Here is a 72,089-nt window from a genome sequence, read left to right on the forward strand (position 1 = left end):
ATGTCATGTGCGACTGTGCTCTGAAACATATGATCTCTTTGCATTGGAGTTCAGGCTGTGCTGGAGATCAGCAGTGATTGAGAGCTGCTCGAGGTCCTTCCACCTCTGACTCATGATAGTGCCATCCCTCGGCTGCCCGGGTTTCACAGAAATGCGTGAACCTACTTCCCTTTTGTCTCAACACTTAATCAATAGAAAGCAGTAGCCACTACACTCTAATCGGAGACATGCATGTCTACAATGAGGCGTAAATCTCCACTTTAAAATGTGAATACCAAAAATCTGGACAATTACACCTAGGCATAAGAGTAAATATACACATGTGTATTGTACACGTATATTTGCTAACATCCACTCATGACAACATAGCCCTCAAAGTCACTATTAGAAATGGGGTGTTTGGTTGACAGTCAGGTTACCCCCTGTTCAAGCAAGGACCCTCACTCTAGTCAGGGTAAAAGAGAATCACCCTCAGCTAACCCCTGCTTACCCCTTTTGTTAGCTTAGCATAGCAGTAGGCTTAACTTCAGAGTGTTAGGTGTAAAGTATTTGTACCAAGACACACAGGGGGTCCTCCGCCGTCCGCCAAGGTACCGCCGACAAATGACCGCACCGCGGTCAAAAGACCGCGGCAGCCATTCAAACATTTCCGCTGGGCCGGCGGGCGCTCTCCAAAAGAGCGCCCGCCGGCCCAGCGGAAATGCCCCTGCAACGAGGACGCCGGCTCAGAATTGAGCCGGCGTAGTTGCAGGGGTGCGACGGGTGTAGTTGCACCCGTCGCGTATTTCAGTGTCTGCAAAGCAGACACTGAAATACTTTGTGGGGCCCTCTTACGGGGGCCCCTGCAGTGCCCATGCCGTTGGCATGGGCACTGCAGGGGCCCCTAGGGGCCCCGCGGCACCCCCTACCGCCATCCTGTTCATGGCGGGTTTCCCGCCATGAACAGGATGGCGGTAGGGGGTGTCTGAATCCCCATGGCGGCGGAGCGCGCTCCGCCGCCATGGAGGATTCAATGGGGCAGCGGTAAACCGGCGGGAGACCGCCGGTTTACCCTTTCTGACCGCGGCTGAAGCGCCGCGGTCAGAATGCCCTTGGGAGCACCGCCAGCCTGTTGGCGGTGCTCCCGTGGTCGGTGACCCTGGCGGTCACCGGCCGCCAGGGTCAGAATGACCCCCACAGTAACTTAATGAAACCACTACAAAATGACACAACACCAGTTTAGAAGAATAGGAAATATTTATCTAAACAAAACAAGGCCAAAACGACAAAAATCCAACATACACAAGTCAAGTTATGAATTTTTAAAGATTAAACAAAAAAATAGCGCTTAGAAACACAAAATGCTTCGATGAGGTGTTAACACAGCGTCGTGATGGAGTCGTTCCCAATAATCCAACACCAGCGGCGCCGGACATGGAGTTGCGTAGACCCCCAAGTACAGTAACTTTAGTGAAGAGTGAAAACAAGCCGATGCGTGAAGTCGGGAATCGTGGCATCTGTGCGAAAAGTTGAATCCATGCATTTCGAGCGGCGTCGGTCACGATGTGGTGCGGCGACTTCCACGGAGCCGCAGACTTCGGCGGGGCTGCAGTGAAGTCAGGCCTGCGAAGGTCGTCACGTTCCAGGAAAGATCACAGAGTCGGTTGCAGGCGGCGTCACCGGATTCAGCAGCGGCGGTGGTCCGAAGTCGTCCGGAGTCAATTTCCTTGAATTTCCACCAGCTTCCCTTTCAAGAGCTCAGGGACTGGATAGGGCACCAATTGTCAGAGCAGGAGTCTCTCCAGAGACTCCAAGGGCCGTATTTATACTCCGTTTGCGCCGAATTTGCGTCGTTTTTTTCGACGCAAATTCGACGCTAAACTAACGCCAACTAACGCCATATTTATACTATGGCGTTAGAGGCGAATAGCGCCAAAGTTCCCGGAATGTGCGTCATTTTTTAGCGTGAACCCCTTCCTTGCGTTAATGATATGCAAGGGAGGCGTTCCCGTCTAAAAAATGACTCCCAGGCCTTTACGTGGTATTTATACTCCCGGGCAAAAGAGACGCCCGGGAGTGGGCGTGGCTAAAAACGGCGCATTTGCGCCGCTTTTTAACGCCTGGGTCAGGCATGGCGTTAAGGGACAAGTGGGCTCAAAATGAGCCCAGAGTGCCCTCCCCTGCCCCCAGGGACCCCCCCTGCCACCCTTGCCCACCCCAGGAGGACACCCAAGGCTGGAGGGACCCACCCCAGGGACATTCAGGTAAGTATTTTTTTATTTTTTTTTAATTATTTTTTTTGGCATAGGGGGGCCTGATTTGTGCCCCCCTACATGCCACTATGCCCAATGACCATGCCCAGGGGACAGAAGTCCCCTGGGCATGGCCATTGGGCAAGGGGGCATGACTCCTATCTTTACAATGATAGGAGTCATGTTGATGGGGGATGGGCGTCGAAAATAAATTTCGCAAGTCGGGTTACGACGATTTTTTCGACGTAACCTGACTTGCCCCATTTTAAGACGCCCATGCGCCATTTTCCCCCTACGCCGGCGCTGCCTGGTGTACGTGGTTTTTCTCGCGCACACCAGGCAGCGCCGGTCTGCTTGCGCCGGCTAACGCCATTCAATAAATACGGCGCCCGCATGGCGCTTCAGAATGGCGTTAGCCGGCGCAAATCTTTTTGACGCTAAACTGCGTTAGCGCAGTTTAGCGTCAAAAAGTATAAATATGGGCCCAAGTGCTGGCAGAGAGAAGTCTTTGCTGTCCCTGAGACTTCAAACAACAGGGGGCAAGCTCTAAATCAAGCCCTTGGAGATTTCTTCACAAGATGGAAGGCACTCAAAGTCCAGTCTTTGCCCTCTTACTCTGGCAGAAGCAACAACTGCAGGATAGTTCCACAAAGCACAGTCACAGGCAGGGCAGCTCTTCTTCCTCATCTCTTCAGCTTTTCTCCAGGCAGAGATTCCTCTTGTTTCCAGAAGTGTTCTAAAGTCTGTGGTTTTGGGTGACCTTCTTATACCCAATTTCTCCTTTGAAGTAGGCCTACTTCAAAGTAAAGTCTCTTTTGAATGTGAAATCCTGCCTTTCCCATGCCAGGCCCCAGACACTCACCAGGGGGTCGGAGACAGCATTGTGTGAGGTCAGGAACAGCCCTTTCAGGTGTAAGTGACCACTCCTCCCCTCCCTCCTAGCACAGATGGCTCATCAGGATATGCAGACTACACCCCAGCTCCCTTTGTGTCACTGTCTAGTGTTAGGTGCAACCAGCCCAACTGTCAAACTGACCCAGACAGGGAATCCACAAACAGGCAGAGTCACAGAAATGGTATAAGCAAGAAAATGCTCACTTTCTAAAAGTAGCATTTTCAAACACACAATCTTAAAATCAACTTTACTAAAAGATGTATTTTTAAATTGTGAGCTCAGAGACCCCAAACTCCACATGTCCATCCTCTCCCAAAGGGAATCTACACTTTAATCAGATTTAAAGGTAGCCCCCATGTTAACATATGAGAGGGACAGGCCTTGCAACAGTGAAAAACAAATTTAGAAATATTTCACTGTCAGGACATATAAAACACATTACCATGGCCCTCATTATGACCCTGGCAGTCGGTGGAGAAGTGGGGGTATTACCGCCAACAGGCTGGCAAAATAAAAATGAAATTATGACCATGGCGGTTACCGCCATGGTCATCTGCCACTTCTCCATTCCGACCGCTGGGCTGGAGACTTGGGTCTCCAGCCCGGCGGGCGTCACAAGACCGCCGGCGGTATCACAACCCTGCTGACCGCCATAGATTTCTGGTGGTTTGGAACCGCCATGAAATCCAATATCGGTATGCACTATCTGTGCAAGGGAATCCCTTCCCTGGCACTGATAGGGGTCTCCCCCACCACCACCACCGAGTCCTCCCCCACCCCCAACCCCTGCCACCCCCCACAGGTGGCAGGACCCCCTCCTCACCCCTATCCCGAACATTGCAACACATCCCCACCCTACACGCACACAGACACCACCAATACACATACCCGCATGCATACCAACATACATACCAACATACACACACACAGTCATACACGCACTCATACAAACAGACATGCACGCACACATACTGACAGACATACAAACAGACAGACAGGCGCACATTTTCAACCACACATCACCCCCCCATGCATACACACACTCACATGCCCCCTCTACATACTCACACACACACACCCATGCACGCACACAACACACAACAACCCCCACCCCCTCCCCTAACGGACGATCAAATTACATTGTCCGTTGATCTTCTGGGAGGGGACAGGATCCATGGGGGCTGCTCCACTGCCAGCACCGTGTCACTAGAACATCGGTGGGCGGTGTTCTGATGACGGAGTGGTCGAGGTGGAGCAACCTCTACTTCCCCACCGACCACCAGTATGGCTGCTGGCGGCTCTCCGTCTGAAAAAGGAGGGAGGGCTGCCAAAAGTCATAATACGCCGAGCGGAAAACTGCCTGCACTGGTGTTCTTCAGCACGGCGGTTCCTCGGCGGTCTGTCAAAAAGACCATAGAGGTTGTAATGACCACCTATATGTCCCACCTTAACCATACACTGCACCCTGCCCTTGGGGCTACCTAGGGCCTACCTTAGGGGTGTCTTACATGTAGGAAAAGGGAAGGTTTAGACCTGCCAAGTGGGTACACTTGCCAAGTCGAATTTGCAGTTAAAAGTGTACACACAGACACTGCAAGGTCTGAGACATGATTACAGAGCTACTTATGTGGGTGCCACAACCAGTGCTGCAGGCCCACTAGTAGCATTTGATTTACAGGCCCTGGCACCTCTAGTGCACTTTACTAGGGACTTACTAGTAAATCAAATATGCCAATCATGGATAAACCAATTACATACAATTTTACATACAGAGCATATACACTTTAGCACTGGTTAGCAGTTGTAAAGTGCTCAGAGTTCAAAAGCCAACAGCAACAGGTCAGAAAACATAGGAGGCAGAAGGCAAAAAGATTGGGGATGACCCTGCATAAGAAAAAAAGTCCAACAGTCACGTATCCTAGAAAGTCCTTGTGAGAGCTTGATGGACAAAACTCTCTAATATACTTTTCTGTCAGGGCCTTGTACTGTGTAAATGTCACTGGGAAATATCACTGCACATTGACGTTTGTGAAGACGGACGCTTTTGCCACGTAGTAAGCCTGAAGATTGGTTAGTTGCTACACTGCCTGCAATTCCCTCTGATTGTACATTGCTTCGAAGACCTAGGACAATTTAACAAACAACATCCAAAGCCTAAAGTACTCATACCCTACAATCATCTTTGATATCAAAACCTATGTTTAATCTTCTTAATCATCTCTGTTTTTTTCCAAGTGGCCTTTCACCCCAAATCACTTGACTAAGAAAATCATTACACTGTTTGCCTTGAGACTGTTATAATTATAAATGACTTGAATGTGACCTCCAACTGAGTGAACGTTGTAGGCAGGCCAAAGATACATGCACATTAGTCCCTAAAACAGGAGAACCCTATTTTGATGTAATGGTAATATTTGTAAGATTTACAATCAACTGAAAACGGTGCAAATGGAACAAATAGACAATGTAAAATTCAAAATGTGTGACTGCAGAAACCAGATCCTTCAAAGGATGGGCAGTGAAACAACCATGTTGTCCTCCAGTCTGAGTTTGGATTTTTTAACTAAACTTTGAACCAATTTTTGCAGTATAACTTCAGAATTTAACACTGTAAGTCAGCAACAGTAGTAGAGCTGAAAAGTGCTCGATTTTACAATGAAAGCTGTGCACAAACTGGCATTCAAAAAGTGTAACTTTCCATTAAAGAGTATTGTGAGAGAACAGGACTGATTGTAGAGGCCCCCTAACTTTTTGCCCCCATTTTCCACCTTTTGCTGGTGTTTTCCTGACTCTGATTGTGCCCTGGGTACTGCTAACCAGTCCCAGGGCCTGTGCTCTGTGTAAAAACAGTATGCAAATTAGGCTAATTATAATTGGCTAAGTCAACCTACCTATAATTCCCTAGTATATGGTGGGGCATGTAGGTTTAGGGACCCCAGCATAGGTAGTGCACCCATAGGTACACTGCTGAGGTGCCCAGTGTCATTTTAAAGGCAGGCCTGCCTTGCTGGCTGCTTTTAAACTAACGTTACATGCAAATTCGACTTTGGAATTAAAAGTAGTTCCAAAGTCTTAAACTACCTTATTTTTACATACAAGTCACCCCCAAGGTGTTCCCTATGTGCCCCTGGGGCTGGGTGCCATGTAACTATAAGCAGGGACCTTATAAAAATAGTTTTATAAGCCCTGGTGAGATAAAACAGCCTAATGTGTTTTCCCTCATTGTAGTGAATGGCCTCCATAGGCTAGAATGAGGAAACTTTATTTTAATTTTAAAAGTCCCCTTAAGTAACAGATACCAGAAGTTTTGTATCAAATTAATTGTTATAATAAATCCCACAACTTCCAGTTGTGGGATTTAATATAACTTGTTCAGGTAAAGAGTTTTAAACTTTACCTGAAAAGTTGCCAATTTCAGCCCTGCAGTGTTTTTGCTGCTGTGCTCTGATTGGCCAGCCTCTGGCAGCCTGGCCAGGCTGCCTTGATGAGGTGTGAAGTGGCCTGGCTCCACATAAAGAGATGTACCTGTGAGAGGAGATCTCCCCTCAGCAAATGGTGAAGCAGGAAGGGGGAGGGCTGCCAAACTGGTCTTCAAAGGCAGAGAAGGACATTTGGAGCAACCCAGCAACACCCTCACATCCTGCAAACCCAGACAATTAGGTGCCCTCTTGATTAGATTAGGAGAGGGTAGGAGAGGGGTGTGTTTAGGGTTTTTAGCCACACCAGTGGGTGGGCTCAGCCAGATGTAACCACCAAAAATCACTTTCAGCCATGATGGAGTTTTGAGGAATGTTGCTCCCTGGGGTTGATTTTTTCCACACTTCCCAGGAAGTGGTCATCACAGGGAGAAGGACCCTGCCCCTGATTGGAGAACCAGGACCCCCCTGTTTTTCACCTAGGAGCAAGGATAAAACTGGCAGACCTGCACCCACATCTCAGTTCCCTACCAGATCCCTACCGGGAAGAACTACAGAAGAAGAAGGACTGCCCTGCTGGACCCCTGGCCTGCACCTGGACCCTGCACTCTGAAGGACTGCACCAGTTGCACACTTGGGCTTCACCACAAGAAGGACTTTGCCTGGCTTCAACTGGTTCAAGGAGGGACTCCCTGTTTTCTACAGGTGAAAAATTGCTAACAAGAGTCCCCTGCACCAACTCCTGAAGAAACCAACCAGCTGACCACTGCCCAGTGGCCAAGAAGGAGTTTGCGCCAGGTACATTCTGGGAGTTGTAGTCCACACACCCAAGGAGCATCTCAGAGCTCCTGGAACCTTGGGGTGAGCTGTGGACCCCAAAAGAACCTTAAAAGAACATCTGGAAGAAGATCCAGAAGTTCGGAGAACTTTGGAGAACTTTTGAAAAAAAGCTCCATGGAGGGACCGACCCGCAGCGGCAACTCTAGCCGGCTTGCCGCAACCGTGACCCGGCCTGACTTGCAGGTTTGTCTCGGTGAAGAAAATCTCCAAAAAAGAGACTTAGGGGGTAATTCCGGGAACCGCCAGATGACCGTACAGCGGTCAAAAGACCGCGGCGGTCATTATGACTTTCCCGCTGGGCGGGCGACTGCCAAAAGGCCGCCCGCCCGCCCAGCGGGAAAGCCACAGCAACGATTAAGCCGGCTCCGAATGGAGCCGGCGGAGTTGCTTTTGTGCGACGGGTGCAGTTGCACCCGTCGCGATTTTCAGTGTCTGCTATGCAGACACTGAAAATCAATGTGGGGCCCTGTTAGGGGGCCCCACGACACCTGTTCCCGCCAGCCTGGTTCTGGCGGTCAAAACCGCCAGAACCAGGCTGGAGGGAAGGGGGTCGGAATCCCCATGGCGGCGCTGCCTGCAGCGCCGCCATGGAGGATTCTTTAGGCCAGGGGAAAACCGGCGGGAAAACGCTGGTTTCCCTTTTCTGACCGCAGCTTTACCGCCGCGGTCAGAATTGGCCTGGATGCACCGCCAGCCTGTTGGCGGTGCATCCTCCGACCCCGGCCCTGGCAGTCCATGACCACCAGGGTCAGAATGAGGCCCTTAGTCTGAACGTAGGAAGTTGGCCAGGACCTCCCAGCCAGCGTATCCGAGCAGGGCTCCAAGGACGTCAGATCAAGATCCAGATTTGCCCCGGTCGAAGGATTTTCACCTCGAAAAAAATGACTAAGTACGAAGGTAAAAATCTCCACCAAGGGCACCCGCAACGCGTATCCGAGGAAGAGTTCCAGGAGGTCGGATAGGACTGGCAGATTCCTCCCGCTGAAGAAAATCTTCAGAAAAACGACTGAGTCCTAAGGTAAACTTTTGACCGAGGCCTCTTGTGGCCTGTAGCCGAGCCGGGCTCCATTGAAGTCAGCCTTAAACTTTGACTTTGACTTTGCCCCGGTCGAGGTGCGACCAGATGACCAGATTGGCGCTAGTTTCTTCTATGCGCTAGAAATCATTAATTCTTTTAAAATTCATATCTCTGTTTCCCCTTATCCGATTTTATTCATTTTGGTGTCATTTTGAAGATAAAAATATGATCTAGTTTTATAAATTGATTTTGGATTTTTAAACTGTTTCCTGTGTTTTATTTAATTAATATTTTGTGATATTTGAATGCTTTACGCTTTGTCTCCTTAGTTAAGCCTTGTCGCTCATTGCCAAGCTACCAAGGGTTGAGCTGGGTTTAATTTACTGAGACCTGACTGGACCTAAGTGGAGGTTAGTGGCCTGTTGCTAAGTGTAGGTAATTACCTGCCCTTACCAATAACTCATTTTCCAACAACCATGCTATAACTTAGTCTGTAGCCAGTTTATACACTAATAAAACTTCACTATTGGTAAAACCTATTTCTCTCTAATTCTCTCAGATCCAGAATATAATTAATTAATTCCTAATAGTTTCCTTGGATTCATACTACAGAAATGCTTAGCTCAGTCCTGGTAGTGTGGCGAAGAGCAGTCAGGCTTTACTAGAGGAACATGTGTTTAGAATTTCAGAGCACCAACATGGAGGATAAGTGATTGGCACGATTTGAAATAAAACACACGGCAATTTATAAAAATAGAGCTCATTTTTATCTTAATTTAGACACCAAAATGAAGAGAATTGCATCAATACCGCTGAAATTATATATTTTAGAATGTCATTTAAACTTTACGTTGAAGTCAATGGAGAAAAAGCACTTGTGACAAAAGACCACTTAAAGGGCGAGTTAGGTGGAATCCTTGCAAGGTTAAGGTTGTGCCAGTCCTAGGGCCAGTCCACAACAGTTAGTTCAGTTTCACCTGACCCATGGCGTCCGGGTTCAGAGTTGTCCTGGCTGTCCATGGTGCTGAACAGGACTTGCGCTGGTGCTGATTTTACTGCTTACACGACGATGCAGGACACAAAATAGAAAAACTCAGCTAGGTTGACCATTTTGGATGCAGGCTGCACTGTTTGCCCTGTAGTTGCAGCATCAAGTATAGGGGTTAGTTACAGGATTGACAACCAACAAGTCTTGGCAGTGGTGAGTGTGCTGAAAAGCTTTGGGTACTTCTTGGGGTCTGAGGAAGTGATGTAGTGACCTGAAACTTCGGGCAGACAAGACTACAACTCCCAGAAGACCCTGGAACACCTGGATTTGGGCTAAGGATCGATGGCCGGTGAATCTTTGGATCCGGCAAGTGTTTTTATCTGCAGTTTGCAGGGGGCTAGTGCCATTAGCCAAGGAAGACTGAGGGTGATTCTGGAATCCACTGGGGTTGAACTGGATGGGAGTGCCAAGTCTCAGTCAAGAATGAGTGTGTTCACATAGTTCCAAGTCTGTTGCCTCCGAGACAGGGTATCCCTCTTTTGCTTTGTTATAGTGGGCAAATTCTGGTTGTCAGTGACACAGGGCTCCTCTTGATCCTTCTTTGATGTTGGTCAATTAGATCTGAGGTTCTGGTGTCAGGAGTGTCCCTTAAATCCTGGGATTATGGGAGTTAGGGATGTGGAGACTAGTGACCAATGGGCAGCGAGCTCCTACAGCTAATCCACCCCTGAGGTGACCACATCCAGTAGGGTGGGTCACATTTTGCTACCCAGAATGCTCTATTCTGCCTCTCCAAAGATGGCAGAAATCAAAATTTTGTGCACAGAATGGGGAGCTCACTCTAGAGATGGGGTCAGCCTGCTGGGGGTGTGCACTGTCCTGCATATCTAGTTTCACACCTGACCTTGAGCAAATGTGACAGGAGCAGAAGGAGGGTTGTTTCCTCCTCTAGGGGACAGCACAGATGGCTATCAGGGGCAGTGAAGCCTTTGAAGCTTACCGCCCTGATTTGCCTATTCACTAGCCCGGCATGGGATGGGAGGTGTGACCTCCTTCCTGCCTCAACCTTTGTCTCTGACTCCTGGGAGTGCCCACACTACATGGCAGAAGGTCATAGCCCCGTCTTGGCAGCAGCAAGTGTAGGAAAAGCACAGGCTGACAGGCCAGGACACAAAGAAGTTGAAGCAACCAGGTGGGTAACCTCTAAGGTGCCACATGGGTACATACCAGCTGTCCCTCAACACCAGATTCATGTTAGGGAAGAGAAGGAACATTGCTTGACACCAGACTCAACATATCTAGGTGGTACCGTAATGAAGCTAGCAGCTCAGGTCTGTCCATGTGCAAGCCCCATGTTATCCTATGGACCAGCTATTACTTATAGTGTACTTTAATGTTAAAGACGCTATAGAGAAATAAAAGCTCATGCTTACATGCCTCCACCTTAAAAATAATGCATCTTGTCTCCTGAGCTACAGAGGCCTTCTTTAAGGGTGTCAGACATATGTATGTACAGGGAGTGCAGAATTATTAGGCAAGTTGTATTTTTGAGGATTAATTTTATTATTGAACAACAACCATGTTCTCAATGAACCCAAAAAACTCATTAATATCAAAGCTGAATATTTTTGGAAGTAGTTTTTAGTTTGTTTTTAGTTTTAGCTATGTTAGGGGGATATCTGTGTGTGCAGGTGACTATTACTGTGCATAATTATTAGGCAACTTAACAAAAAAAAAATTCAATTATTTATTATTACCAGTGAAACCAATATAACATCTCAACATTCACAAATATACATTTCTGACATTCAAAAACAAAACAAAAACAAATCCGTGACCAATATAGCCACCTTTCTTTGCAAGGACACTCAAAAGCCTGCCATCCATGGATTCTGTCAGTGTTTTGATCTGTTCACCATCAACATTGCGTGCAGCAGCAACCACAGCCTTCCAGACACTGTTCAGAGAGGTGTACTGTTTTCCCTCCTTGTAAATTTCACATTTGATGATGGACCACAGGTTCTCAATGGGGTTCAGATCAGGTGAACAAGGAGGCCATGTCATTAGATTTCCTTCTTTTATACCCTTTCTTGCCAGCCACGCTGTGGAGTACTTGGACGCGTGTGATGGAGCATTGTCCTGCATGAAAATCATGTTTTTCTTGAAGGATGCAGACTTCTTCCTGTACCACTGCTTGAAGAAGGTGTCTTCCAGGAACTGGCAGTAGGACTGGGAGTTGAGCTTGACTCCATCCTCAACCCGAAAAGGCCCCACAAGCTCATCTTTGATGATACCAGCCCAAACCAGTACTCCACCTCCACCTTGCTGGCGTCTGAGTCGGACTGGAGCTCTCTGCCCTTTACCAATCCAGCCACGGGCCCATCCATCTGGCCCATCAAGACTCACTCTCATTTCATCAGTCCATAAAACCTTAGAAAAATCAGTCTTGAGATATTTCTTGGCCCAGTCTTGACGTTTCAGCTTGTGTGTCTTGTTCAGTGGTGGTCGTCTTTCAGCCTTTCAAACCTTGGCCATGTCTCTGAGTATTGCACACCTTGTGCTTTTGGGCACTCCAGTGATGTTGCAGCTCTGAAATATGGCCAAACTGGTGGCAAGTGGCATCGTGGCAGCTGCACGCTTGACTTTTCTCAGTTCATGGGCAGTTATTTTGCGCCTTGGTTTTTCCACACGCTTCTTGCGACCCTGTTGACTATTTTGAATGAAACGCTTGATTGTTCGATGATCACGCTTCAGAAGCTTTGCAATTTTTAGAGTGCTGCATCCCTCTGCAAGATATCTCACTATTTTTGACTTTTCTGAGCCAGTCAAGTCCTTCTTTTGACCCATTTTGCCAAAGGAAAGGAAGTTGCCTACTAATTATGAACTCCTGATTTAGGGTATTGATGTCATTAGACCACACCCCTTCTCATTACAGAGATGCACATCACCTAATATGCTTAATTGGTAGTAGGCTTTCGAGCCTTAACAGCTTGGAGTCAGACAACATGCATAAAGAGGATGATGTGGTCAAAATACTCATTTGCCTAATAATTCTGCACTCCCTGTATGTGCCTTGGACTGTACTACTCTTGGGATGACTGCTCCTGCAGTCTGGATTGGCAGACCTGCTCTCAGTAATTTTCATGGGTCACTCAGGATGGCACAAACTCATGATGCAGCCCTGGGGACCCAGTTACCACCTATGCCCTCTGTACCCTGGGCACCATTTACTATGGACTTCTAAAGAGGTAAAGTCTTTGGCAATCAGAGAATTACCAAATTGACAAACCATTTTAGGGGACAAAAAGTGGGGGTGACCATACACCAAGGGCCACTTTCCTATGTTGTAAATTGACTTTAATAGGTTGTTACAATTTCAATTTTTTAAGTAACCAGCCTGAGTTGGTGGCTTTAATCTCTTTCTTACATTTAAGACCCAGAGGCACACAGGTAACTAGGTTCAATCATACCTTTTCTCTCCCAGGAGAGGTGCCATGAGATGCTGATTTATGCTTCCCACTGAACAAAACGTCTTCCTGCCTTCTGCATCCTTCTGTTTCATAGTTAAATGTCTCTGGTAGCAGTGACAGACACCAGCTTTGAAGAGAAGGGTGGCTCAGACCTGGAGGAGATAGAAATTACACTGGGGTTTAAGAACATGGGCTATTAGTTGAGAGGTGTTGAAGCCTCATTGAATTACTAAACACAATCGTTGTCAGGCTGAACCCAACAAAGATCACTAAAGAAACCTGTGCTTAACAATCTAGTACCTTTGCACAAATCAGGCAGGCCTAACGTAGAAGCAACATGTATAGTATTTCTGGATTACATACAATAATGAAGTGCACACACAACAAAAGAATAATCCAAAACCAATAAAACAAAAAGAGTAAAATTTAGTTTAATGTCCAATCAGTAGAACGAAAGATATGAGTTTCTAAAGTTTTAGGTGAAAATAGCACCAAAATGCACAAAGAGCCATACACGGTTTTCTCATTGCACTGCTCCTGAATTCAGACCAACTGCAATGCAGTGCAGGTTGGATACGGAAACCAGGTTTGTCCTACTGAAGAGTTACTTTCTTAATTCCTCCATGAATAGTGCTGTTAACATTTGGGGGGGCTGCAAGGAGGGGGTTGTCCACATGAGGAGAAGGTCAGGCATCGCATACAGTTGTTGCTGTAGCACGAACAGCCAGCCATCACTGAAGATTTGTGTTGTTGGTAGTCATCCCGAATGGTTGCTGGTGGTGCAAACAGCCAATGCCACTGGAGTTTTCCTTGGCGTGCTTTTCAGGCTGTTGATTATCAGTACGAAGAGATCAGTTTGTGGTTACGAAGAGCCCAAAATGTCTGTATCTTCCCCTATTCTTTGGGGGGAGTACTCACTGATGCCAGCCAAGATCCTGGCAGGCAGGTCCAAGCAGGTTCATTTGGTGCAGACCTCTGGAACCTTGTGGTGACCCTGTAGCTCAAATAGGAGGTCAACCAACTGACCGCTGAAGTTACTTCTAGAGACCCTGGGCTCCAGGCAAGCAGGTAAAATCTTCCGTTCTCAGACTTTTGAGTTTATGTCACTTTTAAGAGACAGGTTACGAAACAATCTCTGCAGCCTGAGATGAGCCCTCTTATTTACCCTGGTGATCACAGGTCTGCTATGTAGCTAACCACCTTTTTAATTGACATCTCACTTCTCTACCAGTTATATTTAATTAAGGGAATAAAATGTGGTCTTAGTTACTTATATAACTGCTGCATACCTCAATTATAACCTATTTATCAGACCTATACACTTTCCATTCAGAGAACTAGCGAATGTACATGGAAGAAAATTGTGGAGCAAATCCTTATTCAAAAGTGGCAATTCAAAGAGCCATTCAAATCCTTCCCCAAAGTAAGTACTTCTATGCCAGAGTTGGTATTGTAAATGAAAAAAAAAACAATTGCAGGAACATTTCTATACCATCCCAATGTAAATAAGAGGTTAACTAATCATGTGTTAATGATGTCAATCTTTCTTTTATGAATATACTTAAATGCTTTAGTTCTAAATATATTCAATAAGTAAACCAGAGCAGGTACATTTGTGGGTGACTTTAAAGCAAGCTTTCAGCAGACAAGAGCAAAAAATCTAGTAAGCACAAATAATTTATTCACTTCTCTCATTTGAGAAAGTGGTTTAATAGATTAGGTGGATTGAGGCCCACCACATGTAATGAAGGCACTATCCTGTTAGGTCCAGTAAAATGTTTCAGTAATGTAAACCTGAGCTCAACCCTTGGGAGCTGTGGCACAGAGCAGAGGCCCAACATGGTGAAAATATGCAAAGCCTTATGCAATAACAAAACAGTGAAAAAGTAAAAAACTGAACACAATAACATTCCCAATTTATAGAAATAGAGAATGTATTTAGCAAAGTTACCCTAAAATGAAAATAATCATCCAATAAGAAGAACTGGAGATAGGATTTATTTTAATTTTAAATTAAATTAGCACAAAAAAAGTGCAAGTGCTAATGGTTGTCAATAGTCATGGTAGATGTTATGTAGGCACAATTTCAGGCCAACTGGGATGGAGCACAAGCTTTCAAAGTTGTTAAGAGACATACAGTTAGACACAGCTAAGGGTTCCAGGACCTCAGGAACAGCTCTAGGGGTACAGACTGACTCTAGTGGAGACCTCCTGCAGGGTCCCGGGCAGGTCCATTTTATGAACGTGAGGTGAGCACTTCAGGAAAAAGGCTTCTTGCAACTTGTTGTGTCAAAATAAGCATGCCGGAGATCAGCCAATTGAGCCTTGGCAACAACTTCCTTTTTTGGGAACAAGTGTGGGGCAAATCCAGCATTTCAGGTCTCAAACTTCAGGTGCTGTCCTTCTGCTGTGCCTCCACAGTTCTAGAGCATAAAGAATATGGGGTGACACATTTATTACTGGGACTAGCTTGTAGTTAGGGTTGACACCTGTGGCTCTAGCTCACTTCCTAACCAATTTGATAAATGTTTATAGATTTAACCCTACCCACTTTTGCAGCAGTTTCTGTGTACCCTACAATCTCACAAGGCCCCTCCTCACTAAATATGTGATGGAAAAACCCTTCTTTTATTGTGAAAAGCATGGGTGCTCACCCAGAGCTGTGGCCAAAGTAATCCCTTGTGGTCACTTCAAACCAGTTCCCGGGTCAACACTTCTTCCGTTGGGATTGGTGCTGGCTGAGTGAAGGAACAAAGAAGAACCCTACCCTGGTGTCATCTAACCTTTTCCTGTGACAGGGTAGACCTCCTTGAAGGTAATGAAGTTCCTAGGCACAGCCAGGGTGAGTGGGACGTGTGCTGGATCACTGAGGGAACAAAGGAGAACCTTACCCACATATCAGCTAACAGTTTCCTGTGACAGGATATACCTTCTTCAAGTTAATTAGGCTCCTATTCACAGCCGGGATGATTATCCTGACAAAGGAACAGAACACCTCACTAGACCCAGGGTTTTTGTCTCAGCTCTGGGAGCAATTTTGTACCTTATTAAAGGGCTATTCAGCTCTTGTTTAACACAGAGAAAAGTTAATTTTCTAAAAGTACCTTTTCTAAAATATGTATTACAAATCCATATTTACCAGTGAATTGGGCTTGTAAAAATATGTTCAAGGAATAACCAGCGATAACATGATTAAATATAATATTTGTATCTCAATTGCTTTCCTATGGAACAGCTAACCCCACTACAGTGACAATTGTTTTTGAGGCCTTGTCATTGTAAGGGCATTTTTATCATTAAACATTTACAGGTCTTACAAATACTTAGTATGCATCCTACCTCTTGGCATTAAGGAGTACTTAGAGATCTCCTTATTATTATTGAATGGGAAGGTTCAGGCTTATTACAAATATTATTCAGACAAGTCAAAATTTCATTTTAAAAACTGCATAGCCAGGCCTTATGTTAAACCTGCAGTCACGTTTGCCTTGTCACTGTAGTGATTAGCACAATGAGTGCTGCAGCCCACTAGTGACATTTAACTCAAGCTCTCTGGAAACACTTGGAACTATATACTAGGGTTTTATATTATAGGTAGTTTAAATATGCCAATTAGGAGCATAGCCATTTCAGCATGTTTTAGGGGTCATGGCACATGCACCAGAACCTAATTAGCAGAGTTTCAATGCACAGAGTTACAAAAACACTCAACATCAATCCAAAAAATTGAGATGATTATGTAAAAAGAGACACGTTTGGAAAAACTGACTATGCAAACCCCAAATACAATGTTTTAGCAATTTCGCATATACCAAACTCTACAACACACATTGAGCCTGACGAAGGTTGGATATGCCTAGATTAATATCTGTAACATGTTTTTAATTGACCTGCAGATATTTGCATGTTACTACTGCAAAGCTTCATATTAAAAACATTTCTTGATCTACAAATATTTGGATATTACTACTGCAAAGCTAAACTTACATTGTAATGTGGGTTAAATATTAAATTGCATCTCCACCTCAATTTGTTAATTATTAGATATAATCAATGTAATACTCTGTGGGGAACGGTGAGATATGGGCTGTGCATACAATGCCATTCCTCTTTCAGTGTCACCACAGGAACAGTGCAACCACCTTCATCCTGCTGGCAAACATTTTAGGTCTGAGTTTAGTATTACAAGAGATACCCCTTCCGTTACAGCCAGGGAACTATAGACTTTAACAGTCAACTATCAATAGGACTAGCTATTACATTGAAGAATATAGTGCTTCAAATAGCCCACTTTGAATCATTAGACCTGCAAACAGAGGGAAATCCCTTTGCTAGTAGCATTTTTTAAGAAGCTGAAAAAAAAACCATGTAAAATCAATGCTCCTGTCCAACAATCGCAATTACACAGACCAAATCTCATCTAATAAACACTAATATCAGTCAATTCAAGCAATCTAGGTAGTCTCTTAAAGACAAGCTGAGAACTCCTGCAATCAGTGGTATATGGTGAAACAGCACAGTCTTTACATAAATATATGCGCTTCTTAGTAGATCTGGTTCACACTCAAGTAAATGTTTTGTTCATATTTTCCTAGATAGGCTAAGCCCATTCCTTAGTATTAAATCACTAGTAAATTAAGATGATAAAGTGAACAAGATGACAAAAACATGATCAGTATCCATTTGTTTCCTGAATAAAAACAGAAACGTATATATTGCTTTGATTTACTGTCATTCTCACAAATAATACAACAACTCAGTGGCTGATTTAGAAAGATATTTCTGTGAATAAGTTTGTTTTATAGTTTGCTTTGATAAGGCTTACACCTGAATTTGATTGAGTACTGGGTATAATAGCTTTATGAATTTGGGCTGAACTGTTCAGAATTAGTACCTTGGATGTCCTTTTAATACTGTCAAAAGTATAGATCTAGCCCAGGATAAATTACTGTTTTTAATTTTTAGAATTGTACTATAGCTTGATACCTCCTAATGGAGTTTCTTACACTGCCATGCCCTAAAGAAAACAGTATTGAACTGTAACCTACTTGTATCTTATATAGAAAATCATGCTTTTTCGCCAGTTTTTCCCCAGCATTAGTAAAACCTAGAGGTCTAGCTTTAACACATGAAACAGCATTTGAGCATGCATGCCAACAGCATTTTTGTGTGCTCATAATTCCATCAATTAGTACATTAAAGCTTAACCTATTGGCTTGCTCTGCAACCTTGTATTGTAGGCCGCTGTACCAAACTATACCGGCCATTAGAGGCCTGCCTCAGCATCAAAGGCTCGAGCCGAAGGCGAGGGTCCTTAGCAAGGGAGCAGGACTCTAATGCCAGTATAGACCAGCTATTGAGGGCTATAAGGCTATTAGAACATTCTGCCACTAGTGGACAGAATGTTTTAATAAATAATGGAAATCCCCTCAGCCTTCGGGAGGCCTTTGATCACCGCAACAGCTGGGAACGAAAAGATTGGAATGTTGGAGCTCCAGGCTTCTACCAGCCATTAGAAGCACTGGCCACTGTTTTCAACGGAGCTCCCAACATTCCAGGTTTCTAATATAGCCTTAGAACCCGCCGTAGCGGGCTCTACCGGCTATTAAAGGCCTGCTCCCGCGTTAAAGGCCTGAGCCGAAGGCGAGGGCCTTTAACAAGGGAGAGGGTCTTTAATAGCTGGTAGAGCCCACTACGGCGGGTTCTAAGGCTATTAGAACATTCTGGCACTCAGGACAGAATGTTCTATTAAATAAAGCAAATTACTCACAAAGCCCGAGGGGAATAAAATTCCCTCGGGCTCCGTGAGGCTTTGTTCACAGTTCTCGCTGTGAACAAAGAGAACATTGGAATGTTGGCGCTGCGGGCTTTTACGAGCCAGTAAAAGCCCGTAGCACTCCATTGTTTTCAATGGAGCTGCCAATGTTCCAATGTTCTAATATCCAATAGCAAAGCGGAGGTGATAAGAGTGAAGTATTTAACAGTAAGCAAGTGCTATGGACCCCAGTAGCAACCAATCACATTCTGAAACACAAGATTCACTATCTAAGTTATAAACATGATTCTGTAAACAATCAAAATTGCTTGAAAAAAGTAAGTTGTTTGAAGCAGACAACATTAACATGCATCCGAAGAAGGCTGAACTAGCCATCCGTTCAATAGTGTGTATGTCATTTGTAATAACACTTAATAATGAAGGTATTGTGTAGCCATTTTAGTTAAAGCTCCATGCACGTTATTTAGTATACTAGGCCTGCTGCTGTGCACTTTAACCTAGTAATATTTTATTCAGCTTTGTTTTATTATTCATACCATAGCCACATTTACGGTCTTGTTTTATTTTCTCTCTAGCTAGCTGTTCCTGCTTAGGCCAGCATTATGTTCTTAAACAAGACATTCTTGTTCACTCTGTGCTTCTTTCATGGCTGCAGTAAGATAGGTTGCCGGTGAACGTAGTACGAGTTTTGTCTCTGATATTCATAGAAAAACACCCATCCTTACGTAGGGAGATTTTCTCAGAACATCAGCTGTTATTATATAAACACTTCCATGTCCCTTACATGTTAGAGGGAGATTCCAGCTAGAGAACCACAACTGTATGCTGATTGCTGAATGTTTCGCTACAGCTGCTTATGCAGACTTCAGGCCTTTGCTTACGTATGGGGAATTATGTCATCCCAGGGGAACCTGAAGGGCAGAATTAGAGCTTAACATGCTGTGCTCTATTATAGCCTAGGTAGGAATTAGTCTATTGACTCCAGTGCCAATATGGTAGCATTATTTCTATGCTTTACTCTCCTTGCCACAATTTTAATCTTGTCATGCTGTATCATCCTGGTTATTGCAGTACATGTTTTGCTATCTAAGATGCAGTAGCTTCATTAAAATCTTACTGAAACATATACTGCCTCTGTTTGTCATTGTGTATGTGAGACTAATGTAACTGAGAGAAAGGAATGAGACCTGAGTGACCATGGTTTCCCTGAGAAATCAATTATGTCATGCGCTCAGCTGCCCATTCATCCCTACCCTTGGGTAGAGATGAGGCTCTGGTAGTTAGCCGGAGGCAAACCCGAATTGGGGCGACAGGTGTCACCTGTAGTGGGTAAGACTCAGTCTCCCACACCGCAGGTGATTCTGCCGCTCAAAAGCCAGTAGTCTCATTAGACTAATGAGAGCCTACGCGACAAAGGTGCTGCAAGATATGTGTCTACGCACAATGATAGCAAGACGTTGGCTACCTTCATAGAAGTCACACCAAGAAAAAAGCCCTGCCTGAGGAGGGACCAATGGTTACTGACTCTAACTCAAAACAAGGAGTGCTTGGAAAGTATCTTTTCTCTTCAGAAGCTGCTTGGTAAGTTCACTGGCAATTGTGTTCTATTTTAGTTAAATAATTGTTTATACCATTACTTTTGCTTTAAATGTTTAGATAAACATGTCGATTTAAAAAAATACATATATATGTATACATTAATAAAAATGAACTATAAACAAGTTCTGAATATAACAGCCAAAATGGCATAGACATGTCCTAGTGATGGGATGGAATAACTAAGGCATAATATATCAATGTGACTGCACAGAGGTTACACAAGCCATGGATCTTGACATAGAGTTAACTAACACAAGCAGAATAGGACAAGATGCAACTCAGGGGCAGATTTACAAGAAACTGGCGCATCAGCACTGATGCACCACTATTTTTCCGTCACCCCTGCCCAAACTAACAACACCATGAGTGTGCCATATTTACAAAACGGCACACCATGTTGGTTGTTAGGACAATAGCATCAACAATTTTTACAATATTGTGTCACTTTGCTGCACTAGCGTCAATGGGTATGTCAATTTAATGTCTGCTTTTAGCAGGCGTTAAAAATGACGGAAATAAAGATTTCACTGTGCCATTTTTTCGGGCCTTCCTTTGCATACATTGTGACTAATACGGCAAAAATGTCTTTCTAACGCCACATTAGCTTACAAAATAATGCCAATGTAGCACAAGGAGGCACTAGGGGCTTGTAACTATGCCCCATATTTTCCCAGGGTTGCAGTTTTAGAAGGAGAAATTGTTGGCATTAGAAAACACATCTGATGACGTAGCCAGCAAGTGAACACATCCTTGCTCAGGGTTAGCCACAGAATTCATCTTAAATTACCACTTGCAGTGCACACTTTGTGTGATATGGTCCTTTGTGCCTTACATTAATTAGCACTCCTTGTGCTCACTTTATGTGATAGGACCCAGGGTAAGCAGTAAACTACCTTAATCAAAAGTAGTATGAAGAGAAGGAGATGTAGTTATCGTTTTAATATGTGAGATGATGCATGATAGAAGCTGATTAACGTACCAATTCATGGCCATTCTATTCAGGCAGAACACTCATTTAAGACACTGGGAAGCACAGTGTACACGTGTGCAAATGGGCACAATTATGTTCCACCCTACAGCTCAGAGCTTGAGGGAGGCATATAGAGTGCCTCAATTGTCATAATGGCTTTGCACTTGGACGATTCCAGAATGGTTGCCACAGTAGGTAAACCATAATTTTGCTGACCTACTCCCAGGACAATGGAGATATTTCTGAATCTCCAAATGACAGTCTAACGTACCCTGTGATTCTTAAACCCCTGAGAGGCTGCCTGCTATTCCTGGAGCGTAAATTCTTGACCCAAACTTAAGTGTTGTAAAAATACTTTTAAGTGAAATTATGACAGTTTAAATGTGTATGCTTTTTCCTTGATGGTTTTGCTTTACAACATCCCTTCAGTTATGCAGGGAAGGAGCGGATCCATCTGCTAAAGACAGGGAAGTAGTTAACTTTTGACAACAGGTCCTTCTTAATTTCTAGAAAGCATGAGAAGTCATCCTTGGCTACATTGTCTGATGGACAATCTGAGTACTACATAAGAAAAAATCCCAGTAAGGACATGCGATGTGCGAAAAGCTTAATTTAACATTTGCAATAAATGGAAGAAATACATTCTTTAATTAGAGACCATTTCGGAAAAAATATTTTATCTCTGGTCACCAGGCTATGTAAGGGTAATACGTACTAATCTACTTTCCAGTCAGTTTTCTCAATGTAATAATCACATCTTAACATTTGGCAAACAATAGCAGGCTACCAATTAGAGGGAGTCGTAATTTGTGATCATCCTCATTAATATTCATGACGTATGTCACATTTTGTACCACTCCAATTACGAACTTTGTGAACAGACCAATTAATGCATAGGCTGATTTTTCAAAGTTTATTGGATTCGCAAGATGTCCGTACCAAATATGCGACTGTTTTTTGCAATTCCAATATCTGTACATCTTGTTCTTAGTCCTTACAGCAACTAAGAAAGGAAAACCTTATCTCTGAACATCAGGAATCTTTTAAATAGCATCCTTCATGTGTAGAGAATGATTACATGCACAGACACCACTCGCATCTATATTGCCACCAATATTCGTTTTAACAGGCTAAATTGATAAAGCCACTCACATGCAGAAAGAGGATATCTCAGTAGCTAATGCTGCCAGCATGACCAACCTTGCAGCAGAGACTGCCAATGAGAAATTAAAAATCCACGGCTGGAAATAAAATAAAAACAATGGATATGATATTTTTGATGGGCCTGCTCACATCTTGAAAAAAATTGTATAGAGCCTTCAAAAATTGGAAACTTAATGCGAGAATAGCTATTGGCTAAATCTCACAAGTAAAACTCTCTCGAAATCTCCTCTTCTCTGCATGTACTCGAAAAAGAAAATGCTTGGGCCAATTGGTCACAGAGCCAGTTCCTCAACAATGCTATGCTGTATCCATTTGAGGTAAATTATACAGTAAAATTAAAAGAAAGGAGGCCCACAACAAAAATATGGTAGCCAGTGAGAGAGGTTAAATTGTATTGATATATCAGTGGCTTAGAAGTTAGTATATGGTGACTAATTATCCAAAATTGTAAAGCCTAACTGAGAAAATAACACAAGTTGTAAAATGTGCACATTTAAATTATGGTGGACCATGTGGCCGCTATTCGAATTAAGCACTACGTTTTCACATGAAATATTTTGCACTCATATTAAATGAAGTGCTAACATGAATTAATGCTGAGTGTTCTTTTTAAGATAAAGATTAAGAATTGAAAGTATTAAGATGAATATTAAATGTACTTATTGTTTAAATTAATTTTATTAATGCAAGTTACATGTGTGCAGAAAAATAAATGCATGTTTTAAATTATTCAAACATGTTATGAATAAGGAATGCAAATAAATAATTTGCTCTGCATATTTGTTTTTGAAATTCTAAGGTGTCGAATAGGTTTGTAAATGTATTAATTGTATTAATGTGTATTAAAGCTTTCATAGCTTGACTAGGCCTGAATGATTCAGTTTGATGCAGTAATGGAAAATCACATGCTTATTCTGTTCCCTCTGACCTCAATTATTTTTCTAGGTTACTGAGGTGATGTTGATGTCCTATTGTATTGAAGGCAAGGAACATGTTTGTCATTAACAATGGTGCATTAGTTGTTCTAGCTGTCGCAAAAGACAGCAAACTTATGATTCTCATAAACATTTATTAGTTCATTTAGTATATCTTGAGAGAAGAACCTGATGTTGCAAAATAATTAGAGAATGCAATATTTTGCCCCAACTGTATGAAATCATTGAATTAGCAACAGTCTTTTGCTGTGAAAATCCTGAATAGTTGCATATTTGATGGTGCTATTGAAAGCCATCGGATGCTGAATCTGACCCCTGAAATGAGCCCATCTGAAGGACCAATGAATGGATTGTGTATAATTCTAATTAGTGAGAAACTTTGCGCCCGTAGTATCAAAGGATTTTGCATTGGCAAATGGTGCTAATCAGTAAATTCCACCGTTTGTGAATGCAAAATTGCCTTTAACGATGTATAAAAGGCAGTACAGTGCAATTGTTATGGAATCACAAGTTTTAGCGATTCCCTAAAATTCTGACTTTGCGATTCCTTAAATAGGAAATCACAAATAGTGAATTCCTATTTGTGATTTCCTATGCACATGTATCATGCATTTCCTAAATGCGAACTGGGCATAGGAAATGCAATTACCACTAATTCAAATTTGGTAGTAATCATGTGCAATTTTAAAAATGCATTGAAAATGCATTTTTAAAAATGGCTTGTAGCGCACACACGCCCCTAGGGCATATGTGCGCTTTACATGTGCACAATTGCTTTGGGAGGGGTACATCAAAGGGGGCTCCAGGACCGCAGCACTCATGGATTGGCATTACCTAATTGTGAATTCCTAACAGGAATTCACATATTGGGAAATGCAAAACCATTCGCAGGTAGGGATGAATGGAATCGCATTCCCTAAGAGCGATTCCCTAACAGCGATTGTGAATTTTAAGAAATCACTATTAGGGATTTCCTATTTTCTTACATCCCATTTTGCATTTCTCAAATAGTGATTTATTAACATTCACTATTTAAGAAATGCAAACCAAGACTTTGATACATCCGGCCCTTTGTAACTTAGAGTTAGCTCTACTTCTGCCTCAAAGCTGTCCGGAACAATGTCAGAGTCCATCTATTTCTGGCTGCTGTCACCCTCTTTTCTTCAAATCCCCAGATGAGTATACTCATCTTAATCTTAATTACCCTATTCATGTATGCTTTCAGTACTAATATGCCAAACTAATTCTGAACTGCTGATTTGTCCTATGTGCAGCCCATGTTCTGCATTGTCCTGATGCTGCTGTCAACTGACCCCGAAAGAAAGTGACCATTCTGCCTGATGAAGTAATACTCTCTACTGTCTCATGAGGAGAGGTATATTAAATGTGGTTTTCTTGTTCCCTTTTCAGTTAGATGATTACACCAGAGTATTTTCATAGTGTGTCACCCTAGTTATATGATTTTTTAAATTATTTTTCTCTTTCTTTTATTTTGCTTTTTCCAGCATGTGATAGCCTTTTCCCACACATACAAGTCTAAATTTGTGTTAGTAATAGGAATGGCCCAGCCCTGAAATCTGAATGTTAAAAGCTGTATTTTGGTGATTCACTGATGTCACCTTCATCTGTTTCGAATTCTAACAATAATGCAGATTGTGTTATTGCTTATCTATATTATTCTTTTGGAGTGTTAAACAGTGTTTATAATCAGTAGGTTAAATCTTTTCAGACGTTTTAGTCAGGCTATGGTTTTCATTTATGTTTATAACTTAGTTTTGTGCACTATGGGGGTTATTCTACCTTTGGAGGAGTGTTAATCCGTCTCAAAAGTGACGGTAAAGTGACGGATATACCACCAGCCGTATTACGAGTTCCATAGGATATAATGGACTCGTAATACGGCTGGTGGTAAATCCATCACTTTTCCGTCACTTTTGGGACGGATTAACACCTCCTCCAAAGTTAGAATAACCCCCTATATATGTGACATTGATTTTAGGATTGTAATCGGGCTTTGAAACTTTATTCAATTTGGAGTTTGACTTAGTGTTGAATTGTTCATGGTGTTTAGAACTGTTAATGGTATAATGTAATTGATTTATGATTGAATAATTCTGACTACTAACAGTGGCGGCTGCAACTCAACGGGGTGGTGGGGCAGGGTGAATCGGGGCTAGGTTGGGGGAGGTTTAGGGGAAAACAGGGTAAGCATTTTTTAAAAAAAAGCTTACATGTGGGGGAGACGCGTTCGTCTCCTCTCCGTCCTCATCCTCTTCCTGTTCTCAGGCTCCCAGCCAATCACGATGCTGCTGTCACCAGCAACAGAAGTGTTTTGATTGATGTGAGTGGCCTGCTTCACTGCTCAGACTAGGAATTGGAGCCTGGACATGTTCTCCACTCAGCTGTGCTATACAGACGGGTAGAGAACATGCAAAGTGCGCATGTCTTTTTGGCCAGCCCAACATGGCCAGCCAAACAGACGTGCACACTTTGTGTGCCTATAGCTCTCCTTGGACCCCCTTCCTCCAGCCCAGCCCAGCCCCTCCACATCCCTTCTACCAGGAAAAATAAAATGATAATAACGTAATGTAATCTTTATTTTATTTTTAATTTCCCCAAAATCCAGTGGGGCAATGCTCCTCTGCCTTAGCGGAGGAGCTGTCCCTGACTACTACACTCTTCACCAAATCTAAATATCCAATCATCCTCAATAGGTGTAAATGGTGATGGTGTCTCACCTGCGCGTGTGTGGTTTCGAAACCCGAAGCATGGAGAAATTCTTCGCAGCACGTCGCGTCACCATCAGAATACTATCTCCTAAAATATCATCAAAACAATTCCTTAGTTTCCATAAAAGCTGTCTCTTTTGTTTTGCTAATAACTTTAGCACAGTTTGACGATTCTTCACAAAACTTTCTAAAAAGGTGGCTTTTTTGACTTAATTTGTGTATGGACAGTTCCAGGATGATCTGTCAATTGGGGACTGAGAAAAAGGACGCTCCAAAATGCAAAATCCCCATACATTTTCCGTAGACTTTTTTGGAAGGTGATATTGCAAATATTGATAAACAGAATTGCACCAAATCTGCAAGGACACTGGATCTTGGTCCAGAAACTGGGCTTTTGTGATTTGGTGTAAATCCGTTGAGTAATTTTAGCATATTAAGGGACAAAAATATGTGTATATCTGGATGGCTAGGTTTGCATGAGTCACTGAAACCCAGTTTTGAAAAAAAAAGAGCCTTCCGATAGGTCCAGGGGCTTTCTATCCTTTGGCCATCTTGCTCCTGTCTGAGCAAGACTCTGATTGGTTGTCTGCAACATGAGAAAAAAAATTTCAGACGGCCATTTGATGACTTGGAGACTTAGGGCCTGATTTTTAGTTTGTCGGACGGGTTACTCCATCATAAACGTGACGGATATCCTGTCTGCCATATTACAAGTGACATAGGATATAATGGATTTGTAATATGTGGACAGGATATCTGTCACATTTGTGGCAGATTAACCCAGCCTGTAAAATTCTAAATAAGGCCCTTAATCCACTGTTCTCAGCTTTAATTAAAAAAATACATATAAGGGGACAGGATATTTTTTGGCCCTGGGGGATGAGGACCCTAGGGCCAATAGTAGTTTGGAGAGAAAGAGGGCACAAGTGCCTCCCTTTTATTAAAGAAGAAGATCCTAGGGAATGGTGTTCCTGGGGATGCTTGAGGCTTGGGGAGGGGGCCTGACCACCCCTTCCCTTAATAAAAAAGCAAAAGACTTTGGGGGATGGGGATCCCGGGGTCAATAGTGGCTTGAGGAGGTGGGTTGTGTGACCCCTTCCCCTGGTGAGGTGTCGTGGCTGAAGGTTGGCTGCCTGCGGGTGATGGGACATAGTTCCTGGCTGCAGGGTTGGCCCTGTGACCAACCGCATTCTGCACATGGCCAAAGGCCGTGCACAGCTGGGGTTTGCTTGAGTAGGAGGAGGTAGCCACAGGCTATGTGTGGCAGAGGTGTAGCTTTATATATGGTAATAAAATATTATGTTACATTAAAAAACTCAAAATTCACTGAAACAAACAAAGGTTAAAGTGACATTATATTAAGTTGAAAATGTCAGTGCCAAGTAACATTTTAAACTAAAAAAAAACAACTGAAATTCACCAGTTATAGTTAACTCTAGTAACTATAACTTATGCCCTAAGGCAGGCCTGCATGGACATTGGCAGCAAGCTGACCACAGGGTGCAGGAGGAAGGCATAAGGGGCACACAGTCAGAGATCAGATTGCAAGCCAGAATGAGAATAGAGCAGCGAGCTGACCACAGAGAATAGGCTATTGTTGGTTGGTCACATGCAGGCAATGGGCCTGGGAGAACCACTACCTGCGCATGGCTGAAATGTGGCTAAATATGTTAAAGCAATCCCCAGAATTTCCCTGAAAAAACAAGGTCAAGAGATGTTATTGTCAGGAAGGGTAATATGATCTTCCCTGTCATAAAAAAACTGAAATTGACTGAAAAAAGGTTAAAATGAAGAGACAGTTAGGTGTTGAAATGGGATAGAAACTATTGTTCGTAATTGGAAAAAAGACAGGAATTTTCCATTAACATTTCAGTGAACTAACTGCAACATGTGCTTTGCCATTCACTGCCTATGACCTCACATATTACATTACTCATATCATGTTAACAAACTTGATGACATTAAAAATTACATCTTCCAATAAATGTGACAGGTTGCTATGCACGTTTCATACAGGAGGGTATTCAGTGAGGTACATTGCCTGGATACCCCCCACGGTTACATGTCACTCTTTGCAAGTTGACTGATTGATTAATTGAAATCTATACCCAATTGTCTATAACCACAGTAGTGCTAAAGGGTGTAACCTTTTGAAACATGCAGAACATGAGGCATGTGTGTGAAATTACCCATATTTTGTGGACATGATTCACTTTGTTATAGGTATTCAGGTGTCTAAGAAATGTTATGTCTCAGAATATATTAATGCAATTTATTTAAGAGTAGATGTACGCATTTAAATTACTCATAATCGTAAGTTACTTTTTTGAACGGTCCTGGTAATGTCTATAGAGACATGAATGCACCCAGCAATTCATTAAACCTTGAATACTGTTCAGAAGAATGTTTGATGTTTATTTACCTAACTAAGAAGTACCTATGAAATATCGTCTCTGACATAGAATTTTAAGTGAACTGCTTCACACCTATGCTTTAACTACTGATAAGCCATTCACAACCAGGTCCTGTGCACAACACTCTGTAGTTTGTAAAAACAGCTTACACCTACTCTTGAAAGAACCATAATGACATACACAATAGGACAATGCTTACAGTCATACTGTGACTTAGGGCCCAATTACAAGTGTGGAAACCTCGAGCTGCGGTGGCTGTCTGACCACCACATTATGAAGTTGGCAGACAGCCTCACCAATCTACCGCAGTCTGACGGCAGGGCAGGTTGGAATCAGCCAGGACAGCGCTGAAGTCAGCGCCGCCCTGCTGATTAAAACCTGGTTCTCCACCAGCCATGAAAAGGTTGGCGGAGAACAGATGCATGGGTCCACAGAAGGGCCCCTGAACTGCCCAAGCCAGTGTCATGGTCATTGCAGGGGTCCCCCCTGCCCAGCACCCTCGTAATGCGCACGGTTTGCTGTGCAGACAGGGCGTATTATGAGGGTGCTGGTGCCCCCGATGGGCGGTAGTATTACTACCGGGTCAGTTACGAGTCGGTGACAATGTTGCTGCCACTTTCTCACTGGGCTGACCAGCGAAAACCTTGGTTTCTGCCGCTCAGCCTAGTGGGAAAGTCTTAATGAGGCAGGTGGGGAGGTTGCCAGCATGGTGGCAATCACCCCGTCAGGAGTTTGGCGGATGGGTGTTCCCATCCGTCAAACTCATAATCGGGCCATTAATCATCTTGTAATTCAGTGACTGATACATTATACATTCTTCAACAATGTATAATGTCTCAGAATTTTCACAAAAACTTCTAGAAATTAATATCTGCTCATTGGGTCCTGTTGGAGAGGAAGAGGGAGATCCGCCTTAGGGCAGGCCCTTAGATTTCTGATTCCTGAACTCTGGTGAAGAGGGTGCTGTGGGAGATGGTGTAGCACTCTGTCAAGAGGTCAAGCAAGGTAAGTTCAGCTGTTTCTCCTCTGTCGATGATTGAACGAATGTTGTCTCTTGATGCCAGGAGGACAGATTCCCTGCTGTGGTTCGGGCAGAACCCTGATTGGGTGGAGCTAGTGCTGTTCCAAATGAGAGGAGTGCTGCTTGTTTGTCTCTTTCTTGAGGACTTTGGTTGTGAGGTGTAGGTCCGAGATCGGCCTGTAGTTGGTGCGATCTTTCTGAATTGTTGAGGTTTTCTCTTCAGTAGAGCAGTGACCTCCACATGTTTCCAGCTGTCAGCGAATTTTCTGTAAAGGATGGAGGAGCTATAGACAGTGGTGAGGTTGGTGCTGATCAGTGTGCTTCCCAGTTAGTACATGTGGCGAGGGCAGGGGTCTGAGGGAGACCCTGACTGAATGGTCTCCATGATTCTGGTGGTGTCATATGTGGTGAGGGGGCTCAGGGCCAGATGTGTCGAACATTTTTGTGATCACAAATGGCCCAATGGGCTGTTTACGATCACAAAAATGCATTTTGTTATGTATCAAGTCCAATTTGCAATTCTGTAACTTGTTACCGAATCGCAAATTGGATTTGTGACTACATACCGATTCGGTATTAGGAAGTGGTGTGTCAAGGGTGTCCCTTCATAATACCGAATTGCAGAGGTATGTATGATTGTTTTGTGACTGTGAATGCGGTCGCAAAACAATCGCAGTTAGCACCAATTTCTAATTGGTGCTAACCTATTCGCAAAGGGGAAGGAGTCCCTAAGCGACCCCTTCCCCTTTGTCAATGCTTGCAAAAACATTTTTTAAGTGCAGGCAGTGGTCCACTCTTAAAAAATTAAAAGGAACTTTTTTAAAAAAAGATAGCTTTATTTAAAAGCAATCACAGACATGGTGGTTTGCTGAGCCCAGCACGCCACTATCCCTGTGATTGTAGCCATTCGCATTGGGTCGCAAATTGCACCTACCTCATGAATATTAATGAGGTAAGTCCATTTGAGAGCCCATGCGAATCACTATATGAAACTCCTGGAGTTTCATACATTCCAATAGCGATTACTTAATTGTGTTTCACAAAAAATCACAATTTGGTAATCGCTACTGGAAATCATGATACCTCTGGCCCTCAGTTCCTAAGTGTGAGAAATTGGTTTGTTGGTTGACTGGGGTGTGAACAGAAACAATCCCTTGCAGGGCGAACCACAAAATGTCACTAAATTAACCTGTACTTGGGTAGTTAGGCACAAAAAACAGTCAGGCTAAAATGCCTAGCGGCAATGTGTTAAGTATATATGCAGCACACAAACAGCAGCACAGTGAAAACACACCAAAATGAAAAAAACACAACAAAATAAAAATTCCAAACCAATTTAGCAAAATAGAGAACAATTTAATTAATTATTTGACATCAAAACCATGAGAATGAAATTAGTAGAACCAGAATTCCGATATTTTAAAGTTTGAGGTTCAACACAGCAAGTCTTCAGTTTTAGAAAATGGCCTACCTTAGGGGCCACTTGTATGTAATAAAAGGGGAGTTTAAGGCTTGGCAAGGGATTTTAAATTTCATATCAACATAGCAGTGGGACACTGCCTTCAGGCTGCAATGGTAGGCCTGTGACATGTTTTAAGGTGCCACTTAAGTGGGTGGCACAATAAGTACTGTAGGCCCACTGGTGGCATTTAATTTACAGGCCCTGGGTATGTGGAATAGCAATCCTCAATGAACTTACATGTAAATTAAATATGTCATTCAGGTATATGCCAGTCAGACCCTGTTTAGGGTTAGTGAGCACGTGCAGTTTAGCACTGGTTAGCAGTCCTAAGTTCAACAGAGCAAAAACCCAGACAACAAGTAGGAGGAAGGCTAAAAGTTTGGGGTGACCCTGTAGAAAGGGCCATTGCCAATACAAACCCTCTCCTGCCTAAAGCCAGTGTAGACTAATCAATACCTTGATGGTCTTCCTTGTTTGGGGGATAGAACGTGGGCAATGGTCCTTTACTGCAGGGGCACTTGTCAGTTTCACATCTATAAAAATTTATTTGGACCCCTCAGTCTACACTCTCCTAAGCCTCTGAACTGTCCCATGGGGAACCCTTTTCCTCACCTGTGGCCCACGTTCTTGCAGCACCTAACCTTGACTTGCTCGCAAATGCATCCCAGTAGGAAGACAGCACCACCCTGGCCAACAGAGTAATATGACCCATTTCACCCCTTGGATGAGACTTCTGTCCCTAACCACAGTACTCTGTCCATATAAACAACTACCAACATAGACCACTCACAGCTGACAGTGTTAAGAGCCAAGTCAAACCCCCTGTCTATGTCACCCCCTTTCAGAAGTCAAGCATCAGGCCTTTGGATATGCCAACTCTGACCTCTTCAGTAGACACTGCTCATTCACTGCCACCATTTCTGCTGGACTTCTCTGACTGCTGTTTGGCCTTCAGGTCCAGCTTTTTGACTCTGGGCCATTCTCTTCTCCTCCATGGCCAGTCTCTTTTCCTCCAAGGCTCTCGCAGCCTCAGCCTTCTTCCTTTGCCAGGGTTTGTCAGCCTCAGCTCTTCTATCCTCTGCAGCCAGTTGGACCCGCTGCAGCCTCAGGTTCTACTCAGTCTGTCTATCCTTTAACTCCTCAGGAGACAGGGTGTGTGAGGAGACACTGGTTCCTGCAGTGGATCCAGTAAGGAACTCCCTTTTTGTAGGTTCTACTCTCTCCTCTGGAGCTTCTGCCACATCATTTTACTTCTCCTCATCATTCTTCTCAGGGACACTGTCATTTTGGTCCTCTGAATCATCCAGGAGATTCCAGGGCTTTGGGTTTTTTAGAATTCCAAAGGGGTCGTCCTCCTCCTCCCCAGAGTATTTTGGTGCTGCTAGTCAGTGTGCTTCCTCATAACTATACAAAGCTAGCTGATGTTCCTGCTTGGTGGGTCTCTTTTCCACAGCCAGCCCCCTCCCTTTGCGGAAACCCTTCAGCTCCTCCAGATTGTAGGACAGTAGGCAGTGGACATCCATGATCATCCTACAAGGTGTCACTGGTGCAACAACGAGTCCCAAGTTGATGAAACAGGAGTAACATTTAGAAAAATGACAAATTGAGAGAAAAAAGGCAAATTTTAAAATCAATTTTGATGCCATTATTAACCTAGGATTTTTGTATGACACAAATCACTGTATGGCACTGCACAACATAAGTCCTGATCCACACCGCTGAACACCAATGTGAGCTTTGGGTTGTTGGTTGACCGGGATGTGAACCTTGGTCAAACAACAGCCACAATCCCTTGCAGGGTGAACCACAAAAAGTCACTAAATTAACCTGTGCTTGACCCTGGGTAGCTAGGCACAAAAACAGTCAGGCTGAACTTAGAGGCAATATGTTGAGTATGTACGCAGTACTGAACAGCAAAATAGTGAAAACACAACACAATAAAAATCTTAAACCAATTTAGAAAAATAGAGAAAAGCTTAATAAATTATTCAACACCAACACCATGAAAATCCAATTAATAGAACCAGACTTCTGCAATTTAAAATGTTAAGGTTCAAATCAAATTAGCAAGTGCTCACTTTTAGAAAATGGCCACCTGGGCACCTTTAGCACCACAACCAAGGGTCCAGGAGAGTAGGGAGATCTCTTGGGGATGCAAGACTCACTCAGGCTGGGTCCAGGTGTAGATGTAAGATAGTTGGAGCCTGGTATGTCCCTGGTAAGATTTTTGGAGCCTGGTATGTCTCTGTGGCTCAAACAAGGAGACCAGCTGAACTAGCCCTTGGAGTCACTTCTGGAGTCCTGGCTGTAGGTGGTCTCTGAAGGTCTCAAGCAGGTGCCAGGCAGCATAACAGTCTTTCTGGGTACAGCAGCATTCTGGATCGTTTAATTCCTGTGCATGGTATCTTCTGGCTGCGGATCTGTAGGTGTCTTGGAGGTGTTCTTTCTGGTGGTTCTCCATCTTCTCTCTAGCTGTTTGCAATAGCACTTCAAGTCTGTTAGGTCTCCACCTGCCAGCATGCTTGAGCACAGTTTCTTGTGTATCTGGTCTTTTTCATGAGGACCATGTTGTTGGTGCTATATGAGATCGACTTGTTGAAGGTAAAAAGGTGATTTTGTATGTCACTTCCGAGGGTTGGTTGGTTGGATCTGAAGGCATGGCTCCAAACCACTTCTGTTATGCTGTTCCAGTTGCTGTTGAGGTTAATAGTAGGTTTAGATGTATTAAGGTGAGGTGAGCTGAAGTAGCATTGCTCAAGGGAGTGTTCTCTTCATGTAAGCTGAAAGTGATCTTGCTGGATGCGAAGATTGGGTTGAGTGTGTGTCTGGCGATGTGAGGCAGACCTTGTACAAGCTGCGTGAGTCTGATGTTTTGTCTAGGCTTTCTAGGAGGTTGGTGGCATTGCAGTCAATGGGGTCATTGAGATGAATGTTGAAGTATCCGAGTAGGAGTAAGTCATTGGATATGATGGCAACGAAGGTAATGAAGTTGATGAGGAGCTGGCTGAAGGTAGTGTTATGTTCTAGAGATGAGTAAGCAAGTGTATCTGTGATGGTTGTGGCGTGGCTCACCTGCAGTTCGAAGTGCAAGTGTTCTATGAAAGTGGTTGGTTCATCTGAAGGAGTGGGCAGGTTATGGTGTCTCTGTGGATGATAGTACCTCCTCAATCATTTGTGGGTCCTGTTGTGGCAAACGATCTTGTAGAAGGGGTGATGGCAACTGCAATGCAAATGTTGGAAGACAGGCTGAGCCAGGTCTCACTGAGGAAGAGGATGTCTGGGGAGTGAGTGTCAATGAGTTCCCAGACCTCGATGGGGTGCTTACAGAAGGATTTGGTGTTAAGGATTAAGGAGCATGAAGGGGATACAGGGTGAGGTATGTGATGCGAGTGGCGTGGGGTGGTGAGCTGCAAGAGAAGCCGCAGTAAGTGAATGAAAAACATCCTGCCATGTGATGCAGTGCGGCACGGGGCAGCAGTAGGGGTGACATATTTATTCTAAAAGGAGGTTTAGGCCTAGTGAATGGTTTATTTTTCCAAATCGATTTGGCAATTTAAAAATGCCCACAGGCTGCAATGGCAGGCCTGAGACAGGCAGGCCTGAGACATGTTTTAAAGGCTTACTTAAATGGGTGACACAATAAATGTTGTAGGCCCTCTAGTACACAGATCCTAGGTAGAAGTACTACCACTTTGCAGGGGACATGTTAGTAAATTAAATGTGGCAATTGGTTGTAAGACAATTTGACCATGTTTCAAGGAGACACCACAAGTAATTAAACACTGGTTACCAGGGGTAAAGTGCAAAAAGTCCTCAATGCCAACAAAAACAAATTCATAAATTAGGAGGAGAGAAGGCAACCAGTTTGTTGGCGACCCTGCAGAGAGGGGGAAGTCCAATCTGCACACTTTCAAACCTACAAAACCACAGAAATTTACCTGGTATACTTAGAGTTATTTCAAATAGCTATAACTCATGCCCTAAGGTAACTATAACTTGCACTCCTGTCAAGCACAGTTTTGATAGGAATAATTTTCAAGCAAATGTTACAGTGAAATTATCAATGATGTTCTAAAAGATGTCATGAGTGCTGTAATATCTGGGGTAATTAGCAGTGCAAGATGAGGGTGCAAGTTCCCTTAGGGCACAAGATATAGGGGGTGATTCCTACCCTGGCGGTCCGAGACCGCCAGGGTAGGGGATGGAGGAAGCACCGCCAACAGGCTGGCGGTGCTTCTGGGGCAATTCTGACCACGGCGGTAAAGCTGCGGTCAGAAAAGGGAAGCCGGCGGTTTCCCGCCGGTTTCCCGCTGCCCCTGTGAATCCTCCACGGCGGCGCTGCTTGCATGGGGATTCCGACCCCCTTCCCGCCAGCCTGGTTCTGGTGGTTTTCACCGCCAGAACCAGGCTGACGGGAACGAGTGTTGTGGGGCCCCCTAACAGGGCCCCAGCATGATTTTCAGTGTCTGCTTGGCAGACACTGAAAATCCCGACGGGTGCAACTGTACCCGTCGCACACCAGCAACTCCGCCGGCTCCATTCGGAGCCGGCTTCCTCGTTGCTGGTGCTTTCCCACTGGGCGGGCGGGCAGCCTTTTGGCGGTCGCCCGCCAGCCCAGCGGGAAAGTCGGAATGACCGCCGCGGTCTTTTGACCGCGGTACGGTCTTCTGGCGGTTCCCGCTTTGCGGGCGGCAACCGCCGCCCGCCAAAGTAGGAATCAGGCCCATAGTTACTTGAAATACCTCTAACTATAACAGGTGGTTTTCTATGGATTTCTACATTTAATATCCCATTACCTTTTGTGTTTTTATGTGAATTTCTATGGGTTTTCAATTCTATTTCCTAACTAAACCTCCTGTTTTTTAAACATAAAGTAATTGTAATATATACATTAATCCAACCACCACCATGCATGGCCTTTAGTCCTGCACAGCAGGGTTGGCAGACGGCCTGGCCCCCAACATATTTGATGTATTTTTCTGGGGAGGTGGTGGTCCACAGGGTGTTGGGGAGCCACGCTGCCCTATTGCATAACTCACATATTGTATTGCCCCAGGGAGGTGGTGATCATTAGGATGCAGGGGGCTGCAATCCCCCACTGCATACTTCACATATTGTATTGCCTCAGGGAGGTGACAGTCCCCAGGTCATTGGCCACATGACCCCCTGTAAGCATCAGATATTGTATTGCCTGAGGGAGGTGGCAGTCACTGGAGCATGCCCTCCCCATAATTCACATATTCTTTTGCCCCAGGGATAAGTCGCTCCCCTACAAATGCACAGTTTTCTCATCAATAATTTCACTGGAAATGTTACATTGATATTATCAATGATGTCATAGAAGACGTCATGAGTACTGTAATATCTTGGGTAATTAGCAGTGCATGGTGAGGACCTGAGTAAGAGTTACCTAAAGTCATGAGTTACAGTTAGTTGAAATAACTCTAACTATAATTGCTGTAATTATATGGTTTTGTGCATTTAAAATGTGACACAAAAAAATGCTGGATGGAATGCTGAATATTGCCAAATATTCACCCCAGTCATAGATCTGGGTTTAATCCATTGTTATTTTGCTCGCTATGCCACCAGTTTCAAGCTAGCCTGGCTGATGAGAGGTTGAAGTGCCTACAGTCAATCAAATCTCACCATGTGATCTGTGCTTAGGCTCCGTCCAGAGATACAAATTTATTTTTCCTTTAATATCTCAAAAACTACTGAACAGATCTAAACCTGATAACGAAAAGTGTGCTTTCTAGAACAAGAGTTACCTTCCTGCTAAATTTGTTGTAAGTCTGTCCAGCAGTTCGGCTGCAGTTGTGTCTAAAATCTTTATTGGAATTAACATTGTAAACACACTTTTCTTTTACCCCCCTCTTTCTCAGCCACCACTTTACAGATCAACCCGAAACTTTCCATGCAAAACAAGACCCAACAGGACACTTTTTTGGGAAAATTTCCTGAAGATTCACCAAACAGCACCAAAGATATAGCCATGTTAAAAATGCTCTTCCTTTGGAAGCTAGGTCCTAACAACAACTACCTACTACTGCCAGTAGGTAGCAGAGGATGAGAAAAAGGGGGCCCTAAAACACCTTTGTCCCATTCAATTTCCAATAGAGAGTTTAGACACCACTACAGCCCAAATTACTCGACAGAATTACCCAAAATTTGACAGAAAGCTAGCCCTTGTTCCTGAAAGAGCCCTTTGTGTAATTTGATGTAAATCCATTCTCTAATTTAGGAGTTACTAAAACAAAAATACATTTGTACATCTAGGGACGTGGATCCGCTCAAGATCTGGATGGCTGCACGCAACCTAAGACAAAAGTTGCAGCCTCTATTTTGTTCATCGGGACTCAGTTCCCAGCAAGGAAAATAAAATAAAAATATTGATAGACAGGGTCAGTTTAGAGGTAGCCTGACACCATGGGACTGATGGACTGGTCTGTACACTACAACACTTACAAAATGTGTTTTTTGAGTACCTGAGGATCAGTGGATCCACCTGGATCCTTGTAGATCCTCATGGATTCAGCTGGATTAGGGTAGATCCATGGATCCAGACCCTAATTACAAAAAAACATATACACTCACACAACCACTCACGCATACACAAACACCCTCATACACCCAGGTTACAGGCATGTTACAGTTAGGAAATAGAATTAAAATGCCATAGAAATTCACTGAAAAAAACAAAGGTTACAGGGACGTCATAGTTATGAATTAGAAATGTAAAAAACTTAGATATTCATTTTAAAACCCAAAGATTGCAGGAAAGTTTGAGTTAGGTTCAGAATTTATACTCACATAACCATAGAAATTCAGCTGTTATAGCTAGAGTTATTTCAAGTAATTATAACTTGCGCCCTAAGGTAACTATAACTTGCACCCTTGCCATGCACTACTATTTCCAACACATATTACATTACTCATGACATTTATGACATCATTGCTAATATCACTATAACATTTCCAGTGAAATTATTGATGAGAAAACTGTGCATGGTAGGGGTGAGAGTTATAGTTACCTTAGGGCGTAAATTATTGTTACTTGAAATAACTTTAATTATAACGGCTGAACTGATATGGTTTTGTGTGTGTAAATTCTGAACCGAACTATAAGGTTCCTCTAACCTTTGTTTTCTTAGTGAATACATATATATAACATGCTCTGTCTATGGAAAAACAGACCAGCGACTGCCAGTAGGATACATATATCCAACAAATATATATCCTTCTTGCAGCTGTTGGTCTGTTTTTCCATAGACTGAGCACGTTTTTGGTTTGCTAATGACTTTAGCCCTGTTATATGAATCTTCACAAAACATTCTAAAAAATGTTCATCCACCTCAGCTTCGTCCTGGAAAGTTTTGGGGTGATCCATCAAGCAGGACCCATGAAAAAAAGGTGAAATACCCATGCAGTTTCCATAGACTTTCTTAGATGTGGCTACAATAAAAACTACTGAATGAAATTACATCTAATTTGGCCGGAAGCTAGACCTTTGTCTGAAGATTGCGCTTTGTGTTATTTGGTGTTAATCCATCTAGTAGTTTTTGAGTAATTAAGGGTAAAAAATAATTGTATATTTGGGATATTGGACTTGCAAGAGCCTCACAAGACTCCCGCAAGTGCACAAATTTAAAAATGGAAGTCTGTGATTGTTTGAGAGGACAGTTTTTGCCATGAGCTCTTCATGCTCTTGTGGGAGCGAGAGGCTATCTGATTGTCTGGCTGTTGGAATGTTAGAAATGAAATGACGGCCATTAGTGTTTGCTGTGAAAAATTCCCTGAGCTTAGAGAGGAGGTGTCTAAGGGATAACTACTGTGAGAAAAATAAATGTCTTTTGTTTTTAACTAATTTTTACAATCTTGCACGACCTGATATGTTTGAATACCCTCCTTTAGTAGGATTGCATATTGAGTTTATTGTTTTTGGAGGAAATGTGTAAGAGGGAAGTAGTGTGATGAGTAGATGGTTAATTCCTATTTTTAAAGAAAGGTACGATCTTTCAAGACTTTTGTGGGATTGCAAAGATTAGAAAGGAATAGGTGATATTTGATTAGAATGTAGTATGCACACTTGCTACTGTAGGAATGAGTATAACTGGAGATGCAGTGTACTATTTATGCCCGTTGGCTTTGTAGGAGTTGTGAGTAGAGTATAGCCTCTTCTCACACCCTACTACGCATAACCATAATCAGCAAGAGGGGTGTTAGCAGGGAGGACAGAGCATAGAGGATAGAGCATACTATGCACCTCTGTCATCCAAGAGAGACGTCTCAGTGGAGAGGCCAGTCAATCTCCTAACAACCTACTACACACACCTTTCATCTGAGATGGAGTTGTGACAGAAGTGGCCAGCTCATATACGTAGCCTAATATGCACACCTGTCATCTAAGAGCGAGATCTGACAGGGAAAGCTAGTCAATGTACATGCCCTAGTACATACAGTAATCATCTGAGACAGACGTCTGACAGAACAGGACAGTCTATGTACATCTACTACACACACCCATCATCAGAGGTCTTTATGGAGATACCAGTCTCTCTTCACACACCATACAATGCACACCTGCCATCTAAGAGAGAAGGCTGGGAGGAGAGGCTAGTCCATGTACACACCCTACTATGCATACCCATTATCTGAGAGAGAGGTCTGACAGAAGAGGCTAGTCCACTATAATTAACTTAATTCTAAATATATGATCTCACGAGTGGGTCACGAGAGCCAAACAAGAAGTACAGCCCCCTCAAAGTCCATGCAAGAGACTGTGTGTAGGCTCCCACAGGCCTCTCATGAGAGCCATCACTTAAAAAAAAAATATAAAGAAAAATCCAACCACCTTTTATTCACTACACTATAATACATTTGCATTATATAGTAACTGAAAACATCATTATTAGAAATGTGGTTTATAGTTGGCAAAGGCTTGCTTCCTCTCCAAGTTGGGGCCACCTTCCTAGTCAGGGTAAGTAAGACACACCACTTATGTTAACCTGGGTTCACCCTCTGGTAGTTTGGCGCAAAGCAGTCAGGATGAACTAAGGAGTCAATGTGTAAAGTATTTCCACAACACACACACAGTAACATAATGGGACGACCACAAAAAGAGACTCCATACCATTTAAAAAAATAAACACTTTTCTTTATAGTTGTAGAATGAATTATGATTCAATTTGCAAAAGATCCACCTACTAAGTCCTTAGAGGTCCTTCTCACATGCAACCAGAGAAATGCAGTGCTGTAACCATTCATGCGGGTTCAATCCTATCCAAGGATCACACAGTACCTTAGGGATGGAGTTATAACTGGGGAGCAAATGGCTACCACTGTAGCCTACGGCAGTTACTGAGACAATTCAGTGTTGGTCGAGGTTAATGACACTCTGACAGTGATCACCGAAAGGCCCCCACTCCACCTGGTACCTCTTGGTGTCCCAATACCTGTGCCTTGGGTCAGAGGCTCTGTGACACAGCAGCAGCTCCGCTGGTAGTCAGGAGGCCTTTGTTACTGAGATGGGCCACACAAGAGAGGAGTCGGAGGGGCAGCTGTTGCTTGGTTTGGTCTACGTAGTCACCGAGGCCGCTCTGTGGGATCTACTTTGTGTAATGGCAGCCAAGGTCATTGCTGAGTGTGTCCTTCACTCATTCCCTGGTCTGAGGAGCAGTGCATCTCAGCGGTTAAGCGATCACCCGATGTTAAAGAGATAGATGATCAGAATCTCTCCAGCGTTGCTGCAAAGAGGGGACGTGCAGTGTGATCCCTGAGGGACGGCGGGTACTTGGTCCGGCTGCTCGGCAAGAGAGGCCATGCTGCAGGATCCTTTTCACTGTGGTGGCAATTGTGGAAGTAAGCAGATGGTGCCTTTGCCTGACACCCAGATTAGATGGCCTGCTTGTAGGTGGGGCGAGGCAGTCTACCTGCAAAGAGGAGGACGCCAAAGTTGTCCCCAATGTGCTGAGTCCGGCGTGAGGCTCCTGATTCTCCCAGCGTGGAGTGCCAGGGTTTCTTTAGGCAGTCCTCTTGACAAGGGTGAAATAGTTGAGACTGAGAGTGGGGACTTTGATGGCCCTGAGACCCCAGGGAGAACAGGAGGAAAGCCAGCGAGCCCTTGGACTCACTTCTGGAGGTATCTTTTAGGTCTTTCCTGCAGGGCAGAGGTCAGCAGGCAGGAGGATGGCACAGCAAAGCAGGGCAGCAGTTCCAGGGAACATTCAGGCACTGCAGAGTGGCAATCCTTCTAGCCCAACAACCTTCAATCCAGCAGAGTTTCTTACAGGTTCAGCAGTGATCTGTAGAGTGGATCAGGAGGCCCTCTACAGGAAAGTGTTTTTGATGTGGGGGATGACTAACAAAGAATCCTTGTGAAGTGTGCAGGTCCCACTTTCAAGCCGGTGGGAAGTAATCAGCCCTCTTGGGTGGACACCAGCACTGACCCTTTGAGATGTAAGTATGAGATCCTCCCCAGCCCTTCCCCAGTAAGACCCATCAGTATGCAGATGAATGCATATATGACGAGTAGCTTGTGTTGTGGGTGTCTGAAGGGAATGCACAAGTGGAACTGTCACCCAACCCAAGCCAGACATGTATTGGAGAGAGGATGTAGGCTCATAGGACAGTGAGTGCAGAGAAATGTCTATTTTCTAAAAGTGGCATTTCTAAAATAGTGGCAATAAATCCAAATTTACCAGTAAAATGGATTTATTATTGCCATTCCAATGGTACTAATCATGACCCAGCCACTCCAGTCAGATTTGGAATTACAACTTAATGTAATTATATGGAATTCCCAATGCTGGCTTTTAGGTCTTTCCTGCAGAGCAGAGGTCAGCAGACAGGATGGTGGCAAAACAAAGAAGGGCAGCAGTTCTGGGGAACATCCAGGTACAGCGGAGTGGCAATATTGCTAGCACAACAGCCTTCACTCCAGCAAAGTTTCATACAGGTTCAGTGGTGATCTGTTGAGTGGGCCAGGAGGCCCACTACTTATACAGGAAAGTGATTATGATGTGAGTGACAACTAAAAAAGAATCCTTGTGAAGTGCACAGGTCCACTTTCAAGCCAATGGGAAGTAATCAGCCCTCTTGGGTGGATCCCAGCCCTTACTCTTTGAGATGTGAGTGTGAGATCCTCCACAGCCCTCCCCAGTAAGATCCATCAGTATGTAGATTGATGCAAATATGGGTGAGTATCCTGTGTTGTGGGTATCTGAAGGGAATGCACAAGTGGAACTGTCACCCAACCCAAGCCAGACGTGTATTGGAGAGAGGCTGTAGGCTCACAGGACAGTGAGTGCAGACAAATGTCCGCTTTCTAAAAGTGGCATTTCTAAAATGGCGGCTATAAGTCCAAATTTACCAGTAAAGGGGATTTATTATTGCCATCCCAATGGTACTAAACATGACCCAGTCACTCCTCTCAGATCAGGAATTACAACTTAAAGTCATTATATGGAATTCCCAATGCTGGCTTATGAGAGGGGTAGGCTTCACAGTAATGAAAACCACCTTGTGGGGCTTTTCATTACCATGATATGGAAACAGTAAAGTATATGTCCTGGGAGTGTAAGGGCTTGGCAAGAGGTTTTAAATGCCAAGTCGGGGCAGTTAGAATGCTTTCACAGGCTCTGCAGTAACAGGCCTGAGATATGGTTACAGGGCGACTTAAGTGGGTTGCACAACTAGTGCTGCAGGCTTACTAGTAGCATTTTATTTACAGGCCATTGCCGTAAGATAGACCACTCTATAAGGGACTTACATGTAAATTAAATATGCCAATTCGGGATACGCTTGTATTACCATGTTTTAGGGGAGAAGTTCACACACTTTAGCATTGGCTAACAGTGGTATAGCACTCAGAGTCCTAAGGCCAACAGAAAGATACAGCAACAAAACAGGAGGCAGAGGCAAAACGTCTGGGTAAGACCATGCTAAGGAGGCCAGGTCTAACAATCATAAAGAATCATATATAATTGATGACAATAAAATGTAGAAGTTTACAATCTGGTGAATCTCCCACAAGCTTCTCGTGATCATCTCGCAAGAGCTTTCACACCTGAAAGAAAGATTGCGGGTTGCATCTCTTGTTAGCAGAGTTACAATAACTGAGCAAATAAATAATTTCCATTAAATATTTATCTGTTTCATCTGTTTCATGCTCACACATTTTATGAAGAATTTTGCATTAATCATATGCTATTTTGTTATGATAAAACAATTTCTAAAACAATGTCTAACACAACATATATTTTACAGTAATTCTATCATACATACACTCAGAAAAATAATTAATTTACTTTAAAAAAAAAAAGAAGAAATTCACTGAAACATCCAAAGGTTAAAGTAATATTATAGTTAGGTGTAGTAAAATTATGTTTTTTAATTTAAAAAACTTTCAATATTTGCTGAAAAAAAAGTAAAGTCATAATTAGGTGAATTTCTCAGTGACAACGTTAACGTTTTGAACTAAAAAATACACAGAAATTCTGCATTTATATTTAGCAGTGCTAGGTATAACTTGCACCCCAGCATGCACTGCTCATGACCTCACATAGGACATCACTCATGATATGTCCTATGACATCAGTTATGACATCACTGATTGTATCTCAGATGACATAATTGATGGCAACACTGATGATCTCACTAAGAAATCATACAATGGTTGTGTGGGTTTGTTTCATATTTTATATAGTGGCAGTTAAGTACATATTGCTTCCCTACCTTATTGTGTACAGCTTGAGTCCTGCTAATGGGTCTAAGTGTTTACAAAACACAACTGCTCCTAATACACCATAGGTGCATTGAGTCTTGAACATTTTATCACATTCAAGTGTAAATCTGTGTGCAGGTGACATTTGACTTGCGTTCATTACGTTCCACACAAGTATTTTGGTTCTGTAGAAAAAGTTTCCAACAGAAGAACGATTTCACGTAGTAGGTATGACTTTTTGTAAGCACCTTGACTTATTAGAGAGAACTGAGTCATCATGTTAGAATCCACTTAACATATAAGAATGTGTACACCAGGTACTAACTTATGTGCTTGTCGTTCTTCAGAAGATTGGCTATTTGTATAGTTTTCACCACAGTATGAAGGGTGCAGGTAGTATGGTCTTGATCACCTTCAGATCTTGGGTATTGTTAGTAAATAATGTTTTTCTGCAATTTGTTACATAGAGTGCGCACTGATTTTAGTAGATTCTATGTCATGCTCTGTGATGTATTTCTTATGAGTTTCACTGTTTGCAAAAAGTGTGGTATAGAATACATTCTCTACATAGAGTAAATACTGTTTACAGTACCCAGTTCTCTACCAATATTAACTTCATTTCTCAATATAGGTTCATCAGCCTTGTTCACAATAAAGTCACCATAGTCAGTGTTTTTTATGTGCTACCACCTTCACAATGTCTGGTACAGTAAACATTATTGAGCATTAATGAAGGACAATCTCCCATAGACATCGGCACTACCTCATAATATGTATACACTACCTTTGTTTGATTACATGTTTTAAATACATATAATTATTTCATTGTTTCCCAAATATTTGATAACTGAAATGAAACAATACATGAATAATCTTGAAGTGCATGATAAACAAATTAAATCAATCAATCAATGAATCAATTATTAGTTCCATTTACAGTTCAACATACTATCACCAGAGGGTTTTTACATCTAGCAATCTTTCATGCAATTATCCAAATACATGATTTAAAAAATCTACTACTCCCTTATAACAATAGGACAAGCTTTCCTCAAAACACATTCCTGAATCTTGCACTTAATGTTAATAGTTGATTCCTCAGTTATTCAATATACTTCCATCTCTCCTCACAGCCATTTTCAGTATCAACCGTCATTAGCATTCACAATCTGCCTCACTCCATCACACATAAATGCAGCTTAATTATTTTGAGAATCATTTGATTTAAAATACCCTAAATCATCCCCAATAATAAATACAGCAGACCTCATGCCTTGTCACTTGATTGATCACTGCATCATTCTTTTATAGTTGTTAGCCCTCAGTGAGTAAATAATCACTCAACAGCTTATTTTCTTCCTAAAATAAAATGAAAAAAACATATATCAACTCACTTATATCTTGACTATCACTGTCTATAGCATCACATGTCAGGTTACAGTGCAAACTGCTGCAGATCATACAAAAGTGTGCAATTCTTCATCCACATTAAGCCCAAATGGCTCTTTACAATCCATATCCAAGAAAAACAAATTTCATACGTTTATTCTCTATCAACCCATCTTATATTCTTCGGCATCTCTGCTATTCCACTGTGTAGTAATTTAGTTTCAACACCATTATGGACATTTCTAAAATATCTTCCTATGGTATATGTTGTATCATTGTTTCTTATTGCATGCAAATGTTGTAAGATCATTTTGTCCAACAGCAGTGTGATACTACCTAAGTATATCTTCAGGCATGGACATGTGAGCATATATACAGCAATACTCTTACACGTCAAGCTGCCTCTCATTCTAAATTTCTTCTTAAATGGTGTGTGGATCAAAACAATATTTACACCATGTAGACATGACTTGCATTTATTGCACTAAATGATACCCTTTCTGGATGTCAACTAGGTACCCTTGTATCCATTAACTCTTTATTACTCCACACTAGTAGGTCCTTCATAGATCTTGCTCACCTAACGATCAAGGGATGGCTTGTGACCTTCTGCCCATTTATCAGATCACTTTTGCTCAAATGTCATTGGCAGCCCTGACCTTCAAATGTTGAGTGTTATAGGTGGTAATGAATCTCTGGCTGGTTTTGGGATTTTGTTTACTTTTGTGGCAAACAGTTGCAATTTCACATTCTGTTGGAAGCTGCCTTTAACAAGTTATCAGTGTACCCCCTGGCCTTAAATCTCAACAAAATCTCTTTTTCAATCATTTTTATTGTGGGATGGAAACTCTGGGCATGAAAATGCTGTTACCTGCAGTAGGCTTCCTATAAAGTGTAGTGCCAAACATCTTCTCCTTTGCTTGCATTAAAACATCTAAGAACTATATCTGTATTTCACTTAACTTACTTCTAAATGTCAAATTTAGGTTATTAACATTGATCTCATATACAAAGGCTTTAGCATATTCTTGGCTTCTTTCCCATATTATAATCAAGTCATCTATGAACTGAAACCAGAGTATAATACATTTCACTTATTTTCCATCTCAGTGTTTCTGATCACCTGCTCCTTCGACAAGCCCATGTGTAAATTAATAGCTGGGGTGGAAGCAGGTGCCCATAACTCTCCCTCTGTTTTGTTCAAACAACTCACTATTAAATATACAAATATTTTTTGTACGGCAGTATTAAATCATCTTCAAAAGCATGTTGCTATGTTTGTAAAATTCGATTGGTCTGGCTCTCAAAAAATCTTTTACTGCCTGTAGACTATATTTGTGGTGTGCCCTTGTGTATACCGAAGATACAGCTAATGTCATAAGTAGCATGTCTTCTTTCCAACTGACATCAAAGATTCTACATAAAACATTAGAAGTATCCTTTATATATGAAGGAAGGTCAGATTCTAAAGAATCTAAAAAATTATCTATATACTTAGATACATTCTCAAATAGGGTCCCTTGTGCCGATGTTATAAGGCATACTGGAGGGTTACTTATATTTTTATGTATATTGATATGAGATAAAAAATGGGAAGTTTAGGATGCTCTTGCTTCAAAAACTTATAAAAGGACTCCACCAGCCATATTATGACCTGTAATTTGGCGTGGCGGTGTCCTGATGGTGGGGCGCTGCCAGCAGTGAAAGCGTCTGTTCCCGTTCTCTGGAGGACGACCTACTCGCCAGACAAGGTAAATTGATCATCCGACAGGGGAGGGGTGTGGGAGGGTGGGCGTTGTTGTGTGCACGTGTGTGAGTGGGTGTTGTCTGCGTGTGTGAATGTAAGTGTGTATGCGTGTGTGTATGCGTGTGTGTATGGGTGTTTGCATGTTTGAATGCATGTGTCTATGCGTGTGTGTAAGGGTGTTTGAGTGCGTGTATGGTTGTTGAAGTGAGTGCATGTTGGAATGTCTGTGTGAATGTGCATATGTATGCGTGTGAGTGAATGCATGTATGTATGCTTGTGAGTGAATGCGTATATGAAAGTGCTGGTGAATGAGTGTATGCAGGGTGCGTGTGGGTGTGTATGTGCATGTATGCTAGGAGGGTGGGGTGGGGGTATTGAAATTGCAAAGAAGAGGCTGGGGGAGTCATCTGCAGGAGACAGGAAAGAAATTTCCTGTCACCGGTAGCCTTTCTGCCAGGGTTTTCGTTGCGGTGCTACTGCCGCGAAAACCGTGGCAGAAAGGAGACTTGTGATACCGCCTGCTGTCTTCAGTGGACTGCTGGGTCAGAGATGCTGATCTCTGGCCTGGCTGTCCAACACCCCTGGCGGTACCAGCGGGGATGTAGCGGTCTGGCAGAGGCAAAACCGACATGCTCATAATGTGGCATTCTTCACCGCCCGCCCATCGGCGGTGAGACAGCCAATGCAGCCCTGGCGGTCTTCAGACTGCTAGGTTCGTGAGGAGGGCCATGAGGTCTAGTACCCTCTCTCCCTCAAGTTAGCATGTGTAGGTTTTCTTACATTGCATTCAATATACAATTAATGTGTCTAATCATCGCAGCCTTGTCAAGTTGGCTACTCATATCTACTGCCGGCCGATCATGTATATATATATATATATATATATATATATATATATATATATATATATATATATATATGCCACATGCCCCTGGTAAATAAATTGCATTTTGCCCCAGGTGGTGATGGTCCACAGGGTGCAGGGGGGCACAGTCTCCCTCACTTATTATTATCTGAATGCCCGGGGAGGCTTTTTTACTCTTCAGCCCCTGGGACTTGGCCAACCCATATTGCACACATAATGCTGGGATTTCGTTGACCATCACCTGCCAATTATTAAAGTAGTGCTAGAATGCAGTAAAAAATGTAGAAATGCATTGGATGGGCAGGGATGATAACTTATGACTTACCTTTATTAAAAGAGGTCGACAACCTGACTATGTTCAAATGATGGAGCTTTGCAGTCATCTCCAGTCAATATCTGGAATTCAGACTATGTGAAACCATTCTCAGAACTGGCATAAGAATATGAGCAACACAGTTCACAATTCTACAAACATCTCCTGCAGGGATATATTAAGTCATGCAACACAAAAATGACGGGAGAAATTTCTACGCATGGCGCTGTAGAAGCCAAGGTTATAGTAGGCACCATGGAGAGGTCTCATTATATACCATACCCTATTTAATAACAGTCCAGACAAAAATGACTGCATATCAATCAGTATGGGAGGCAAATATTTGGATATGGATGAGAATGACTGGCAGGAGACCCACGTGGTGGGCCAGACTATAGCATAATATATATATATTACCAAGTGGTGGTCGACACTAGGTAGTTATAGTAAGAACCTAGGGCCAGATGTAGCAAGTTTGCAAATTGCGACTTGCAATTTGCGAGTCCATCCGACTCGCAAATTGCAAGTCGCAATTTGCAATGCAGTACGGTGTCTCAGACACCGACTGCGACTCGCTATGGGGTCGCAATGACCCACCTCATGAATATTCATGAGGTGGGTCGCAAATTGCGGCCCCATAGCGAGTATAGGCACTCGCTAACATGGAGGCCTGCTGTCGTCAGCAGACCTCCATGTTCCTGACTGCTTGATCAATAAAGCTGTTTTTTTTTTTTAAGTGTAGCCCGTTTTCCTTACAGGAAAACGAGCTGCACTTAAAAAAAACCCGAAACCTTTAGTTTCGGTATTTTTTCAGGGCAGGGAGTGGTCCCTTGGACCACTCCCTGCCCTGAAAAAGTATTTTTGGGTCCAGTCACAAACTGGAAGGGGTCCCATGGGGACCCCTTCCAATTTGCGAGTGGGTTACCATCCACTTGAAGTGGATGGTAACTGCGAAGCCATTTGCGACCGCGTACGGTATTGCATCCCACTGCGACTCGCAAATAGGAAGGGAACACCCCTTCCTATTTGCGAGTCGGAAATGCATATTGCGAGTCGGTAACGACTCGCAATATGCATTTCTGCATTGGGAAACGCGTTTAGCGAGTCGCAAACGGCAAATTTTGCCGTTTGAGACTCGCTAAACGTTTGCTACATCTGGCCCCTAGTTTCTATATAAAAAGTATTTTTTTACTTGCCTATATCATTGACACCGCTTGATGAATCTTCACAAAACTTTACAATAAACTTTGCCAGTCCTGTCAGCTGCTGCCTAGAAAGGTGAGGGGTGATCCATCTATACCGGGCCGAGAAAAATGGGGGGTCCCAAAACACATTTTCTCCATTCATTTTCCATAGGGATTTTGAGCAGCGATAGCGCAAAAACTAAAAAATTGGTGTAATTCTGTTCAGTAGTTATAGGGAAATTAAAGAAAATCTAAATTTCTATATATAGGGACGTGAAGGATTCACCTCCCCTCTCAAACATCTGATTGGCTGATAACACTTCAAAAACAGAGGCCTTGAAGTGTTGTCAGCTATCTTGGGATGCGGCTTCAGCCTTGGTTTCTGCCCAGCAGGAAAGTCATATTGGGGCCAGCGGGTAGGTCGCCACTACAGTGGCAGCCACCCTTTCGGGAGTTTCTGTCCACAGTATTTTTGGGGGAATTCTTTTTGTTATCAATGCTTTTGCCAGAGATTTTTTCTCATACAACTGCCTAAGAGTCTCTTCAAATTGTGTGCTTCAGTATATTTTTTCCAACTTGGCCAGTTTGTTTCTAGTCTTACTATTGATTTTCACTTAGTTTCATTTTTCTGCTGATGGAAGTCACTTCTCTCCACCGATACTCAATCTTTCATTTAATTTAAAGAATTATGCTGTCCCTTTTTTCATGTGCTGGATTATGTTCTGCTTTCAGTTTCCATGTACCACGTGACCACTCAGTGTCCCTCTCATACAGGAGCTCAATAGGGGCATTATCTAATAACCTTGTGTAAGGATACCGACTCCTGACTTACATCTAGTGTACTTGTGTATGTCTGGTGGGCTGCAGAAAATTAAGTATATTTTTAGCATCTCTATGCATCTACTAGGGTCAGTGATGCCGCCCAGCCTGTTTATTTGTACCCCTGACCGAAAAGCATAATCAAGAACTGAGGAAGTTAGTTTGAGGATTTTGCTTCCACGGACAACAATGTATGATTTGCTGTGAATAGCCTGCTTCTTCTTTTGGAGGTGGTCACTTAGGACCTGTTATCTTGGACAATATCCTGTGAGTGATGGAACTCAGTCTTTTGCTTGGGAATACATTAAATTAACGGAAAAGGCTGAAATGCTAAGTAGACTGGAAACTTGTTGTGAAGCTCTAAATTTTTTTTATTTCTGCCACTAGAAGCTCAGACGGAAGAGAACCTAAATATTTATGGTGCTTCTTGTGGGTTTTTTGTTTTGCACCCAGCCTACTCTGGAGCTCTGGAACCAGAACAATGCATGAATTTTCTGAAGACCTGCTAGACACTCCTCGAGCTTTTTTATTTTTTTTTATTTTACTTAGCAACACCATCTACCTTGTAGTCAGTCACATAATCATAAGTGTCTCCTTTCTTTTGTGATCTTTTCCTACCCTCAGATTTTTCATGTGAAATTCTGGACTTTAGAGAGAGCTTCCAAAATACTTACAAAACATATTGGATCCCAGCTCGATTACTACATATAGGTTGGTTCCTATTTTGCACCTTATTTGCACCTTAGTGTGGGATAGAGCTAGTCACCTGAACACATTCCCTTTTTATATTCAGCCAGATGCACTCATGGGTCAGCCACATGGATGGCGAAGTACAGTCAATCCTCTGAAAAACACTTTGGAATGTTCTTGCAGAGGGACTCTATAGGCATAGTATCAAGGTTCCTGTGTCAGATCTGTTGCATTCTCACACTAGTGCTAATTTCAAGCTCTTTCTGGAGGGTGCATGGGTGGTGCTATGTGCATTTTATGATGAGTGGATTGTAAATAAAGAAGTATTCCCAGGACTCTTCTGTGTATTGGATGTGGTGGAAGGGTCTGTGAGATTACTCACTCCCTTCTATGGAGTATACATTTATTAGTGAATAATGCACAGCCACCATAAGTTGAATCCTAATACGTGGAAACTGAAGGTAGCACCAGCACACCACCATTTGGCTCCAGGAACTTTGATCACGCCAAACCCATCAGTGAGAAACCTGGGAGTTGTCATGGATGCCAACCTCTCATTTCTTCTGTAGATACATCAAGCAACCATAACTGCCTTCTTAACTGTGAAAGCCCCATCTCACATTACCTACACCATGGATTCCAACATCTTTGATTGCTCTATTTAGATTACTCCATTGAACTATATATTTCAGACCCTCTTTCAGGTTTCTGCTGACTCCAACAGCTCCAAAATGCAGCTTCTGCACCTTTCTGTCTAAGATATCACTCTTGCCCTTCAAAGAGTATTTTCTCCATGAATCCCTGCATCTTCCACTGGGATATACAGGGCAGAGGACCAACATTGTTTCACACCAAATGTGATCCTGACCCCTCAGATCTAGACTGCCCTGCTTGTCACAATCCCTTGGTTCAGGAAGACCTACATCAACAAACCATCCCACCTCATACAGAGGCTCAAGCTCTTGAACCTCAACAGTTCAGGACAATTTCTAAAATCTACCTGTTACCCGAACACTGGACCCAGTTAATGCTACATGCTAAGATCAATTGTCCACCCATCTAACATTAGAGGGCTTGTGTATTTTAGTGAAGAAAACCCCTGCTAGAGAAGCTAACATTGTGTTCTATGTGTAACAAATGGAATCTGAGAACATAAAGAGAGCACCAGAGGCAGCTCTAGTACTATACAGATAATCCCCATTTTGATTGATGAGGATGCATGCTAACCTAAAACGACATGCAATGTGAAGCACTAGCAGTTGGCTCTTGATTTACTGTGTTAGATAATTCATGTTGTGAACATGACCTTCTGCTGCTGTGCCCAATGGAAAATCTAAAAACCTACAGACCTATAATTAAAGAGTTTGAAGATCATCAACCTCACTGATGAATGTACCTAACCAATAGGGATAGAAAAGGCTTCATTTAACCCCTGCAACTCTCTTTAATTTGCTTTGGTAGGCTCAATTAAGAAGAAAACAGAAAAGCACACACATGTCATCCAAGATCAGCTGAAACATGTATCCTTTGCTAGAAACATTCACTTTTACCTTATTTTTTACCTTATTTTGCTGCACTCTCAGAGCCGAATTTGAGACCATGATCAGGTAAGGCATATCTAGTTGTCTTGCTTCCCAGCTGTGCTCTTTAACACCACACATATGGACACAAAGTAGGTCTCAACGAGCAGCCACATGGCTCTACTAATAAATGAGATTGTGAAATATTAGCCTACATCTCTTCTGTCCCTCAGACTAAGGGATTATTTAGAGTTTGATGGATGCAGGACATCCTCCAAAATGATGTGAATAGCTTATATGCCCTATTAAAAGGGCATTGATGTCAATAGTACTCGAAATGCAGGGGATGAGAAATCCACCAATCTCTGTCAGATTTCCTTCTCTGCCAAACTAACATAAACCTTCAGCGATACAGTACATTAGCTCGACAGACCATGGTCATCACTTTGCTCTAAACAAGCAAGGTATTGCAAAATCATAAAACGGTCGTAATGGGATCCCAACACTCCACAAGCCACTCTGTGCAGAAGATTTGTGAGGAAAGTTTAATTGGTCCCATGGTTCAAGGGCTGTTGGAGTTAACATTGCAAGATTTTAAGATGGTTTGATTGTGGATTCTTTTATTTGTGAAATTAGTTTGGGAGCAGACTGTCCTTAAAAATCTTCTTTCACCGGAATTTCCTCAATACTGTGTCAGATTCAATAGGGCTTCCATGTCTTTTGTCCATCATGAGACTCCAAGACATTATGCATCACTCATGACTGCAAAATCTATTATGGTGATTAATAAAGCTTTCACAGACTTCTCATCACTGATGAGGATGGAATGAGCAGTAAAGCCAGTTCATGTTGTCTGCAGCCTTGAGCACTCCTCTATTTCCTACTATTGTTCTGCATTGGTGGCTATTGCGTCTCATTTCTGTATAATGTCTCACTGTGAAAGACAGAGAATGATTGCCATGCAACCTCTTCTCTTTTCTTGGCACCTTGAGATAGGGTTTGGAGTGAATATCATACAAGTATCATTATTTATGATATTCTCTCCCACCCATTCATATTAGTAGCTTTCTCCATTGCATCCTTAGAAGCTGCTAGTGTGTGAGCATATTGAATGGTTGGGGATAAAAAACATCTATCAGTCTGATTGATTCCAAGTAATCAGTGTGTTTAACATTTGTCTGTGTACATGAATATTGGCTTGAGCTTTGAGTTTTTCACTGTTCTTGATGGGGTAATTCCTAGACCAAAATCTGCATGCTAACAGCTCCAAATCCTTCCAATTCCCTCATAGTCTGGAGATGCTTTGAGTTATGGCTAAATTTGTTGGACTGGTGTCAATGAAACCTATAAAGTCCTATGTTATTGAAGAAGCTATTGTGCTTGGATGTGCTTAGGTGAGTAGATATGAATGTAAGATAATACGACCAGGCTGTTTACCTGCCTACCTCCTTGTTTTATTTATTTAAACCTCCATGGCCTAAGGCCCACTGAGATCACTAAGTCCCCTTCTGAACTAGCCATTGTTAGACCTGCCAGCCTTAGGGTTGTCTTCCCCAAACGTTTTGCATGCTTGCCTTAAATGGTGCTGAATTGGGTTGTGTTAGCCTTGGGACTCTGTGCACTTTACCACTGCTAACTAGTGCTACAATGCTTGTGTTCTCAACCTAAAGCATGGTTTGATTGGTATATGCCTGATGGGCATATTTAATTTACTTATACGTCCTTAGGACAGTGCACTGCATGTCTCCAGGGTCTGCAAATTAAATGGTACTAGTGGACCTGCAGCACTGCCTGTGCCACCCACTTAAGCAGCACTTTAAAACATGTCCAGGCCTGCCATTGCAGCCTGAATGCAGTATTACAATGCCATGTCCACTTGGCATTCAAAACCACTTGCCACACCTTAAACTTCCCTTTTATTACATTAAGTCACCCATAACGTAGGCCCTAGGTAGGCCCATAGGGCAGAGTTCTGTGTAAATAAAAGGTAGGACATATACTTTTAAGGGTTACATGTCCTGGTAGTGAAACACTCTCAAATTTGTTTTTCATCACTGTCAGGCCTACCCCTCTCATAGGAGAACATTGATGCTGCCTTATTACATTTAATAAGCTGTAATTCCTTATTGAGAAGGGATGGATCTGTCTTGTTTGGTACGTATAGAATTGTAATGATAAATCCTCTCTAATGGCAAAGTCAAACTTATAATTACAATTTACAATTACCAGTTTTAGAAAATGTGCATTTTCCTGCTCTTAGATCTGTGTCCCTGCAGCCTGTCTCCAGTATATGTCTGGGGTGGGGGACTGCTGGGCTTTGCGCTTTCCCTCTAGACAGCCACACACAAAGGGAGCTTAGGTGTGACTTTATGGGCTATCCTGGGCAAGATGGAAGGGTGGAGGTGGGAGGGTGGAGGGGGACACAGCCTCACACTTACACCTCAATAGGCTATGTCCTGTACCCACACAAAGGACTGCTTAACACCCTGTAGTGAGTCTGGAACCAGGGCAGGAAATGAGAACCTTAGTGCAGTTCAAATCCCATCTTTGAAATCTCCCCCACTTCAAAGGCACTTGCCAACAGCTTGCTGCCTTGCCTCCTGATTGAAGTTTCAGGGACATGAAAGAATTCCAACTCATCTGTTTCAGCACCTGGACTTTGCTATTTGTGAGTCTGCCCTGCAAAGTAGTGGCAACCTTGTCCTAGACCCTTGGAAGTGGGTTTGAAGTGCTGTTCCAGCAGAATCCATGCATGGCTGTTGACACAAGAACTCAGAACCAGTGTATCTCCTCCATTGTTGCTGCATCACTGCCATTGCGAGGATCGACTCTGATGCTTTGCCAACTGCATGTAGCATCAACCCCATTCTCCACACATTATCACCATTTGCTTGGCTTGGTACCGACTTATCGCCTTTTCCTGTAGACAGACAACAATGCAACTGAAGTACTTTGCAGCAGACCAAGGTTGGTCCCTGTATCCGACCTGCGTTCCATGGTGTTGGCCTGAACTTTTTACTTTGTCCCGGTCCAGCATTATCAGATATCCCCAGCTGGCGCTTTTGCTTCTAAGTGCTATTTTCTTCAGTATAATCTTTAAAAAGTCTTAACTCTGGCTGAAATAATTGGATTTTTGTCATTTTGGTCTTGATGTATTTATTAAATTAAGCTCTATTTCTCTAGCAAGGTGTGGTATCTTTTTGTTTGGTGTTTTCACAGTTTTAATAATTGAAGTGTTGCACCAATACTCTACATATTACTTCTTAAGTTAAGCCTGACTGCTCTGTGCCAAGCTCCAGAGGGTGAGCACAGGTTAATATAGGGTGTGTTTGTGTCTAACCCTGACTAGGATTGTGGGTTCTGCTTTGACAGGGTGCATACCTCTGTCAACCAGAAACCCGGATTTCTAACACCAACTAACTGTCTGTGCTACTATAGTCCTTGGACATTAGTCTGAAGACTAATCCAGGCACCCTGACCGGGAAAAGAAGTTAAAGCATGAGGGATTTTATAGTCAATGAAAGTTGAGAGTTGGGTGGTTTGATCATTAGGGGGTACAAGGGAATATCAAAGAGGGCATGTGAATAAATGAGCTATTTGAAGATGCAGCCTTTCTTTTACTAACCCCCTTATTTGCATTGATGACATCTTCCCCATATTTGCCTTCAGTCTTGGACTGAGCGGAGCTGCTGTCTTGTGGGCAACTATTAGGTCTTGACCCGCCTACATTTTTTTGGCAGGGAAGAAGAAGAAGCTTCCCCTACCCGATGAAAAAGAATACCTTGTCTCCTGCCTCTCCAGACGAATTCCTTCCACTAAAGACCAAAAAAAGATCCTGGAGTATGTACAACCTGCTACAAGGAGGTGGTAAATGTTCATGTATTTATGCCCATTGTTTCCCCCTGAAAGGGAAAACATGCAGAATTGGATGCAGCATTCCAGATTCTGCATGTTATTCTTCATTCCTTGGGAAACAACATAGTCACATTATGTCGCAGGATGATGCCACCCGTTCTCATAATTTTTGTCCCTGGTATCTCCCTGTAGAGATAACAGAGAACTCATAATAGGGCCCTATGACCAAAATGCTTCTGTATGGGGCAAACACAAGAACAGAAAAGAAACTTATTGAATCAAGAGGAGAGAACTGAAATAGACAACAAGGTGGTGGCCTCAAATCCTATTCTATGAAAATTAGATTGGAAGGAATTTGTCTGATCAAAAGACAATTAGAGCTATCTGTAATCAAGACTTAAAATGATCTATTAAAGTGCATGCTATACCACACAATTATTAACAATGGGTTTTATTCACAAAAGTATTTTATAGCCAAAACTGCATCCTTTTACACCTACTTGGAGCTCAGAAATTTAATCTTTACTGATCTAAATGCATTACTATTGAGGACTTCTTTGCCACAAGTTCAGGTAAATAAGCAATAGTATATCCCACTTAAGGTGTGAAAGTGGGTGTTTCAATATGTGGTTTGCTTAGAAGTTTGGGAATGCACGCAAATATACATTTTTTAGGTCTTCTCAAACTTTGATCTGACCGTTTCCATTCTTGAAATGGTCAGATAGTTACTCAGGCTAAGCGCTGGAGGAATAACCTCCAATTCATAGTAGTAAGAGAAATGACTCACTTCTCTATTTCTAGGATGTAGTGGGAAAATGATTTTCTTTGTAGGGAAAAAAAGAAAACATATGATGTGCATTTTCCATGGTCATCTCCAGTCTTTCTGTGGACAATTCCGCATTATGGCTGCATTATGCACACTACTATACCAGTGGAATGGAAGTCATAGTTTATATTCTATGGCATTATGAGAATTATACATAGAAACCTTTGCCTTATCCTAACCATTTGGGGCCTGCAGCCTCTATTCTGGGTCACATGGCTAGGTGTAGTTGGCAATTGGTCTTCTTGTATTTCTCCCAGACAATTATACAAAGGCAGCTAGGTGTTGTCAGGATGGAAGGGGTGGAGCTGTCACCTACTGCACTTGAATGCACTTGAACTTCAAAGGGCCTGCCTCAGCAGTTCCACAAAGGACCCTTGGAGCTATGGCAGGGGAAGGAAAGAAAGCCCAGTAACAGATGTGAGAGGAAGTATAGAAGTTCTCCCACTTCAAACCTGGCACCAGGTATAAATATTGGACTTTCAGACCAACACTTCAGATCACTTCTAGACTTGTGGAAGACTCAGAATAAGAACTGCTATGCAGCCTTGTTGCTGGTGGGACTGTCCTGCTGTAAGAAGGACTGCCCTACTGGCTGAGGAAGGAAGACTGGACCTGCTCCTAGAACCCAGAACCACCAGAGTGACTCCAACAGCTAGATGACTGGCCTGTTGTGAGCTGCATGGACACAACAAGCTCCAGAGGACCTGTCCAGCATCTTCCGAGCTGCGCATAATCAACTGGACCTGTGTGTACCCTGCTGCTGACCTCTGCTGGAGTGAGTCCTACACCCCAAAAGGTGCACTCTCAGGTCCTGGACCCTTGGCTGGCATCAGAGTGTACTCTTTCCCACCCAACTCTGAGTTCCCTCAAAACGGATACAGCGCAATGCAACTCGTCACAATGCAGTGCAGGACCTGCCATTGCAGTACCACACAACTCCTGATTAGTGGCCTCAGGAGAACAAAGGTAGCATGATGCATCTGGATGTAGGGCCAAGCATCGCAACACAGTGCAGCTCCTGATATGCAGCCTCATCAAATTGATGAAGTGCTATGGGACTCGATGCACCACCTTGCAGCTACCGAACAGTGGCACATCGGAACTGACACAACTCGATGCAGTGCAACCTCGCATCTCACTCTAAGTATAACCAGGGACATTCACCAGTGGGCCAAGCTTGTCTCTGTACTTTTTCCATGCTCCATTGTGGTTGGCTTAAACTTGTTACTTTGCCCTGGTCAAGCTTGACCATATAGACCCCATTTAGCGCTTTTAACTTTTTGGCGCTACTTTTACCAAAAACCTTAAAATTGGATATCTTATGTTCTATTGATTGGGTTTTTATGTTTTGGTATCATTTTATTTATTCAAATTGTCTATTTTTCTATATTGGTGTGAGACTTTTCTTGTATGGTATTTTATTGTATTACTGTTTGAGTGCTGCATAAATACTTTACATTGACTCGAAGTTAAGCCTGACTGCTTTTGTGCCAAGCTACCAGAGGATTACGTGCAGATTCATTCAGTGACTTTTGTGGTTCACCATGGATAATTGTGGATGTTACTTGAGAATGGTTAACACCACCCCAATGATTAACCCAATTTCAAAATAATGATCTAAATATTATGCTGATACACTCTTAGGGGGTCATTCTGACTCCCGCCGGGCGCTGTAACCGCGCGCCCGGCGGGAGCCGCCAAAATACCGTACCGCGGTCGGAAGACCGCGGTGGGTATTTTGAGGTTTCCCCTGGGCTGGCGGGCGGCCTCCAAAAGGCCGCCCGCCAGCCCAGGGGAAACCGTCCTTCCCACGATGAAGCTGGCTCGTAATCGAGCCGGCGGAGTGGGAAGGTGCGACGGGTGCTGTTGCACCCGTCGCGTATTTCACTGTCTGCCAAGCAGACAGTGAAATACTCGTAGGGGCCCTCTTACGGGGGCCCCTGCAGTGCCCATGCCAGTGGCATGGGCACTGCAGGGGCCCCCAGGGGCCCCGCGACCCCCCCTACCGCCATCCGGTTCCCGGCGGGCGGACCGCCGGGAACTGGATGGCGGTAGGGGGGGTCGGAATCCCCTCGGCGGCGCAGCTAGCTGCGCCGCCTTGGAGGATTCATACGGGCGGCGGCACACTGGCGGGAGACCGCCAGTGTTGCCGGTCTGACCGCGGCTTTACCACCGCGGTCAGAATGCCCTGCGGGGCACCGCCGGCCTGTCGGCGGTGCTCCCGCCGACCCTGGCCCCGGCGGTCTAAGACCGCCGGGGTCAGAATCACCCCCTTAGTGCCCTATTCACAAAGGTAAACTTAGAAATTTGGTCTAAACTTAGACCAAAAATCTAAGTATGTGGCTTATGGAATTCACAAAGGGCATTTACGAGTACTATCTTTAAGTCCACATTCAGGATGCCTCTAACGCCCTAAGTGCGACATAAGGATAGTACTCATAAGTTTTCCTTTGTGAATTGAGCCATCTGGTGATAGTGAAGGATTCCTAGTTATTAGTTATGTTCATCCTCTACGCTTGGTCTTCAGCTGATCACAGTTATGTTCCAATTATGCCACTTACTAGACATAAATGGCTTTGCAAGAATTTTCTACTCATGCCAAAGTCCCATTTAATTGTGTTGAATAGCGGAGCGTCAGAATTACTGTTCAAGATCCTATAAAGTTGCTATTTTGCTGCACAATATTTATTGCCTCAATTTTGCCATGGTCATCTTAAGGATTGTCAATATACTTGACCCAGAAATGTGTTTATAACTATAATATAGCATATGAAGCAGGACTAAATACTACCTCTATCATTATAAAAGCATTTCTTCCAGTACCAGGTTGTCACTGCAGCTATATCTAGGTACAGGCAGGGATCCATTATGAGTTCTCCATTATAACCAAGGAGAGCTTTGAGAACTGGTTAGTATCTATCACCCCATGGGATAACAGGGTTTACAATTTAAAGACTCAGGGATGGGTAATCCGTGTGAGATGTTCAGAGTTAGAGGAGTGTTAGCCAGGTTTGGGACACTGTGGGTTCTGTGGGGGTGGAGGGAGGGGAGATAATTATGGCAACTCAAAATGGAGGGCTAAATGTTTAAGGTATTGTATGTCATGGTTGCCCACATTATATTTGTGTTTAAAAAAAAAAAAAAAAAGAACTGTCAATTGATTACGTGTTACACTTAACTACTGACCTTCTGTAGCTGATTTCATCCCAGGCAACGACTCCACAAAGAGCAGACTCCGTTGACTCTTCTTTTTTAGCTATCCTAGAGGGTATGTCTCTATTAGCTCTCAATGGGCATTTTTTGGAAGCCGGCCATCCCAGCCCACACATTTTTTGATGCAAAGAGTTGTTGTTGTTAACTACATGTTCAGCTTAATTTTGATGTTTAAAGCTATCAATTTTTTCTCTATCATCCTACGGAGTGAAAGTGACCACATGCCCCAGAGACTGCTCCTACAAAAAACTCCACAAGAGGACACACCAATTTAAAATCTAAAGGATCAACTGGAAACTGGTCAAATGGAACACAGAAGTAAATATATAACCTGGAAAGCAACGTTAATTGGTCAGCACTGCCTTTTGTTTCACACAATCAATTACTGAGAGCACTTTGTGCAAAGTTTACTTTTCCATTTGGGTAGCAGAGCATGCCCAACTTCTTCCATCAGAACTCCCAGACTAACATCAATGCATCCCTGGTTTACAAATTAACTTAGAACTCAGAAAAGAACTTTCAATAAAAAGATAAGATCACTTAAATAAGTGTCAAATTTATCCTTGCTTATGGATATAAACACCTTATGTAGTATTTACCTGGCTTGTCATAATGAAAACCCAAAGGAGTTTTGGATCATCATTAATACCCTGCGCAGGGGGTTGGAAACAACTGATGTAGATAGAAACAAGGTCACCCCTGAAGACTGGAACACACATATTAGATCATTATATAATGTTTCAACAAATTGTTGAGATTTACAATCTAACAACAGTAAGCAAACTTCCATATATAAAAGTCCTGGGAATGCAATAGTGCAAGCCATTCAATATGTATTAGCCTTCACAACTACCAGAATCAGCATTCCTGCATTAGTATACAAACAGGACACTGAGGTCTGGTCCACCACACTGGAAAAGCTAGTTAGAACCTGTATGATAACTGATTCAGTTCCATCATCTTGGCATGGATTGATTCTACATCCCATCCATAAGAAGGGCCCAGTGGTGACACCCGCAATTTATTGTCTAATCGCACTTTTGGACAATGAATCTGAATACTTTGCCTCTTTCCTCTTGGAAGACTTGCCACAAGGTAAAATTCAAGGAACCTGATAACCTTCTGGCTTCAGACCTTTCTCAGGTACCTCTGATAATCTAGAGGCCATCTTGATGCTTATCAAAAAACAAATAAGGAAAACAAGAGCATCTTTATTGCTGTTTTCTAGATTATAGCAAGGCCTTTGACCATGTTAATTGCCAACTACTCTGGACCAAAATGATTGCATGGGAAATACGGGAACCACTACTTTGTGGCATCCAGCTTCCTAACTCTGACAAGTGGGCCAGAGTAAAACTGGGAAACAAAAATGCAATCTCTGGTAAGATACAAACTTAACAAGGCATCAAACAAGGGTGCGTATTAGCCCAGGCTTTTTAAATCTGTTTATGTGTGCCCTGGTACCAGGCTGGACTCAGCCATCAGCCGTATGCCAAAACTGGCAAATCAATCTATAACCACACTCTTTTGTGTAGATGATGTTATCCTTTTAAGTCAAACAGCAACAGGGCTACAAAGATTGATCAACATTATAGATACATACAGCATATCAAACAGAATGACAATAACCTTTATAAAACAAACATCATATTATTCATCAAGAAAACAGAAAAAAACTGATGCTTGGTTTCTGAAAAGACATCATTTGATTACACCTAACAAAGCAAATGCTGGTTGGATGATAAGGTAGGTAACCTAACTCATCTTAAATGCTTGAAACCTAAAGCTGCCTTGCTGCAGTTTGCCTTTCAAACCATACGTAAGACCACAAAACAGCCCCTTGGAGCCATTGATGAGGATAATCAATGTCAAACTCATCCTGACATTGGCATAAGGTTCGGAGACCTTTCTGGGGAAACTGGCTGCCTTTCGAAACAAAGCTCTTAGAGTTCAATCTTCAGGTCCTTATATTATTTTCCATATAACTCCTCACCAGCCCAGATAAGTTTGGAATTCAAGTTGATGGACCAACATCTCATACATAAAGCTAGTTACTTGAAATATATGCACTCTGCACAAACTGCTAAAGCAGGCTCTCGGCAGAATCTAATTTGGTTGGAAATAGCATCCGCTAGTAGCCTGTCATCTCACAATCTTTAGTCAAACGCTGTTACTGAAGCCTTGGGGCTAAAATATGCCATCACTTTGTGTAATTTACATCTGCCTCACCAACAGTTCAAAGTGGTCATAAACAAAGAGGTACATTCATCCTCTTTCATGATGGATCATTTGAACTTCATGAAAAGAAAGCATGCTGATCTTGTCATCAGCAGCTATGCCCAAAGAGTCAATCAATCAATCAATCAATCAGGAATTTGTAAAGCGCACTACTCACCCATGAGGGCCTCAAGGCGCTGAGGAGGGGAGGGGGAGAAGGGGGGTGAGATGCTGCTAGTGCTCCAACAGCCAGGTCTTGAGAAGTTTCCTGAAGGTAAGAAGGTCTTTGGTCTGGCGCAGGTGGGTGGGAAGAATTTTCCACGTTTTGGCGGTGAGGTGCAAGAATGATCTACTGCCTGTTGTAGTTCTGCGGACGCGTGGGACAGTTGCGAGGGCAAGGTCGGCAGAGCGGAGATGCCGGGTCGGGGTGCTGAAGGAGAGTCGTCTGTTGAGGTATTCTGGTCCGGTGTTGTGCAGTGCTTTGTGAGAGTGGGTGACGAGTTTGAAGGTGATTCTCCTGTTGACTGGGAGCCAGTGCAGGTTTTTCAGGTGGTCTGTGATGTGGCAGTGGTGGGGGATGTCCAAGATGAGCCGTATGGAGGCGTTCTGGATGCGTTGCAGCCTCTTCTGGAGTTTGGGCATGGTTCCTGCGTAGAGGGCATTGCCATAGTCCAGCTTGCTGCTTACAAGGGCTTGGGTGACTATTTTTCTGGTTTCGGTGGGTATTCATTTGTAGAACTTTCGGAGCATGTGGAGGGTGTTGAAGCAGGAGGAGGAGACGGTGTTGAATTGCTGTGCCATAGATAGTGAGGGGTCCAAGATGAATCCTAGGTTGTGTGCGTGGTCGGTGGGAGTCGGAGTGGTTCTGAGAATGGCAGGCCACCAGGAGTCATCCCATGTGGAGGGGGTGAAGCTGAAGATTAGGACTTCCGTCTTGTCAGAATTGAGTTTCAGGCAGCTGCTCTTCATCCATTCGCCGATGGCCTTCATTCCTTCGTGGAGGTAGGCCTTGGCGGAGTTCTTGGTGAGGGAGAGGATCAGCTGGGTGTCATCGCCGTATGAGATGATGTTGAGGTTGTGGGATCGGGTAATGTTAGCGAGCGGGCCAGGTAGACGTTGAAGAATGTTGGGCTGAGGAACGAACCCTGGGGTAAGCCGCAGATGATTTCGGTGGCCTCCGAGCGGAATGGGGGGAGGCAGACTCTCTGGGTCCTGCTGGTGATAAAAGAGGTGACCCAGTCCAGGGCTCTGTCACGGATTCCAGCATTGCTTAGGCATGAGCGTAGGGTATGGCGGTAGATGGTGTTGAACGTGGCCGAGAGGTCCAGGAGGATGAGGGCTGTGGTTTTGCTGCTGTCCAGTATGGTTCTGATATCATTGGTGGCGGTGATGAGGACGGTTTTGGTGCTGTGGTTTCTGCGGAATCCGGTTTGGGAAGTGTCCAAGGTGCGGTTCTCCCCGGTGAAGGGGGTTAGTTGTCTGTTGACAGCCTTTTCAAAGACTTTTGCTGGGAGGGGAGCAGGGAGATAGGCCAGAAGCTTTTGAGGTCCTTTGGGTCCACCTTGGGTTTTTGGAGGAGGGCATTGATCTCAGTGTGTTTGCAGCTCTCCGGGAAGGTGGCGGACTCGAAGGAGCTGTTGATGATCTTCCGTAGTTGGGGTGCGATGACGGAGCTTGCTTTGTTGAGGATGTGGTGAGGGCAGGGGTCAGATGGTGTTCATGAGTTCGATGGTGTTGTTGTCATTGATGGGGGTCTAGGAGAGCAGGAGGTTGGTCAGAGGTGAATATATGGTGTTGGTGGTTGCCGGGGGGTCTGGGTGCTGAAGCTGTTGTGGATGTCTGCAATCTTGTGGTGGACGTAGGAGGCTAGGGATTCTCAGAGGTCTTGGGATGGCAGGATGTCATTGGGGTTGGAGCTGGGGTTGGAGAGTTCCTTCACGACGTTGAATAGCTCCTTGTGGCTGTGTGCGTTGTTGTTGATTCGGTCTTTGGTGGTTCTTTTGGTGGATCGGATGAGTTGGTGGTGTCTGCGGATGGCATTTTTTAAGGCTGTGAGGTTGTCCAGAGTCTGATATTGGAGCCGCTTTCTTTTGAGTCTTCCGCAGCTTTACTTAGATTTGTGGAGGTCGGAGGTAAACCAGGCCTTTCTGTTGGTGCGTCTGTTGGAGGGATTCTTGATTGGGACGAGAGTATTGGCACAGGTGTTGACCCATTGCCTGAAGTTGCGGGCAGCTGCATCAGTGTCAGTGGTGTAGATGGGTGGGTTCTGGGAGAGGGTTGTGATACGTTTTTCTTTGATTACCTTGTTCCAACTGCATTGGGGGGGTCCATTGTAGGTGGTGGTGTGTTATGGGTTTCTTAAAGGTGAAGTGGATGCAGCGGTGGTCTGTCAAGTGGAGTTCGGTGGTGTGGCTGGAAGAGACGTGATTGCTGGTGGAGAAAATAGGGTTGAGTGTTATGTTCCTTCTCAATGATGCCCACCCCCAAGAAATAGCCAGTTTTATAACATGCATGAACTTAGTTGACATATCTAAGAACCTCAGCTACACCTTTGAGCCCCTTAGATGTCTAGTCTTTCTATGAGTGGTCATTGACTGAAGACCAAAGGACCATGTATGAATAAAACATTCAGGCTGCTAAGAGAAGGCTGTTGTTCTCATCCGGATTTTATTAGAGTTCATCAACGGTCAGCTTCATACTCAAGATGGCAACCTTAGCCACCTAGTTACAATTAAAAGCATGTCTTAGCACTGTATAAACCTACAGCCAAGTCTCTAAAAGCAAGTAGAAGCAGTGTAATTGTGTTTTATGATCATCTTAAACATAATTAGAGAAGATGCTAACTGTTTCCCTGTTCTTTTTTAGAACTAAAGCTCATGCACGAATAAAGTGGCCAGGCTGCTAGGTGAAGGTTACTATTTGTAAATGGTGTGTCAGTGATGCTAACTTCTCTCCATTCACTATTTTGCGACAAACCTCATCTATCCTGCCACTTCAGGAATATAGTGACAAGAGGTAGCTTATGATTTAACCACTAACTAATTCGTAATAAACTCACTTACTAAATCTATCCTGTTAATACCAGATTTGCACTAGGCTCAGCACTTTATTTTTTACAGGTATAGAACCTCACTTAACGGGCCTACATTAGATCCAGCATTTCACCTTTTTTAGAGTCCGCCACCAGAGTTGCAGTTTAGACCAACAGTTGCTTGCACTTTTAACTGTAGGCCATGAGCAAATCAGGCAATGATATTGATGTTTATTCATGTTAACAATTGCTTGCACTTTAAAAAAAAATGTAAATGACTGTAATGCAAAAAGAGACATTGCTCACTTGCTTGTCATATATTAATGTTATAATTTGAAATCATGTAGTTTGGCAAAAACTTGAATGTCTAAATAAAGTATTTTTCAATCACAATGCTACACTTAGCTAATTGATCCAAAACATGCTCAGGACAAGTAGGACAGAGCCTACAAGGGCTCTGCTGTTAGAATATATCAAGGCATTAACTAAACTTTGCTAGTTTCACATCATCTAGCCTGGCTTAGAGATTCAGAAATATCAACTGTGAAGATGGGAAATAAAAAGGTTGCTATCATGCATACTTGTTTTCATCCCTGCATTTTGCAGCTAATTTACTTCTGCAAATGTATTTGGACCCTGGTGTACAAATAGGGTTGTATAATTACATTCACCAGTGAGTCCTTAATTCTGATCAACTTTGCTAGCAGTCAAAAAGTTGTGATTTGTTGCTGAATAGCAAATAAAAATGTTCATTTTGTGAAGGGAGATTTCTCTATGCACAAATGCTGTGGGGCTACCACCACTGTGTCTCATCGGGTGTGTAACAAAAGTGCCTTTGGTTTGAGAGATGGCTGAGATGCTAAAGGTGGACACTCAGCGGTTGCTTCACCTTTAAATAGAGAAGAGGACATTGCCAGTTCTGCTGGCTAAGAGCACCACAGTTTACAGCACAGCCCTTTCTCAACCGCAGTCTTTATCTCCCTGTTAGCCTTGGAAGAGTGAGATGCAACAATACACTAAAGCCCAGATTTAAGAGGGTTGAGCATCTCCTTGAGCCACATTAGCATAATTCTTTATGACGTTAATGCGGCCCAACGGGGCTATATTCGCTGTGCCATATTTATTTACAAAGTGGTGCAATGCATGCATTGCGCCACTTTGTAACCATTTGCCCCACATTATGCCTGCGCCAGGCATAATGTATTCAAGGGGGAGATCCCCCATTAAGGGAACCGCACAAATTGTGAGATTCCACTGTGCCAATTATTAGCAGCTATTTTCAATGCCTGCACAGGGCAGCAATTAAAAGGGGACATACCATTGTTTTCAATGTGCCCCTATGTACTCTGCAGGATCAGCACCAAAATGTTGTTGCTAATTCTGCACAGTATATCAAGTGTCAAAAATGTTGACGCAATTGCCCTTCTCTGTGCCATGGTGCGCCGTTAATTGAATCTGGGCCACACGTGGTGGCGGTACGGGGTGCTAAGGGCTGCAAGAAAAGTGGCACTGCATTCAATGCAGTGCCACTTTTCTTAAATTCAGGCCTAAATTTTCTGTTGTTGAAGAATTTCTTGCTAAAAAGCTAAGCACTCTGGCATATCAGTCCTGAGAGCTTCCTGATATGTAGGACATTCCTGATGTGTGAGCAATAAATTGCAGAAATAAAGATACATTTGAGAACTAGGAAACATTTACTGTATTCTTACTTTAAGAGATCATCTCTTTAACATGGAATAATTGTGTTTAATCAGTTCAAAGCAGCCATGATTGACAGTATGGGAAAAGTTATAATGGAAGGGAATAAAAACAACTGTTCAGATTTGAGTAACCCATGCCCTTATCTTAATCTAGCAGTATGTAATTATCATTCCATGTTTCTGCTATTTTGTTTGACAGATCGGATTTCTGATAGTGATCAATGAATTATTAAAATTGACTTTACAAGAAAGTGTTTCCTCATATGTTTATCAACCAAAGTTTGTCATTGTCTTGTTTAATAATTCATAGATCTAATAATATCAACGGCATGTGATTTCTCCAAACTTGAACGAACATTGTTCAACACATTGGACTATCATAGCTGTCTAGATCAATTTGCTTCTTGTATTTTAAATTAGGTATGAAAGTCCGTATCCTGTTCTGCAGTGTGATAATACGTTATCACTACAGTGTCCTCCTCCACGCTATCAGGTTTGCCAAATACCAATGATGCCTAATTTTGATTCCACCGGCGGCTTCTTTCTTCGCCTCCCATAGTTCATCATTGTTTACCTCATTGTTTACTCTTTTCATGCTTCCCTTCTCCCTTTTTCATTGTTTACCAGTCTTTATCGTCTACCATCTTTCTCCCTTTTCTGAATTCTCTCTCTTGTCTGGTTTAAAATCTGATGATTAAAAATAAACTCAGTCTCCAAAAATAAGCGCTGGTGTTCCCTACCTGAAGCTGCTGGCACAGACTGTGTCTCTCTTCACCGTCATTACCCCTGCTATTCGAGAAGATTTCACAGCCTGGAGGCGTGCCTTATTCTTCGCAATGTCTAATTCGTGGAACGCGTCCAAATATTCCACTGTTTAATATCTCTGATGCATGTGATTAGCATAATATCCCCCCTTTTGCAACAATTCTTTGTATCGTTTAATTTAATTACGACAGAACAATAAAATCAGTGTCACATACCGCTCTGAATGTGGTTATTGTGACAAGGAAATCTCTACCTGTTCAAAGTCATCATAGTACTGTGTAATGATATTATGCCACACGAATCACTTTGCAAATTTGTCTTGTTTAAGAATGAACGATTAGTCTAACGATATCAAAAGAACAGAAATACACCTTCTAACTTTTCCAGTTGACCTTAGTGTTCGCGGACACATGACATTACCAGTGGAATTAAAATCAGTACTACAACTAGACCTGAAATGTTAAACAGATGGCCTTTATCGGTGCATTGGACCGAGCTGGCTAGTAGTGTTTCAGTTCCGTTAGATTCCTGTCTCTCTTTCTACCTCCTTGTTTGGAACTTGTGTCCTTCGACCTGCCTTCGCTGTTGGTGGGGCCTAGAAGTCAAATGTGGGTTAACTAGATATGTGCTTCTCGTTTAACAGAAAGGATTTAAAGTAGTGTCCAGAAAGGTGGGTGGGGTGTTTGGGTAGTCCTGAGAATAATACAAAAGTGCCTTCATTATTACAAACTTTGCCTGATTTTATCCAGTGTTATACTTTTCTCCTATGGTGCAGTCATATTTTGTGTAATTTCCTCTCCACTAATGTGCTAGCAGGGCTATTTGTGTCCGATAAGAACTGTTCTCATATCTTGTTATTAATTATTTCTAGTTGGTAATTGACTTTTTATAACGAAAAGGGAATGAGGGGCGCCATCTCGAGGGTAGGTCTACAATGCAGGACCAGCGACTGAAATTGGTCATTTGAGTCCACAGAACGTGCGTCCTAAGGAGCCCTTCTCTAAATTTGGGGATGGGCGACCTGACTTGACCAGTTGACTTCAATGTAAGTGACTGTTTCCACCTTAAAGTTAGGGCATTTAAAAATAAAAATATATTTGATGTTGTATTTTGGAGAAAACTTTTATATTTTTTTCTTTGGTCCTGATGAAGCGTCAATGGATCCGGCTGGACAGTAAGGACGTGAAACATGTTGGCCTTGATATAGGGGTACTATATAATTTTTAGTCCCCTGTGGTTTTGTTGTTTCGAGAGTCACTTGAGCATTGCACTCTTGTGTGACACTCACCCCCCTTTTTAATCTTGGTCTTCACCCACCCACACTGATTAAATTTTGACGTTTTGATGCATTGAATTAACCAATTTTAACAGTTTTTTCAGTTCTCTCCAACCTGAGTCTTCTCAGGGTGTAAGCTATCACGCTTACGTTATTAGAGCAGCACGGCATAAGAGCCCCCTTCGGGGTGCCCTCTAGGCGTGAGGAGCATTTCCCAATGATGATGCTAGTCATCCATTGTGATGCATGAGGGCTCTTGCTCCTGAAAGTTCAGGTCTCCTAAGAAATCAGAATATTTTGGAACAGTGTACCACTATTCATAGTACATTGACTTTTTATCCCATTTGCTCCCAACTTGCAGTTCTTGTGATTTCTCATGCAATTAGCTGTGGCCAGAGAAGTTGCTTTCATTTCCTTTCATGCAGGGGCGGCTCCTCCATTTGGGCGGAGGAGCGTTGCCCCACCAAAACCTTTCAAAGACCTTTTCTTTGAAAGTGGTGGGGCCACAGGGGTGACATGCACTACCCCTCAGAGTGCATGTGTGTTTGACCGGCCATGTCGGGCTGGCCAAACACACATGCCACAGGGCTCTCTCCAGCCCAGCAACTGTTTTGCTGGCTGGAGACAGCCTGCACAGGCTCCCAGTCTGCCTAGGAATACCCAGCCAGGGCGCTCCCAGCCAATCCTGATGCTGCTCTGAACAGCGTCAGGATTGGCGCATGGCAGGCTGGGAGCCTGTGCCTGCTTGGAGCGACGAGGGAGAGCGGCGTGGAGCGAGGTAAGTGTTTTTTAAATATTTAATTTTTACCAGAGCCCCCCCTGTGCACCACGCCGCCCCACCCATGTAGCACGAGCCACGACTACTTTTATTCGTCATTCCAGTTGTGCTGTAAGTAGAACTGCATTGAGGGGATCATTTGGGTATCAAAAAACTATAACATTCCTGTTCATGCTGCTGGCCAATACTGTTTTAGTATAGAGTAGTGCCAAAGTTTTGTACTAAGTCGCAGTTGTATGAGCCACAATGCCAGAAATCATAAAGAGGCAAAGGGCACTCTCAGTGTCATTCATGTGGCAGGGGAGTGGGACCTGTAGGAATAAAAAAGTAGGTTAAAAAAGAAAAACTCTACTCTTGTTTTGCTTCAGTTGTTTGTCATATTCCTCAGATAGTGGGACCAGGTCTTCTCAATCTGTTGTTAAGTGCCATTTGCCAATGTTGCCTAAAAATATTCAGTGCGCTCAATGAGAATATTGTAGAGGCCTGATAAGACCCCTCTGTGTGCACTTTGATATAGGCTAGAGTGGAGTGGTTTTAATTTGTAGCCTTTATTCCTAAGTAGCATATGGAGACAGTGTGATAACTGTGCACATTACTAATGGTATACATCAGAAAGCAGAAATTATGTTTCCAATGTTACAAATGACTTTAGTACTGAACCTTCCACTAGTTGATCTATCAATCAATAAATTAGGATTCTTATAGAGCGTGGCTAATCACCTGTTTGGGTCTCAAGGCTCTTGGGGGGGAGGGCGTTCATGCAGTTCAGTTGAAGCACTGGATGGCTGGCTCAGTTCAAGTACCTGGACTTGAGGTCCTTCCTGAATTGAAACAGAGAGGGCAAGATTGCCTGAGATGAAGAGGAAGATAGTTCCAGGTGTTAGCGGTGAGGTAGGAGAAGGATCTTTCTCTGCTTGTGGTCTTGCGGAACTGTGGGATGGTGGCCAGGTGAGCAGAACGCAGTTGTCTGGCAGGTGTGTGGAATGCTCGGTGGTGGTTGAGGTATGGAGGTCTGATGAGGTGGAGGGCCTTGTAGGCATACCTAGGGAGCTTGAAGGTGATTTTTCTATTGATCAAGAGCCAAGTGGAGGTCTCTCAGGTGCCCAGAGGTGTGACTGCGGTGAGGGTTGTCCAGGATAAGTTTAGAGGTGGTGTTCTGTTTTCTTTTGGAGCTTCTGGGGGGTACCGGCACAGAGTGCGTTGACGTAGTTGAGCTTGCTGCACCTGGGTGACTGTTCTTCTGGATTCGACGATGATCCACTTGAAGATTTTTCAGAGCAGACGGAGTGTGTGGAAACAGGAGGATGAGACAGCATTGATTTGGTGGTTCATGGAGAGCAAGGAGTCGAGGATGATTCCGGGCTTACGTGGGTGGTTGGTCAGTGTCGGAGGGAGCTTCCAGCACTGTGGGCCAGCTGGAGTCATCCCAGGTGGAGCGGGTGGTGCCCAAAAGGAGGACTTCTGTCTTGTCAAAGTTGAGCTTGAGGCAACTGTCTTCCATCCAGGCAGCAACTGCCTTCATCCCGTTGTGGAAGTAATTCTTCAATGAGGGAGCGAATCAGCTAAATATCGTCAGCGTAGGAGACAATGTTGAGTTTGTGGTTTCTGACAGTGTCTGCTAGTGGGGCCATGTAGATGTTGAAGAGGGTGGGGCTCAGAGAGGAGCCCTGGTGGATGCTGCAGCTGATCTCTGTAGGTTCAGGTTGTGAACGGTGGGAGCCTGAGTCTCTGGTTTTGGCCAGTGAGGAAGAACCGGATCCATTCCAGGGCCTTGTCGCAGATGCCAGTGTTGTGGAGTCTTGTGCAGTAGGTGTGGTGGGAGACTGTGTTAAAGGCAGCTGAGAGGTCCGTGACGATGAGGACTGCTGTTTCACCTCAGTGAAGGAAATTGTGGATGTCATCTGTTGCGGGGAGGAGAGAAGTTTCAGTGCTGTGGTTGCTTCTGAAGCCGGATTGGGAGGGGTCCAGAACGTGGTTGTCTCAATGAATTCTGTGAGTTGTGCGTTGATGGCTTTCTCAATGACTTTGGAAGGGAAGGGGAGCAGAGAAATGGGTCTCTCCCTCGCTGTGAGCAGAGGTTTTCTCTATTTCCCTGCTTATGGAGATGCAGTCAGGGAGACCGAGGAAACAACTGCTCTCACAGAGAGGGAGCTGCTTTAGCACTTCCCTCTCTGTGACAGTAATACTGGTTTCCGCAGGAGGTGGGGGAGCCAGCTGGGACCGTGGGGACCTTCAGGATCCCCCCACAT

This window comes from Pleurodeles waltl, chromosome 6 (assembly GCF_031143425.1).
Source record: "Pleurodeles waltl isolate 20211129_DDA chromosome 6, aPleWal1.hap1.20221129, whole genome shotgun sequence".
Classification (NCBI taxonomy): Eukaryota; Metazoa; Chordata; class Amphibia; order Caudata; family Salamandridae; genus Pleurodeles; species Pleurodeles waltl.